General features: G+C 36.4%; 1 protein-coding gene across 1 annotated transcript; it reads right to left on the bottom strand.

Annotated features, from left to right (window-relative positions):
* Positions 1-15,394: 15,394 nt before the first annotated feature.
* Positions 15,395-45,166, bottom strand: LOC121415438 (DNA-directed RNA polymerase III subunit RPC10). Its single transcript, XM_041608644.1, has 3 exons — positions 44,995-45,166; positions 15,955-16,042; positions 15,395-15,655 (listed from the first exon to the last, which is right to left on the bottom strand). Exons 1-3 carry the CDS (start codon positions 45,100-45,102, stop codon positions 15,528-15,530), a joined length of 324 nt encoding a protein of 107 aa, XP_041464578.1. The 5' UTR covers positions 45,103-45,166; the 3' UTR covers positions 15,395-15,527.
* Between the last annotated feature and the right edge of the window lie 26,923 nt (positions 45,167-72,089).

Here is a 72,089-nt window from a genome sequence, read left to right as displayed (position 1 = left end):
TTGGATCCCTAAGTCTCGCCTTCACCTCTGCTGGGCGAGACAAAAAGGGTCATTGAAATTTGAAAGGCTTTGACCTTGAATTTTATCGGTGAATGTGCATTCTAGGTACTTTTTAACACCATTATAACAAACCTGCGCCTTTCCATCTCAGAGATACCATTATACAGTATGTATGAAAAGGCCATTGACCTTTGACCTTGAAAAAAAGCACAGATTTGAGAAGCAAAACCTTTATTTCTAGAAAGAAATATGTCTGATCTTTCATTTTCACTTTAATAAAAATCCTGAAAATACATCAGTTTGGCGCAATTAGCAATTCATTGGGAAAACACCGCCACAGATCCAAATACCAGCAATGTACCAAAACGGCCCTGCCGCAGGGAGAGGTATCGGGATTCGCGGGTCCGCACGCAAAGGGTTAACGTTGACCTGAAAAACCATAACATGCAGGTCCCCAAAGTCCATCTACCATCCAAGTTTGGTTGAAAAGCGGCTTACGGTTGTGGAGTTATGTGTCATTAGGCACCTTTCGCAAATCTGTACATCGCGAGATTAGAGTCGGGTAACTCAAAAGTTAACGATTAATCATAGACTCGAATTTCTAGATTGATTATACATTACAGTCAATACAATCAAACGTAGAAAACTGTTTTACAATCATTGCCAAGCTTTGTGTTACAGGCCTTATAGATCTTGCTTTTCGTGTGCAAAGCTCTTTCATACGATACCAGCATGCCATGTGATGCCATTGCCTGCCGAAGCTCGCGGTGGGACTTTACCTGTATCATGGCTATGACTCCAGCTGGCTGGAGACATGCGAAATGTAGATTATGACATGGATAAGAAAGTGGTTTTTCAAACAAATCGAGTACATATTGAGTAAGAAAAAACTTACTGAATTAAGGCTTAGATATAAATCATTACAGTCCATCGAATCGATATTGCATTTAATGTGCATTATTTGTGGATCACTGGCAATTGATTCCATGAGTCAGATCACCTCTCAAGCCGAATCATTTCCCATGCGTTGACATGTACACATCATGCAACAGGCCATAAACCGTCTAAATGTGCGGAGTTTTTTTCTTTTGCCTGCACCTCCTACATAAACGATATGCCTCTAGCACACAATGTAATGGGCAGTATGTTTTACTTTTCCGCAGAAATGGGGGGTTTGCCGGGGATACACTTCCATTGATGAGTGGGTACCAGGCGCGACCATGGGGTTTCGAAAAGCACCCTAAACAAGGGAAGGTCTTTTCCAGATTATGAAAATGCATCTCTCAACAAGTTGTGACACCCTACAAGTAATGGAAATCATGATATCCCTTTTCAGTATTTTAATCATTGTTTCCCACACCGCTAACGCTACATAGGCCTACACATAACGTACTTACCCACTCTTTCCATTTTTACGTGTGGTCGCGCCTGGTATCCACCATTCAATGGAAGTGGGTCCCCCGGGCGGCCTCTCGAGCTCTGGGAGGAACCAAATTTGGATTTGGAAAGTCGTCCTAAATCAGATATATCGCTGTTACCATAGTAGCAACCAGAATTTTGCACACGAAACGCAGATTGAATGTTTCCGTTCCAGATGCTAAACGAAAAAAAATCTCATGTCACACAATTTGCATTACAGGACGGAGTTTTACGACCATGACGACGGGCCCAAAAGTCTCTTCCAAAATGAACTACCGTTCTAAATAAGCGTATGCGTCCTCGAACGAAAGGTCGGGATTACAGGTTTGTGACGGACGGACGACATTTGGATCCCTAAGTCTCGCCTTCACCTCTGCTGGGCGAGACAAAAAGGGTCATTGAAATTTGAAAGGCTTTGACCTTGAATTTTATCGGTGAATGTGCATTCTAGGTACTTTTTGACACCATTATAACAAACCTGCGCCTTTCCATCTCAGAGATACCATTATACAGTATGTATGAAAAGGCCATTGACCTTTGACCTTGAAAAAAAGCACTTTCCCCAACCCGTATTCCTCCCAACTTTTTTTAAGTAAATGTTGACATCCATACCTACTCAAATCAATTGAAAAACCATTTCCAGTAATTTTATTCCAGATTGGCTATTTTGGGGTCTAATTTAGGGATACTAATGGGCCTCTGGGGTTAGTTGGAACAAAATTGAAAGGGCTATTTGTAACAGCAAATGTGTTGGTCTAAAATCTTTAACTGCAATATATTTTGTAATTAGTTGCCAAATTTATTATAGTCAGGTCCAGATTTCAAAAAAATGTGCTCAGAAAAAGTGCTTTAGGCATTTTGTGTTAATGCTGATTTATCAATCGTTTATAGGTAATTCAGGGGTGCTGAATCCAAAAATGCTGTTTGCCAAACTTGATTCCGACATTTTCATCCTCAAATCGGCAAAAACTGGCGGCATTTTTAATGCAGTTTCCCATATTAAATGATTTTTATGGGTGATTGTATTTCAGAAATTGGGATCTATGCGCTTTTTTTATACCCAGGGTTGCAAACATAATGTATCCGATTGATTCGTCAGCCATCTTTAATTTCAAGATGGCTGCCATGATTCACAGCTGCTACTGATTGATAAATAATATGGCCAAATGTTTGATGATTTTGGGGCGATGTTGGCATATTAACATTGCACGATAACGTGTCTGCCATTTTCCCCCGGCCTGCATAGCAGATGCAAGAAATGGACGTCGCTTTTCCGACGGCGGCGATGACCATGGCTTCGGCGAAGTCAGCATCAAATCTTAACCGAGGTTAAGTTGTTGATATGTCATAACTTTTAGGGTAAAGATATCTATTTCATGAAACTTAATTGGGCATGTTGTCAGTTAGGATTAAACAAAATTGAGTCAGCTTATATAGTTACAAAAGGTTGTAAAGGAAATCCAGCATGGCGTCCACGACGGCAGCCGTTTTACCATCAACTTCAAAAATAAAGTAAATCCTCAAAATCAAAATCATCAAAAAGCTTACAAGGCAAATAATGAATCAGGACAGGTTTACAAGAGTGTGTCAGAGGATCCAAGATGTCCTTCCAAAATGACGTCTTTAATGGACATCAGGACGTTTTATCTTTGATATGGTCCAAATTCATAATATACGCCTGGTAGAAATACCTTTGGGGTCTACCGAGAATGAAATAAAACTAGGAGTGGGCTATACATGGGTCAACAATCCTTTTTTTGTCATTTTAATATGACTTTTTTTTAAATTCGTTTTAATCACTGAGCTGGCCTAAAATGGATTTTTTTTTTTTGGGGGGGGGTTTGGCGGCCATTTTGGATTTTGGCCCGGCACACTTTTTTCTTGGACTCGAGACAAAAAATATTGTCATTTTGTGTTGAGATAAGGTAAAAGGAACAAAAAAAAAACTGTTGGCACACTCAAACCAAAAATCACCCATTTATAGCGCACTCCTAATAACACACACACAAAAAATTATGGTTCCAAAGGGAAAAAAAATACATTGGAAAAGGTTTATCAGTGGTGCAATTTTGCAAAAGAAAAATGATGATGGCCTAAAAAGTAGTTATTTCTTAAAAATCTGGCTGCAAAGTGCATATACTATCTACCTTGAAATATTTTTGTGTCTTTCCCGTGATTTCAAGGTTCAAAGAATAAAGGTGAAGACGAATTACATGGATACATCTTTGTCCATTTTGAAAAACATGAAGAACGCTCCAAAAATTACATTTGAATTGGCCACCATTTATGCAAAAACGACAATACTTCATAGACCATCTAGTGCCACTATTTTGATGTCTCTGTTTTTAAGACTCATGAAAATACATTTTACAAGAATTTGTGACATAACTAGATGGTGGTGCAACAATAAGTAAACATCCGAAAAACAAACTTTAAAAACTAAGGTACACTTTCACCTAAAAAATCCATAAGTCACTGATAAGTATTTCAAGACATGTTATTTACATGTACGGAGCCCGCCAGGTGACGTGAAGGGGAACATATTCTCCGTACATTATTTCGTTCCCTCGAAATACTATTTCGGTCCCAAGCACTATTATTTCGTTCCCACGCAATATTATTTCGTTCCCACGAAATATTATTCTCTCTCCGATCCGCCGCACCGCACCAGCCGTGTACAACACATGCAGCATAGCAACAGTTATGCGCTGATCGGGGCGCTGATGATGATGAAGGTGGTGATTATGATGCATAGGCAGATCAAGGTGGGGGCCCGAGGTGCCCCCCCCCCCTTATTGGCGGAGCAAAAAAGGAAAAGAAAAAGAGAAAGAAAGAAAAAAGGAAGGAAAAGAAAAGATAAAAAAGAAGAGGAGGAAGACCTATGAATAAAATAAGATGAGAGGAAGACTTGGGAAAAAATATTTCATGTCACTTAATAAAATTTTCGCTCGCGCTTAGTGCTCGCATTGTCTGTTAAGTGATTCACATATCTTGTCTGTTTGCATTTATATATATATTTTGTTCAACATGGAGCTTAAATATCAAGTTTGGAAGTCAATATACAAAACATATTTCCCCTCGGAAATCGAACTTTCATTCATTTGTGTGATTTACAAACTGATTTTTTAAAAGTGCTCTGTTAAAAAAAAAATCAGTTTTATGGTCTGAATACTAACATTTTCCGCTCGCACTGCGCGCACGCGAATTTTTATTTATCAGGTACCTTATTATTTTCATGTATTTCATAAAGTTTTCAAAATATCCCTTTTCAGGTCTGATTGTAAAAACGTATCTAGCGCTGCCATGCTTGCATTTTGATTGGCGGGTTATGTATGTCTCAATATTGATTATATAACAAACTACTTAAAATTCCCTTTTCATGACAATCTATCAAAATTTCGGCTCGCGATTTGCGCTCGCATTAATAGTTAAAAATATATCAACTGATTACTGATGCGTCCTATTCATAATAAAAAAATGCTTGAAATGTAGTGTTCAGGGGGGTATTCTGAAAAGTCTCGTAAGTTTCCACTTAAATATCCTTTTAAGTTACCCATTTAATGGAGCGCTAATGTACCTCCAAATTCGTATTCTGAAAACTCTATTAGCGCTCAATTAAGTCCCTTTAGGCCACTCCCCTACTGAGCCGAATTAGCCAATCAAATGCGCTCTTACAACGTAAATTTTTCTCCTAGCGCGCAGTGTCTCTTCACTTTGCTGCCTTGCAGCGCAGCGCCCAGCTGCTGCAGGTGCACTGCACCACGATCTTGATACAAAGAATTTTTGCTGAAAAATAATGCTTAAGCATATTTGCATCGGAGATTAGAGGTTCGTTATGTTGTTAAAATCAACTGTTGTCTTTTCCCCTTCTCTCTCATTAATTGTATCTTTGTGCTTTTCTCTTTTTTCCAACGCGTTCTGATTTTCACAACCCGCTATCCGTTCTTTTTCTTTTTTTTTTACAATATTTTATTTGCCTCTGTCTCGGGGCCATGATAGGGGGGGGGGGGTGTTCTTCTTTAACTTAATTCCTACTTATTCAAAAAAACTACATACTTTTCATTTGTATGAGAAATCTTCTCCAACAAAATTTGAATAAACATATTTTAAAAATCAAACAAGCATAATTTAAAAAAAGCCGAAATTTTATTGAAATTTGAAGTACAAACGTTATGACACAGGTTTTTATAGGTGGGGTAAACGATGGCATCACTCACTATTTTTTTCTTTTGTATTTTATTCTATATTCGTTTAAATACTAAAGGGGTCTATGCTTACTTTTTTCATTGTCAGAAACAAGGTTTAATTCACCCCTGCACATTGCTGCATCTACCGTGATTTGGCAATTTCATTATTGTAAAAAAAGTGTGCGAAAACAAAATAGTTTATGATGCTAATAATAAAAGAAAATAGAGAAAATAATAGTCATGTTTTCCCTATACGTACACAAATATTTCTGTCTCCTTTTCCCCCCTTTTCTAATTTATACCAAATATAATCCCTAGGCCATTCCTTATTTTACTTGTTTATACACTGTTAAAAAAAACCTGATTTTACAGAAAAATAAAAGAAGATTTTGCAGAAAGCAATACCAGAATCATTCTTTAAATTCATGAAACAGGAATTTTTCTGCAATTTAACAGAACAGGTCTGTTAGAAAAAGGGGAAAAGAGTGTTTTATTTAAGGAAATTTGTAAGATTACACACACCAAATACCAATTTCCTGTAAGATTACGCAATCTGGTAAGATTACAGGTATTCTCGAGACCCTGCTGCAGGAACTTCTTTTAGTTTAAGGATAAATTTTCTAACAGTGTACACCACCTTTTCTCTCTTTAAGTTCTATTCCCTTTTTAGCTCTCTCCTTTATTCTCTTCCTTCCTCCTACTATTAAACCGATTTGATGATATTTATACGAAATGAAAGCCACATTTAGCAAGATATGATGAGACTTAATGGACCTCTTATCACCATTATCTTTCTCCACTGGAAAGTCCGTTAATTGAGCGCTATGAGACTTTTCAGAATACCAAAAGTCTCGTAACTACTCAATTAAGTCTTCGCGCGGTCATAACGCGTACTATTGCAAGTGCACGCAACGCAACCCTGCCAAATAAGGAAAGGGGCACTCAACGAACGTAGAGGGCAGCAACACACAAGCGTGTTGCTCTAAGGAAGGTCAACTCGATACGCGCATGCAACTGAGCTGCGCGCATATTTTATTGTTCATGACAACGAAATCAAATGCCGATCAAATACAACAACAAATTAGTAGTGATCAAGAAACGAATATGAAAGAATATGACTACAACGATATCAAAGATAACATTAAAGCAATATTGACTGGCCTCGGGGCGATACGACATATATCGCCCAAACTAGATTTATATCGCCCGAGTCGTAGACGAGGGTGATATCAATTTAGTGAGGGCGATATATGTCCTTTCGCCCCCAGGCCAGTCAATATTGCTATTATTAACCAAATCAGACATCTAGAGCCAAATCGTTAAAATTTAGATATTTTAAATTTTTAGAATGAGAATCTAAGTAGTTTCTCATGTTGAGCAGACTGGGCTTCTGAACTTCACCATTGTGACGTAATTGAAATGACGCGTCCCTGGCCTAGGGACGCAGTATGCAGCGTTGTCTCAACTTCATTACCATTATGACGTATAGCACTGCGCGGTTCAAGGACGCGTACACAACGCGTAGAATACCCGGATGTTAGAGCTGCCTTTTATTGCCCGCCACATTTCCACTCATTTTCTCACTGACTTTCTTGAGCGGGCAATAAATTGGGCCCGTGGATAAACAATTGGAATTTTATTGACCGGCCATTCGATCCCAGTGTTAAGCAGGCAACAATGTTTCAAAGTTGCCCTGCTCAGATGTCTGATACGGTTAATAATAAAAAATATGTTGAGGGATATACATAAATATGAAAACATACTTTGATATTTAAAACTTTACAAATGAAAGTTTCAGGAAACTAAAATAATTACCAAATCGGTGATTGTTGAAATCAGCGATTTCACCAGACGGCTGAATTAGGTGATTTGCGCCGAGACGATTTTGTGACCACTCGCAAAGCATTTCGGGATTGAATATGTCCCCCTTATTTTCTCTGGGGTCTTCGCTGAACCCATCATCATTCTATGCTTAAGCTATACATTATGCTCCGTCGTCTGCTTAGATTGCAACCCCCTAGTCTAGCACTGGTACTTGTTCTGCTAGGCGTCGATCAGCATTTATCTGCAGTCCATTTAGGCCGTGACTCATTTATTTATTAGAGCAGGCAGCAATGCAAATGGGTATTAAAAAAATAATTCACGTATCTATCAGTAGTATGTTATCATTTCTTTTCACCATTTCCCCCAAAACTTAGAAAAAAAATTAGAAATACATTCCAATCAGTAATAAGTGAAGTCTACATCTAACCTAGATCTTGATCATGTTGATCGATAGACCATAAGCTTCAGTCTCTGTATTTTGGTTGCTCTGCTGAACTGCGCTGGCTAACTCACCGATGGAGATTATAGTAAAATGTCAGAAATTGTTGAATATATACGACGGTTATTCCTGTCTAGTTGATCTAAAGATCTAGAAAACTTTATTTGTCTAACTAGACTGTAGACAAATGCTTTGACCAGTCTCGATCTATTTGTTGAAGATGTTGTTCCACACTGGATATCTAAGTAGATCTAGAATATACATAGATCTAGCACGACTTGTTGGTATGAGATAGTCTATGCAACAATAAAAAATACTAAAATAATAATCAACTCAAAACAGACGAATTCCACATTGTCTTTATAGTATAGGACGCCTAAATCTAGACCATTTGAGGGTTGGTCCATGCAAGCTAAGTTTGGTTCAATTAAGGCCAGCCTGCATGGGCTAGCCGCTAGGAGGTTATGATTTTTAAGTCCGTTAAATGCCTACATACAGGGTAAAGTCTAGATCTAGAACTAGATTATATGGTTGACAAGTTACCGTTAGGCCTTAGCGTTAGGCATGAAATCTTTAAAATTCAGTCAGAAAATGCATAAAAATAAAATCACGACGAGCTCAGTCACTTTGCTCTTTCACTTTCGAAATTTCTATAAAAAAAAACGCGTTCTGCCAGCCAAGCCCGGGCCATGCAGGCCCAGGAAAATTTACCAATTGCAATATGGCAAACAAATTATTTAAAAGTCTTTAAACATTGACTGCACAGAATCAATGGTCAAATTAAGATATGGATGCTGTCTATCAAGTCTACTTTCTACCCAAAATCAGAAATTAAGATGGTCTAATCTATCTAGCCCCCACTTCTAGTCTAGGCCTAGATCTATAACTAAGGTTTCTAACGCAAAACGAATGTCGATGATGGCACTCTGCAAACGATGTAACATATCAATTTCCCTCAATTGGCTGATTTTCTTAGAAATTATTGAAGAAAACCAGGGAAAATGTGAATAGGTGGCCGTTTATTCAAGCTTTAATTTGGCTTTGAAAGTTTGGTTGCTCAATGATTATCGACCTTCGACGCGACGCAGCGCCTGCATGGCTAGCTGTGCAGCTCAGCTGCAGCGCAGCGCGCAGCCAATGCAATGCATCCGATGCATGGGTTTTTTTTTTGCCGTCCATATTCTCGGACTCGAAGTTGAAATTAGACCCGGATTTCGGGGATTCAGCTTCTTGTTTTAAGGTTTATAGACTTAAAAGTCAAATGCAATTTAAAATTTGAAATCTGACCTTGAACAATCATCGTTGATAAACATCAGCCCTGAAGCAATTGCACTTCAAATCAGACCAGGCAAATTAGATGTCATTGTTGCTAGAAGATCTATGACTAGTCGACTGAAGCCCCAGCGCATCATCAACGTCACTAGTTAGCTACGCGACCGGCCCAGACTCGGCGCACCCAGGCCAGAAAAATGACCTCGATTGTTACGGTGGTTGTCTATGCATTTATTAGTGGTGCAGCGAAATTCAGCAGAGGAAAATAAGAGATAAGAGGGATCCTCGTCATAGACTTAATATTCCAAAATGAGAAAAAATGTCAAAATTATGATTATTTAAGCTAAATTTTTTCTTTAAAATTAAAATTAATATTTGTAATATTTCTACCCAGAATAACCGATCTAATAATTGTTCATTAAAAAATATTTGAAATTAATAAATGAAAAAAATCAACTCGACAAATTTCCGAAAAGTCCCCCTTATTTTTTAGAGTGGTCACAAAATTCGAGAGGAGTTGACCTTCCTTAGAGCAACACGCTTGTGTGTTGCTGCCCTCTACGTTCGTTGGGGGCACTTAAGTGACTTTTCAGAATACCAAAATGCTAATTGAGCGCTAATTGACCACTAATTGAGCTTTCAGAATACCGCCCCAGGCCATGTCATCAGATTCGCGCCCTCATTATGCAATAATAAATAAGATATCAATCTAATAATTAAATTGTCCCTTTTGTTTAATCTCGCGCTTACCAAGATAAATAGGAAGATATATAGTCATCATATTCATATGATACCATGTCCTAAGGATGTTATAATGAAAAATATCAGCTCTTTATCAAGTGCAATTTATATCCACCTTACAATTTTCCTACAAAGTTTTTGAAATATGAAGCTGAAATTGACCCCCTTTTTCCGACCAGAATATCAAATATTTTAAGCTCGCGCCTCGCGCTCGCTTTCATTTTCATGTATATGTGTGTATTTTAGTTTTGTCAGACGTGTATCAATCAGGTATGATTATTTACGTCTGGGACCGACCTTTAACGTCACCATCCGAAAGACGTGACCAGGGCTCGAACCTCTGCATCAATTTTGTAACTTCCCCACATCTTGAATAACAGGCGCACGCCACAACGCCCAGCATATAGAATGCCTGGATGCTAGGTCTAAATCTGAAACACGCGGGCGCATATTCATTCAGTTATCCAGTTTCATTAAGTCTTCCTCTCATCTTATTTCTATCCATACGTCTTCCTCCTCTTCTTTTTTCTCTTTTCTTTCCCTTTTTTTCTTTTTTTTTGCTCCGCCAATAAGGGGGGGATGTTACACCCACAAATGTAATAATCGCCCACAAATGTAATAATGCCCACAAATGTAATAACGCCCATCTATAGACCAAACATAAAAGAAAAGGGATTCACCAAAATTACTGATATGTTAGATGAATTTGGACGCCCACTACGCTGGAGGGAAGCGAAGGAAAGGGGGTTAAAGTTTACTGAGTATTTTGAATTGTTAGATTGCTATAAAATAATGCCAGGGAAATGGAAAGTTTTCTTTTTACAACAAGACTACCATCATCTTGTAAAAGAACCTGAGGATTTCCCTTCTCTTTTCTGTGAATCTGCATTTAGACAAATTCAGAATATATCGACAAAGCAATTTTATCGCACTTTTTTAAACATTAATAACTCTGAAACCTCCAAGGTGTTTACTCACTTTAATCAACTTTACAACATCGATAGGCAACAGACTTCCAAATTGTTCACTCTTCCATTACGAATCACTATTGACACCAGACTTCGAATCACACACTATAAAATTTTAAATAACTTAATACCTACAAATGAATGGCTCACAAAAATAGGAAAGAAGACCGATGCATTATGTTCTTTTTGTAATGCGACACCCGAGACATTGGATCATTTGTTTTTTGTATGCCCTAAAATAGCATCCTTTTGGAATGCGTTGCGTACGAGAGTGACTGACTTTAGTCCTAATTATTTCCTTTCACGAGAAACTGTTTTATTTGGATTACTAGAACCACTTACTCCATCCACCTTAGGATTTAATTTTCTAATTTTACTTGGTAAACAATTCATTTTGCGATGTAAATACCAAGAGACTCTCCCTAGTTTAAAACAATTTAATTATCTTTTATCTTCTAAATTTACCGAAGAAATTATTGCAAAAAAGAAAAACAAACTCAGTAAACACAATGTAAAATGGCAAAACATAAACAAGTATTTTTCCATTGCATAAATTGTAACCACTGTAGATTCATATTTTGTGTTATCCTTTTTTGTGACTTTGTTTTATCTTCTGTTCATGTTGTAGTGGTGCTTCCGGTCATGTTAATACATGAAAATGTCATAATTTTTTTTTTTTTTGTTGCGCTATACCCCGGCGATGCCGCCAGGTCGACTCTGGACCGTTAGGTATGGCCGTACCCTCCCTTTTTCTGTTAATGGATCGTCCTGTCGGCAGCGCTGGGGTACAATTTTCTTGTAAATTAAGATTATGTTGTATGTACTTATACAATGTTCTTTTTTATTGAAGTGCAACGATATGTTTTGTATATTTTGATTATTTTTTATGACGAATAAAAACTGCAAAGATAAAAAAATAACGCCCACAAATGTAATAACACTTTACCCACAAATGTAATAACGCCCACAAATGTAATAACACTTTACCCACAAATGTAATAATGCACTTTACCCACAAATGTAATGACTTTACCTACAAATGTAATAAATTTGAAGTGATTTCTTTTTCCAGACCCGGTTTTTCAAAATTATAATATACATCCCAAAGTCTTTTTACCAGACCCGGTTGTTTCAAAATTATAATATACGTCCAAAGTCTTTTTTCCAGACCCGGTTAATTCAAAAATTATAATACAAGTCCAAAGTCTTTTTTCAGACCCGGTCGTTTCAAAAGTTATAATATACGTCGGTGAGGGGTAAAGACAACACTCTAAGCCCAAGCATTTTAAGTGGGTTTAATTTTGAAGACTGGGTCTCAGCTGTCATTTTTTTTTCAATATTTCTTTATCTTTTAAATAACCGGGTCCAGACGAAAGACTAAGCATAATACTCGTGTTATTCCACAAGAATAAGAATATGAGTCTTTTGTTTTTAGGATTGTTTAAATCATTTTTAAATCACCGGGTCTGGAATAAAGACAACGCTCTAAACATGTGCTTTTCTACATGCATGGTCTTAATTTGGAGGATTGTTGGTTCTTAGATTCGTTGTTGGGGGTTGAGTTTTAATAATTTTTTATTCCTGAAATAATTGTGTGTGGAGGAAAGTCGATCTTCGACAATCGGTCTTCATGTTGTTCCACAGTAATTAGATTATTTGGTATTCGTTTTAGAATATTTGTAAAAACTATTTTATTTTTCAAATAGTAACCAAGTCTGGAGAAAGGATGTCTGCTTTACCCACGCGTTATTACAATGCTTTGTAGGGGTAGTAGTATTATTTTAAAAAAAAACATATTTTTTTACTGGGTGAAACTTTGGAAATTTTGTCTTAGATTCGAAGTTTTTCAGTTACTTTTTTTAATAGCCAGGTCTGGAGGAAAGAGTACGTTTTAAAACTGGTGTTATTCCACAAGAATAAGAATATAAGGTCTTATATTAGAAGATTTTTTTTCGTAACTGTTTTAGGTCTGGGATAAAGACTAACACTCTAAACCTCTTTTAAGACAGGTTCTTAGGTTGAATGTTTGTTTGGTCTTAGACTTTGATTTTTTTTAATTCTTACTTTAAGCGTTTTTTTTTTTAAAATGGTCGGGCTGAAAGACTACGCTATATCCAGCATTAATAAGATTATGGGGTCTTTATACTGTTTTTAAACTGTTATTAATAATGTTTAAATAACAGGTAACCGGGTCTGGAGAAAAGACTACGCTTGATTCTCAATTTACTCTTAGTGCATATATTCACAATATACACCGTATAAGTTGAAACAACAACAAAGACATTAATTCCACCAGTTTTAATTAACTGGGTCTGGAGAAAAGACTAAGCTCGATTCCCATTTTTTCCACAGGAATATCATTATGGTATCTTAGTTTGGACTTATATTATAAATTTTGAAATAACTGGGTCAGGAAAAAGACTGGACTTATATCACAATTTTTTAAACAACCGGGTCTGGAAAAAAAGACTTTGGACTTTTATTATATTTTTTAAACAACCAGGTCTGGAAAAAAGACTTTGGATTTATATTTGTACTTTGATGTTTTATTAACCCGGTCTGAAAAAGACTTTGCACTTTTGTGCTATATGAACGCATTACTATAGGATTTTAGTTTAGAACGGATTCGCCAAAAATCCCTTCAAATTTATTACATTTGTGGGTAAAGTCATTATTACATTTGTGGGCGATCAAAAATTATTACATTTGTGGGTAAACTGTTATTACATTTGTGGGCGTTATTACATTTGTGGGTGCAACAGGGGGGGGGGGGCGGGCACCTCGGGCCCCCACCTGGATCTGCCTATACATCATAATCACCACCTTCATCATCACCACCATCATCAGCGCCCCGATCAGCGCATACCTGTTGCTATGCTGCACGTGTTAAACACGGCTGGTGCGGCGCGGCGGAACGGAGAGGGGAAATAATATTTCGTGGGAACGAAATAATATTGCGTGGGGATGTAATAATATTGCGTGGCCACGAAATAGTATTGCATGGGAACGAAATAGTATTTCAAGGGAACAAAATAATATTGCGTGGCCACGAAATAGTATTGCGTGGAACGAAATAATATTGCATGGCCACGAAATAGTATTTCGAGGGAACGAAATAATGTACGGAGAATTTTTTCTCCTTCATGTCACCTGGCGGGTTCCATATACATGTATGTGCTTAGGATTATCCTATGGTTTCAAGATTAGGGGACATCAATCATTTTAACGCAATCATAGAAGTCGCTTTGGACTTTTTAGGACGAAAAGAAAAACTGACCATCCTTTTTATTTGTCCTGCTTTATTATTTCATTTTTGTCAAAAATGTTGCAACCCCACTCTCCCCTACAGTATTGTTTTGATATTTTGTAGTTTTCATCTTTGTGTACATACTTTAACCCTAAAAAGACCCCTCGATATTTTTCGCGATAAATCCGCTGCGCGAAATTTTTTGACCGCGTCGCTCACTGACTTTTTACTTTCAAGTCTCGCGCAACTTTTGAGACCAAAATGTGACCCCGGGTACGCCGTTCAAAAATTACGCAACATTTCGTAAGTGCATGCAGACCCAAAATTACTCAAAAACATGAATTTGTGTACAAATCCAATGCAAATAGTGTTCTTAGCCAAAATTCATAAATGTTTCATTATTTTTCCTTTTACTGCTTAAAATCAATTAATTTTATCTTGTTTATGGTCAAAATAAAGTCCCCGACAATTTCCATTGAAAAAACAATAAAAAACAAAAAGTAAAAAAACAAAGAAATACATAAGAAATTTAGAAAACAATAGAATACATAAGAAAATAAATTTGATTTTGAAATTGTTTAAAAATCAATTTTATCAGATGCCTATCTAGAGTATGTGAAACAAAAATTAGCATTTCAGGGGCATTATTTTATTAATTAGAGCAAGCTTATGATTTTATGCATAAATTAGCATAATTAATGAGACATGAGATTTTTTGCAGAATTTGATGTTATAGTTTTGTAGATAATGCCATGGGTAACGCGTGTGCCAATTTTCGTCGCGATCGCGCGATCAACGGCCGAGATCATAAGGGGGGGCTGAATCAGCCCCCCACCCAGTCTTTTTAGGCGTCGAAATAGCCCAGTCTATTTAGGGTAAAGCCACTGGAAACCACATTTCTTTGTATTGGTACATTGACCAATAAAAGAATCTTGAATATCAAGGTTGTGGTTCAACTATGGATAGCCATTTGTGACACAAAGCTTTCACAGTACAGGTACATGTATGATATATTTATATATGAGATATCAGATTACTGAGATCATTCATAACTGTCTGGGAATAACTTCAATATTTTTTCTCTATTATAGCCTGATGAATGAGCAGATTGAACATAAACATACAATGTTAACAATATTTTGACATTTATGGCCTCCCAAAATTTTAACAGATGGTAACACTTCAGAATACAGACCCAAGTCTTTACTCATGACAAGTTCAACCTGTCTTGTTTGTATCACATGTCCACACGAGATTTCTAAACCTTTTATTATTGCGAAAAGTTTTGGTACATCTGTTATCTGTCTTCAATAGAAAAGGAATTCCATTCACCAGATAACTTTCCTCTTGGATAAACAGTCTTGATCCTGTTCACAATAGCAATGCCAGCATTGCAAGAATACATCGTCATCATATTGAATCCTGGTTCATCATTCATTCCATCTATGCCCACATTGTTGGTTACAGCACTTGTAGAAGGTTGTCATTGGTTCATCGGCAGAACGAGTCTGCATTTGCATGAAATATGCCCTTGGGTGCTCACACTTGGGGCATTTTTCTGTTTGTATAACAGGAAAAGAGTGATTAGGTTAATATCATTATTCTCATTGATTTCTATATCTAAAGAATGAACAAAGGAGACAAGAAATTTCAGAAGTTATGCCCACGGAAAGAGTTCACCAATGTGGACAGATTTTTATTTCAATGATGGTATAGCAGACCTTCATAAAGGACAAAGATTGCAAGATTTTTCAGTTTTGATTGCTGTGCAGCATGAGTATTTATTTCAAACAATGGGACAATTGAGAATTGCAGATTTTTAAATTCTAATAAAACTGACAAAAAAAAAAAGCTTACCAGCTGTTGAGTCAACATTCTCCCATGCGGCTGCACCACCTAAAACATCATCCACTTCTTTCAGACGAGGATATTTACGATTGGTAATCTTATGGGAAGATATCAAAATAGACAAACTAGTACATCAATGATGTGGAGTTCATCCGGCAACGCGCACCAAAATTATGCACAATTTTAATTTCAGCCCAGTTGACACTGTAGTGAATTATATAAGTGACATAAACTGAGGATATAGAATTGAAATTGATGAATGAATGACATAGAAGCATTTTTTGTGATCTATGAATAAATTTCATATGAATTAAGAATTAATAATTATTTAGTCAAAGTTTCTTAACTCTGTGTAGAACCTAGGTGAACCTAATCTAGCTCTCAGATGGAACAAAAATAACCAAAATCAATCAACAAATAAATAAGCAATTTTTGTGACTTTTGAAAATATATGAATAAATTAGCATATTAAGTGAGTTTCAAAAGGTCAATTCCATTGTGACTTATGGGACATTTGATACTTTTTTCCACATAACTGAGGTGCATATCTGAAATAGTAGCTGCACAAACATGGATTTACTTTATTAAACTGTAAGAATACTTAAACTTACTATATACAAAAATGTATGCTTTCAGCTTGGTTGCATAGGGTGCTAGATATTCAGAAATGTCATTGTGACTTATGGGACATCGATGGACCACACAAATTGGGCTCTTTTGTTCAAAGTGCCATATCTATCTCAGTTTTATGACAATGTTTTTAGATTTGGGCTTGGAGATTAACTAGTGATAGGGCTCACTAACAGTACTTGAATTGGACTTGATTGATTTCATTTGTTTCAGTAGTTGTGTGCAATCGTGTGTGACTTATGGGACAAGTGAATGTGACTGATGGGACCCTATCTCATTTCATGGAATTTACATTTCCTCTCGATGACTTTTTAAGTCAAACTTAATTTCAGCATGAATAAATATTCCCTAATAAGATGACACCTTTAATAATTCATGCCATTGTGTCAGAAATAAATTCAACAAAGGGCAGAAACATCTTTTCATGCACTTCATTTATATAAAGGGAACATTAACCAAAAAAAGCTTCCTTGTCATCAAGTTTTAAGAACTGTAATCAAATAAGTACAAAATAATCAATAAACAATTACAATCATACATGTAAATATTTAGCAAACAGATGAAAAATGAACAATTAGAAAGAATGTACACACTTTCAATTGTGACTGATGGGACATAATGATAGGACATATTTGTTACAGATGGGACAAATAAATGTTGCTTTTCTCTATCTGTCTCATACAGTATGGTAAGAAAATGACCTTTACAGTGTATTACATGTAATAAATTAAGACATTAATGCTGCCATGAAGTATATCAATATTCTTGTTTATACTCTATTTTGTGTCAAATGCTCATATTTTTCATTAGCTGTTGATGTTTATGATAAAACAGATGGATATCAGTGCACAGGCAAATTTTTGACCAAAAATATTAAAATTTTGGCATAAATTTTTTTAAAATTCATTAATTGGACTGTCTAGAAAACGGTTGCAATCGCTTTCTACTATCTAAACTGCACGTACATGTATACTTGTATAGTAAAAAGTGTATTCATTTACATGGAAGATTTACCGTTGTCTGTGCAAAAAATATGAAAATAATTGATTTTCATGAAAAATCCAAGATGGCCGCCAAAAATTGCCAATTTGGAACCCCATGGGACACGATTTGACAAAGGGAACATCAAGATTCATTAACTATACACTTCAGGCAATACAAAAAATGTTGGTTAAAAATATACCATGGGGATGCACCCTATCACAACTTCTTTTTTTGCCAGCTGCTTGGGTTGATATGTCATCTCTTTCATAGATTCTGAATGCCTGTAAGGACATCATCATTTATAGAGTACCAAAGTGATGTTAGTTGTCATGGTGTAATGGCAGCCTGGTTCTAAACAAAATAACCTGGGGCCATTTCATAAAGCTGTTGGTTAGGAGTTAGGAGCAACTTTTCAGAATGACTAGTGATCCTTTCTTATATGCTAAAACATTGCCAATTTATGATGACATTTACCACAAGGATCATCGGTCGTTCTTAAAGTCGCTCTTAAGTTACGAAAAGCTTTATGAACCAGTGCCCTTTTACGACTATCAGAATGATGGTAACAACCAGGGACAACACACATCACCATTTTTGCAAATACAAATGTGTAAGATGATCATGCAGCTGCGACTAGGTTTAGAACCGGCGATTCGATGTTCATGACATTGTGACACCACCCTTTGGTCCTCTTTAAAGAGAAATTCCAGTAGTTGCAGTAAACACTGATTTCATGAGAAAGTCTGTAAAACCAGGCTTAATTGTCAGTATATCATCGAGGATCTAGATCTGGTACAGTTACATAAACTGAACTTTGTGAAATCTTAAAATCTACGCTGAAAAATGTTCACACTGAAGATCACAAACACAGATAGGCACACGTGGGACAGTGTATTATTATTGCTGGAATAAAGACCCGACGGAAGTGACCGAATCCGCGCTTATTTTGCTTATTTCTCAGCAATTACACAATTTCTTCCAGAATCCTTTGGCACATATTTTTCATTCATAAAAACAGACACTTGGGTGGTCATTACATTAGATTCTGTAAAATGTCATTTTGAGATCGTTACCAATACTGGAATTTATCTTTAAATGCGCATGTTCCTTTCTATTGGCAGGCGGCAGGAATGATTCTGAGAAAACTTGATTGCAAGCTTCTGAACAATTTTTGGGCATTTACAGGGGCTTTAATAGCTCTGGTCATGGTAGCCTTAAATGCATCTGAGGACTGGTGCTCTTATTTTGACAGGATCCAGAGGGTCGCTCAACTACAAAATTTGTGACTGATGGGACATTGACATAGGTTTTAATAGTTTCCATGGAACTATATACCAAGTTCACATCATATGTAAAACAGTGGATGCATACTCCAAGGGGACAAGAAAACCAAGAGAATGATCTGGACCAAAAAATGAATAAAAGCTAGGGTGAAACAAACCCAATTTACCTGCACTCAGCTTTGAATTTTAGCGATCATATTCAGTTTTCTCCTTCTTTCTGGACTGGGCACACAATGCAAACTTTTTTGTTGTTGTTCAATGCACTGCCTATGATATTCAGACTGTTTTTTCTGACAGCATACTGTTCTCCAGCTTTTAAGCATTCTTGTCTCTCTCTTAGCTGTCATGGACAGCTTTAAAGTGGCATGGTTTACGAACTGTATATGTGACTTACGGGACATGTGACTTATGGGACTGAAATGTATGTCCCCCCAGTATAGCTATTTCAAGTCCAATACAGATGCTGCTTGATTTGTTGAAGCAAGCATGTACTATGGTAGATAAAAAAGTCCAATACTTGTCTCCAGGAGTCTATGGCAGCATATGAGGGAAACTTAATGCTCAAAACTGTGACTTATGGGACATCAAACATACACACCTTGAAATGTATTTTGTGCCTCACAGTTTAACTGCAGCATGTAAAACAATACAGCTAATGCTAAATTATAGCTTGGAGGTCACATGGACAGTGGAATTTTTCATCAGCAGCCTTTGCTTGCCAGGAGCCAGGGATGGGTGAAAGTTGTACATTTTCTATGAAATCTTAGTACCACAATGCAACAGAGTGTACATTGTGTATTTTATGAATGAATGAGGGTATAGTAAATATAAGTGTGTTTTTGTAAACCTTAAACTGTATACTTATAAACAGTATAAACAAAATTGCTCAGAAAAGAAATTTTTGAAAATGGAAAAATGCAACATTTGGCTGGAATTGACCAAAATTCTATGTTGAAATTTTGTGTCACCACCTTGAGCTATCATATAAAGCAAACAAAATTGAAATTGATCAACAAATGAAGAAGAAAAAACATTTTTTGTGATTTATGAATAAATTTTGCATAAATTAGAATAAATAATTTTTCAGACAAAATTTCAAAATTTTGTGTACAAGTTTGGTGAACCTCATGCAGCTCTACTAGATGGAAGATAACAAATCAAAATCTGTCAACAATTAAAGAAGAGGCATTTTCTGTGATCTATGAATAAATTTCCAATAAATTAGTATTAATAATTTTCTACTGAAAATTTCAAAATTCTGTGTAGAAACCTCATGAAGTTCTACCAGATGGAAGAAAAAATATCAAACTGTCAACAAATAAAGAAGAGGCATTTTCTGTGATTTCTGAGTAAATTTTGCATAAATTAGCATAAGTCATTTTATACTGAAAATTTCAAAATTCTGTGTCAAAGTTAGGTGAACCTCATTAAGTTGTACAAGATGGAAGAAAAAAAAAAATCGGTCAACAATTAAAGAAGAAAAACATTTTATGTGAATTTTTAAAGATATGAATAAATTACTTTCGCATAAATTAGCATAAAAATTGTTTAGTCAAAATTTCAAAATTCGGTGAAGAAGATTGGTGAACCTCATGAAGCTCTACAGATGGAAGAAAAAATTTCAAAATCGGTCAACAAATAAAGAAGTAGCAGCATTTTATGTGAATTTTTAAACATATGCATAAATTAATTTCACATAAATTAGCATGAATATTGTTCTAGTCAAAATTTGAAAATTCTGTGTAGAAAATTGGTGAACCTCAAGAAGCTCTACCAGATGGAAGAAAAGAAATCAAAATCGGTCAACAAATAAAGAAGCAGAAGCATGTGAATTTTTAAAAATATGCATAAATGAATTTCCCATAAATTAGCATAAAAACTGTTCTGGTCAAAATTTCGAAATTCTGTATAAAAGTTTGATGAACCTCATGAAGCTCTACCAGATGAAAACAAAAAATTCAAAATTGGTCAACAAATAAAGAAGAAGAAGCATTTTTTGTGAATTTTGAAAATGTGCATAAATTAGCACATTTAAAGGACAAGTCCACCCCAACAAAAACTTGATTTGAATAAAAAGAGAAAAATTCAACAAGCATAACACTGAAAATTTCATCAAAATCGGATGTAAATTAAGAAAGTTATGACATTTTAAAGTTTCGCTTCATTTCACAAAACAATTATATGAACGAGCCAGTTACATCCAAATGAGAATGTCGATGATGTCACTCACTATTTATTTTGTTTTTTATTGTTTGAAATATGAAATATTTTGATTTTCTTGTCATTGTCATGTGAAATGAAGTTTCATTCCTCCCTGAACATGTGGAATTCCATTATTTCAACATTTTGTGCTTCAGGCAAGGAGGTCCTAATCATCAAATTCATAAAAATTGAAATATTGTCTAATTCAAACAATAAAAAACAAAAGAAATAGTGAGTGAGTGACATCATCGACTCCCTCATTTGGATGTAACTGGCTCGTTCATATGACTATTTTGTTTAAAAAAACCGAACTTTGAAATGTCTTAACTTTCTTATTTTACATCCTATTTTGATGAAATTTTCAGGATTGTGCTTGTCTGATTTTTTTCTATTGATTCAAATCAACATTTTTCTGAGGTGGACTTGACCTTTAATGAATTTCCAAATTCTGTGTAGAAGTTTTGAATCCCTTACCTAGTGCTATCATAATGAAGCAAACATAATTGAAATCGGACTTGAAATGGTGTAGTAGCGTTTTGAAATTGTGGACGGACGCCACGCCACAATAGTGTGGTACGGTATGTCACTGACACAGCTCCCGTGGGACTAGCGTGCCAAAATTGATTTTTTTTTGTTGTTTTGGCTTCAATAGGGTCCCCTTAGACCAAAAACGATGGGGGTCAAATTTTCAGACCCCTCCTTCCCTTTGTGGGGGGTCCTTTTGGCGCCATATTGGCCTGTACAAAGCCCAATAGGATAATCCATTGTTTTCAACCTTATTTCTCACTTTTCTTTGCCAATCATATTTTAAAGTTGTCTGAGGTGTATGAGAATGAATATTTGATGATGTTGTGATGTCAATGTTTTTAACTTTTACCATACGGGGGCGGACTTTACGAAAAATGCCCCAAAATTGTAAAATATTGCCCCAAAATATTATTTTTCCCTTTTTTGGCACTAAAATTAGGACAAAAGGATTACAAAATGTAATGAATATGGGCTATTCCACGGTTACTCACGTTACATTTGGAGACACCTTGACTCATACTTGGAGCTGTAACTCCATTATTATTGATAGGAACTAAACATCTCCGTATCACTACAAAGTACACAGTCTGACTATCCTTTGTATAAAAACAAAACTTGGGAAATTCTATTATGCTCCTGGCAAATCTTTGGAATGTGTCGGTTACTCACGTTACATGATTTGTCCCAACCTGTGGAATTGCCCATATGTCTTGTTATACAATCCAACAACAGAGGGATATTTCACATGTAATGTATATCATTATTTTTGGACAATTGATGTAAAAATCATCCCCATTTCAGGATTTTATGCAGTGAAAACCTTACTACAACACGAGAGGGCGCCATAACTTATGATAAGCACTTCCCTATTAAAATCAAATTCTAGGCACTGTAGGGGGGGGGGGGGGAGAATCAAAACAAATTAGATGCCCATACTATGAATCGGCATTGGAAATAATTGCTCTTGAAATGTGTCAGCTTTGGGGGGGGGGCAAAATGGCTGCCTTGGGCTAAAATAAAAAATCCTGGATATTTTTGTTACTTTAAGTGACCTTAATTTGGTTTCTATTCAAAGATTTTTAAGGGTGAAGAAGTATATCGGGAAAAGTTACAAGGACCCAGAAATCCAAGATGGCTTCCAAAAATGGAGTTTAAAATGGCTGTTGATACTTTAAATGGACATAGCACATTTTATATACCTGAGATAGATGGAATCGGTGTCTAGACCATGGTTTCAACGATCATAATTGGGACAAGAATAGCGTTTCCTTTCTTTATTTATTTAACTTTTGGAGGCCATCTTGGACTCAACATACCGGGAGAGTCGGTGGTCCGGTATGTTAAAAAATCCAAGATGGCTTCCAAAAATGGAGTTTGAAATTGCTGTTGCTGCTTGAAAAACCGATATAGTTTGTTCAATATCCGGGAATATGAATATGTGTGACTCCCATGGAAAAGTGAGTCTAATAATACATTAGAATAAGTCACGTTACAAGGAGCGTCGTTGGTCGAGTATGTTAAACAATAGAGTATAAAATAGCCATTGTTATTTACAAGTGGACATGTAATATCCATCAAGAATATGGTTTCATTTTAAACCATGATTTTTTAAGTCAGAAAATTAGTTACAACCGTTCGAGTGTTGTGGCCCAGTGGATTGGTCTTTTGACTTTGAAAGAGTCGTGGGTTCGAATCCCAGCCATGGCAAAGTTTCATTCTACAAGAAATTTATCAACATTGTGATGCACTCAACCCAGGTGAGGTAAATGGGTACCCGGTAGAAATTCCCTGAATGCGCGAAGGAATTCCTTGAATGCTAAAGTGGATAGGCAGCCCATCTAAGGCAGGGGTAATGATAATGGCAAGGCCTGCTGGGAGAACTGAAGTGGCTTCCCTAGGTAAATATACCTATATTATTAATATTACCATATCATAACAAGGACAGTCATTGGTCTATGTCGGAAAATCCAAGATGTCGTGAAGAAATCTGAATCTAAAGTGAATGCTGTTACTTAAAAATGGACATCGTTCATTTAAAATTCACCAAGGACATATGATTTTGGTGTCCACTCAATGGTTTCATGATTATAATAATACTTTTGATTAGTTACAAAGATATGCACTTGTCCATTTTGCCTAAAAATCCAAGAAAGTTTTCAAAATGGCATCTAAAATGATTCCTAAAACTCATTAATAATGGTCAGAGTTTATACAATATTAATATGTGAGGAATAATTTGGATGTCTACATGGTGGTATAAAGGGTTAGATAATACATTCAACAAATAACAAGGATATTTAGTTTTCCATTTTGTCTAAAATCCATAGTAGATTTAAAAAAATCATCAAGTGGGTGCTATTACAAACTCATGAATCAATATAATAACTTATCCCATACATATAAGTGTAGGCACCAAAATAATTATCACAGGTTGGTACTGTTTGAATAATGTCTCCACTAACAGTAATCATTTTGGAACCCATTTTTTAAAGCCAACTTGGATTTTAAGGCAAAATGGATAACTGCATAGTCATTGTAGCCAGTCCTTAATATGTATTTTTAATTTCAACTCTTGAAATACTAGTGTAGACACCAAAATAATATCCCCAGGTGTATGTTTAATGTTCTATATCCACTTTTAAAGTCATTTAAGCAATCTTGGATTTTTGATAAACTTGACATCCGACTGTTCTTTCAACTTGAAACAATACTTGATCCTTTAAACTCTAGTGTAGACACCAAAATCAAATCCACAATGTGCATTTCTAATGAACTATGTCTACTTTTATTTTAAGAACCACAGTCGATTTAGACCCTGCATTTTGGAGGCCATATCGCATTTTTTGACATAGCAGACCAATGACAGTCCTTGTAACTTATCCTTATACTTAACCCAAACCAGTGGTTTAAAATTAAACATCGAAATCACATTTCCATGGACGATATGAAATCAGCTATGTCTGCTTTAATTTTAGCAGCCATTTCAGAATAATTTTTTTGAAGCCATCATGGATGTTTGGACCCACCAGACCAGACCACTCACTGTCCTTGTAACTTTTTTCCAATATACTACTTCACCCTTAAAATCATTGAATCAAAACCAAATTGCGGATTTTTAGCACACGGCAGGCTTTTTTGATGCCATCTTATATTTTCCAGGTATCCTGGGGTCCTTATATTCACTCTACCCTGTGTCAACAAACTATTTTAACTCCTAGACCATGGAGTATGAAACTAATTAGGATTCTAGGGTGGATAATGAGTGAGTCGTATTCATTAATTTTAAGTGAATGGTGGCCATCTTGGATACTATCTTGAAAATAACCACTTTCCCTGATGGAGATTTTGGTAGATTTTTAGTATATTATTCCTGAGGTCAATTAGTACTAACAACTGTTGAAAAACAATGTAAGTTCGGAAGTTCTCTAAACATCCCATGTTATTTCAATAATGAATATGTATATATGTGCGTGTGTGTGTGGGGGGGGGGCTAAAATTATATTTAGGTGGTCTGTCTACGACAGATCACCTCTTGATTTCGTCAGAATTTTCTTTATTTCTTTATTCATAGTACCTATTTTTTGTCGCCAACTTTTCTCGAAATTGGCTGAATCAATTTTGCTGATTTTTTCGTCATATATAGAATCTATCATAGAGACGGCAAAATAAGCTTTTCAAGGTCATATGGTCATGATGACGTCATCTACGCGCCATTTTGTAAAATTCTTCATTTGATCATATCTTCATTATCAATTGTCAAAAATTAACAATATTTACATGACATTAACTTCATGTCAAGGGTCAAATGTCAATGTCATCAAAGGTCATGTAGAGGTCATGACGCGCGCGTACGCGCACGTCAAAGGTAAAAAAATCGTCCAAATGACCTATAATTTTTTTTGGGTACGTTTCAGGTCATTTTAAGCATTTCAAAAATTTGCAAAAAGTTTCCGCGCGTTACACCTTAACGCAACGCAGAAAAACCGTTTCTTTAATATCATTGCATTGCTAATAAAATTCCGAGCAATTTGATACCTTGATCAACTTTCTACAACCATTAATAACGAAATTAACACCCGTTAAACTTTGCAGCACGTGTGCGCGCGAGCTCTCACTATAGGCCATATATGGGCAAAAACATGCCTATTGTAAATTCACTGTAGCTCTTTAAATAATCCGTTGACCCCCAATTTTTTTTTCATATATCGATAGAGTATTAATTGTAAATTTGATTTCATGTCACCATTTTCCCTCAATTTGATCATGACGTCATCAAAATGGCGCCTAAACTAAAAATTTCATTTTTTCAAAAATGACGTCATCAAATTTATGCAAATTTGGTTGTAACTTCTCGAATATAGATCGTTTTTCGCTCAGATTTTGATATGTTTTAGTTAAGAATGTACTCTTTCTCCTTAGTGGACATGAATTTTCGTTTTGAGAAATGCATCATTGCGTAAAACAGCAATGAAAAGAGGCATGTCATTTTTCCTCATTTTGCGTGTAATCTCTATGGGACATGACTTTTTCTCAAAACCAGATTCGACATTCCTCTATTTCGTGAGCCATATCTCCACTTTTTCTAGTCAGGTTTCCCTGAGCTTATAGTATGTTGTAGCTGACATTCTACGCTTTCGGAATGTGCCCTCCCTTTTTTGATCAGATGCCGGGATCATGCCCGTATTTCGCTTGCAAAATTGGAATTGTAATTCTCAAAATTGCTTACGTGTAATCTCTATGGGGAATATCGTAGCTCAATGGATAACGCATTTGACTTGCTTTCTCGAGGGCGGAGGTTCGAGTCCTGGGGTGAACAAGATGATTTTTTTTCAATTTTTTTTTCTTTTTGCCACCTCTTACATGATCCTTTATGATAATTAAAAGGTATAAAAGTTTAAATTTAGCAAGATAAAACAGATTATAATGCACTTTTTTCATATCACATGCATACATCAAAGAGACCATTTTCCGGACCCTTTTCACAGTGCTTTATCATCTACCGTCTTTCACAAGTATTCCATCCATAATGAGCATTCCGTTGTCATCATGAAGGTCATATTGACATGCATGAACATGGTAATAGTGATCATGATGCCGAGAATAAAGACAGACCACCTAATTCGTCCGCATGACGAATTAAATTCTAGTTTATGTGTTTTTTCTGTATATCAGTAATTGGAAATTAGCCGAGAAGTACATAATTGACAATTCGAATAGAAGTCCTTTAATCGTGTACTCTAGATCGAGTGGCCTAATGGTGAAAGTTGTATGCCAGTCAGATGGGGGGGAGTAGGGGATACGGTTGGTAGGATGCTCGTCCAACTTGAAGCCTTCAGATATAGGCATTTTAGCTGTCTAGAGATGATAAAATACCATAAAATAATTCATTGTTTAACCGGGCGCAAAATTACTAATACTCCTGATTTTAGTGGGTCTCGATATAGGTGACCCCCCCCCCCCCTCAGGCAGTGGGTGAGGGTGGGGAAAATTGGAACCCTATCATTTCGTGATAGATTGGACCCAAGTGAATAAAAAAATAAAACAATTTTGGCACAAAAATCCTGCAGGAACTGTGTCATGATTTACCGTACCACACTAATATCATCATGATAAGTTATGGCGCCCTCTAGTGTTGTAGTTAGGTTTTCACTGCATGAACTCCTGAAATGGGGGTGACTTTTACATTAATTTACCAATAATAATCATATAAATTACATGTGATATATTCCTCTGTTATTGGACTGTACAACAAGACATATGCACTTCATTTTGTAATCTTTTTGTCCTAATTCTAGTGCCAAAAAGGGGGAAAATTACATTTTTATGGGGTAATATTTTACAATTTGGGGCATTTTTCGCAAAATCCGCCCCCCGTATGGCAAAAGTGAAAAAGTATTGACTTCACAACATCATCAAATATTCATTCTTGTACACATCAGACAACTTAAAAATAAAATTGGCGAAGAAAAGTGAGAAATAAGGTTGAAAACAATGGATTATCCTATTGGGCTTTGTACAGGCCAATATGGCGCCAAAAAGGACCCCCACAAAGGGAAGAAGGGGTCTGAAAATTTGACCCCCATCGTTTTTGGTCTAAGGGGACCCTATTGAAGCTAGAACAACCAAAAAATCAATTTTGGCACGTTAGTCCTACGGGATGACACACCATACCGCACTACAAGCTCATCTTGCCCTTTGGGCCGGATGAGCTAAAAAACCAATATGATAGTAGTGCTGTAGCTCGGATTGTTTATCGGGCTGAATCCTGCCGAGTTGGCATTGACCGGCTCGGAGCTTTACGGGTCGGGTTCACTTTGAATCCCTAAACCCGGATTGTTTAATATTTGAGGTGTCATTTGTCACCGCAATAAAAGTTGTGAAACTATTTTTAACAAGCAATCCATCCACCTAGTGTGATGGTCGAGGGGACAGGTCAAAGGCCAACCATTCCTACCTTATTTTAATTTTTTCCCCATCATGATCGGACCTGAGTCATAGCCTTGTGTGTGAGGGATCGAGATGATATCCTATAGCTAGCCGGCTAACGGCGCACATGCACACAGTGCAGTACCTGCCATGTGATATCATCTCACTGGTCATGTGATTGGCTGAGAGTAATGGTTTCACTGGGTGAGAATGTCCAATTTGTTTACAAGTAAAGGCCAGTTGGTCCATTAGGCATGGTCATACATGTAACTCAAAAAGTTTTCCTTTTGATATTATGACTGTGATGACATGCAGAATATTTCTCTCTTTTTTGGTAAAATAATCTGTCCGGTTTATTGAGATATCTTTTATATTTGAAAATTGGGTCACCAGAATGATAACATAATAAACAATGTGGTTTGTAATCTGCCTCTTGATTTCACACATGCACACACACACACACCAAAAAAAAATCATTTCTAAGCACATGTTTAGTAGTAAATCACTGCACAGACTCTGCTGTTGACCGCTGCACTGGTGATAAGCATGTGAGGGATTGCTAGTTGGCCTTGTATTGTCTCCATCCCCTCTAGGTGAGCGGCCAGAAACCAAAAAGTGCCTTATTTCTTGACTTTAATCCCCCCAGCTGGATCAAAGCAAAATCATTCATCAAATTAAAGGAAATTTTATGAATTTTTCGGAATTGGGCATAAAAAATGCCGTAATGTGTAGCATCACCATGGAAACCAGCCTTGAATAAGCCACGCCCATTTTAGATACTTATTGAATATTTATCATGAATATTGATTTTTTACTTATTAATTTAGATTATATCAGGTATTTTTTTCTTATTTTCAAAGGCTAGATCTACTATATATTGTAAGAAGAATTACTGAAAAATAACTTAGCATGAATTTTATGAAAATTTTCTCAGAAATTGTTGCCTAGCAACATAACTTTCCTTAGCAACCATTTAGCTTCTTAAGTAAACCACTTATTTTTCCATTTCAAACCTAACTTTTACCTTTTTAACTAGGTTGAATTAAACCAAATATCTCTCTCTCTCTCTGTCTCATATAATATATGTATCTGTTTATATCTATCTTTCTATCTATCCATCCATCTATCTGCCTGTCTCTATCTCTCTTTCTATATATATGTCTATCTGGCTATCTATCTATTTCTCTTATATATATCTATTTCTCTTATATATATATATCTATTTGAATATGTCTATCTTTCTATATCTATCTATCTATCTATCTATATGTCTCTCTGTCTATGTTTTATTAATATAACCACCTATCATTTATCTCTCAATCCATCACTTGATCCATCCATCGCTCCATCCATCTATATATATAAAATCATCTATCTTGTATGTATCTGTTTGAATATGTATGTCTGATGATTGCCACCACCACATTAATAATCACATTTAGCAATGGTCAAAATTTACATTATGATGTCTACGATCAAGATTATCAATCATATATAAATGATTCATTTCATACATTAGCCGACACTGAATGAAAAATCGTGACAGACCACCTAATTCATCCGCATGACGAATTAAAATCTATTATTATTATTACTATCATTTAAGTCGTTAACTTTATTAGGCATTTTTGTTTTGCTTTGTTTCATTTTGTCTCCTTTGTTTTATTCATCACTTTAGTTTATTCAATCAATTTTTAAAACCGACACTCCAAATAAATGGATGAATACTTTTCTAAGACCAGACATTTTATAAACACTGCATGTTAAATTTTTGTCTCTGAAATCCAGATGAAGAAAAATATTGTAGATGAGGTAAATGATAATAAAAAATGGCCGTAAAAGGGAAGGAAAATAAATTAATAGAAGCGCCGAGTTCACCTAGAGTATAGAGAAAAGACGCAGACAAAAATCACGAAGAAAAAAAAGAAGCGAAATTCTTTAAGAATAAGATGTTAACATACTTAAAGAGAACAGAGAAGGAGAGAGGGAGAGGGGGTTCAAGAGGAACGAGGATAAATTGAAAATAAAGTGAGCTGTGAGAAAAGAACAGAGGAAAAGAACTTGGAAGAATATCCAATTTATTTGAATGTTCTCTGTGTCTATCAGTGTGCATGGTGTGTGGGATGAGTGAATAAAACGGAAGTCTCAACAATCTTGTGTTATTTTGGTGGGGGGAACTCTTTCCAAACCTTCAAACACATTTAGGCGTATGAATGTCTAGGGGTCCAATTGTAACAAATACAAAATAAACTAGAATTTTAATTCGTCATGAGGACGAATTAGGTGATCTGTCCCCGATTTCATGATCAGGAAGACAATTAGCATGTTTATTGAGATCAATATGATCATCATGATGAAAACTGAACTTCTCTTATGAAAAGAACGTGTTGAATACTCTTGAAAAAGAGGGAAATGAAAAAGTTGTGTGAAAAAGTGTAGGTCATACACATTGTACATGTACATATTGTACATTAAAAGGGATTTTAATCTCTTTTATAGTCCAAAGTTTTGTTTTATATACATTGTAATGGTCATAAAGGACTATTTGTGAAATGTTGAAAGGAAAAAAAAAGAAAGAAAAATTCTCATGTTTACCCCGCCCCCTGTGCTCAAACCCAGGACCCTAAGGATGCAAGTCTGATGCCTTACCCATTGAGGTACACACTACACACTTCCCATAGACTTTACACACAAGCAAAACAAGAGGATCTCAAATCCAATTTTGCAAGAGAAATACGGGCATGATCCCGGCATCTGATCGGAAAACGAAGACCATACTAGCGATAGCTTACAATCTCAGCTACAACATACTCGAAGCTCAGAGAAAACCGACAAAAAGAAATGGAGATATGGCTCGCGAAATAGAGGAATGTAGAATTCAGTTTTGAGAAAAAGTCATTTCCCATAGAGATTGCACACAAAATGAGCAAAAATGACATACCCCTATAAATTGACATTTTTTGGAAATGACCCGTTCCTTAAAATAGGAGTGGGCTATAAATGGGTGATTTATGGTTTTACTGTGGGAACAGTTTTTTTGTGTTCCTTTTACTTTATCTCAACATGAAATGACAATATTTTTTGTCTCGGGTCCGAGAAAAAAGTGTGCCGAGCCAAAATCCAAAATGGCTGCCAAAACGCCCCAAAATCACAGTTTTGGCCACAACTTCTTTATTTGGTGGTCTTTTTCTCTGGTTTTGATGTCTATTCATATGTTTTGGGGGGCAGGCAATTTGTTTTTCCTATAATTAGCACTTTTAAACCACTATTTGTAGAGTTAAAAGGTAATTGTACCTAAATTTTCAATTTTTTATAGTCTTTTTTCAACCAAATGTAGGTTTTATCGTCCTGGAGTTCTTGGATATTAGATGGTACGAGGTCAACAATAACAAGCAGCTTCATGGTGCTATTCCTCTACCATGGGTTTCACGGATATGTGTGACATATATCTTATTAAATAAAAAATGTTAATTGTCCATAGGGGCTATATACAATGTACTGTTACTGTACATACTACACTGCATATATCCATGCATTGACCACCATGACATATGACAAGGCCTGTATATAAACTATAGTGTCATAGAAATAAGCTCCTAAGGTTTAAAATTAGATTGTGAATTTGATTGCTTGTCAGCTGATGTACATGATGAAACCAGCAATGCAAATTGCACATAAAAATATATATCATATGCTATACGTATATCTAGCCAACATGTATCTTCTTCATTTGGAGGCTTTTTTTTACCTAGTTGTGGTGTCTAACTGGCCTATGTTTATGGGGTCAGGTAACTGTAATGGTAACGTTGATCAACAGCCAATCAGAACCAAGGAATCCATGCAAGTTACCATTAAGTAAAGTTAACATAATGGTAAATTTTTATGGAACTGGGCCCAGAATAGCTACAACGTAAATGCCATGATGTGGGGTTAATTACCTTTCTCCGCCCCCTGAATTAGCATATTTGACAAAACTTGTCCTCAGTTTTTGAGACAAAACATATCTTCAATTTCTGAGGCATCCAATTCTAAACCTAAGAGCTCATTTCTACATGTATAACACTATAGTTTAATATACAGGCCTTGTCACACTGGCGTAAATCCCGGGGGGGATATATCCCCCCCACTTTTCGAGGAGGGGGGGATGGCCTGTACAAACTTCCCCCCCACTTTTTACCGAAGAAATGAAAAAAAAATCACAAGAGATAATTGTTTTGTTGGTGAAAATTCTTCCTAAAATACCGCTTAACAAATAAAACGATATCATTGGATCATAAAATGCAAATAAAGAGCCAGTTCACCATTTGCAAACGAAATACTTTTGTCCTTATTATAATATTGAAGAGAAACCCCCGTTTCTTCCATTTCATCAATGTTGGGATTTTGGGGGAGGGATTAAGATGGAATGTCAAAAAAATTTGAATGTTATCTCTAATAAAACCATTAAACCATCATGGGGTAAAAAAGATAATATCGGAGAGGGGTATTTGCCATATGGACATACAGTGGCGTAACTACCGGGGGGGGGGCATGGGGGCACATGCCCCCCCCCACCCTCGGCTGACCACCCCCCCAAAAAAAAAAAAAAAAACAGGAAAAGGAGAAAGGAAGAGAAACGTAGTGCGAAAGAAGAAAATATAATTCATTATAATGTTATATTATAATTATTTATGTTACATTACATAAGAAACATTTTTATAATAACTTTATGAAACATAATTTGCCCAGGGCCTACGTCTTCATTGTTCCTGGTGCTCGCATTGTCTGTTTAACAAGATATATAATCCTGTTGTACTAAAACATCACGTTTTCAAGTCAATATAAACCAAATATATTATCTAGCACTTGAGTTATCATATATTGACATATGCTTCTTTTACAGACCTGCCAACATTTGAAAATGGAAAAAAGGAGTCCACGAATCGCGCGGAAAGCCGAACTCCCAACGGCGGGGGTCAAGGGGAGGACATTTAGGAAATTTCACCTTAAAAACAAGCCTTCTGGAGCCCTTCTTGAGCTTTTTATGCCTTGTCCTTTTTATGCCTTGTCCTTTTTATGCCTTGTCCTTTCTCTGGAGCTTTTCATAAGTGGCTTTTTTGGCACCATGTATTACCTCTCTTGAGTAAGTACAAGTATGGCATAGTTTCTTCTAAAGGGCTGCCTTCTTCTCAGCTTCTTCATTTTTTGTTAAAACATGGTTATCAAGGTCTCTTATTCCTCCATGTGCAACTTTAATGTCACATCTACATATTCGACAAAATGCAAATTGTTCTCCCCTTGTACTAGATGACGTCATACAGGGAAATTTAGCTTTGTAAACATCGCGAAACTTTTGAGTGTGCCCTTTTGCTTTTGGCATCATGGATCATTCACAGTCATGACAGTTTACAGACTAAAAAAAAAATACAGCAGGGGTCTAAAAGTTTGCAAGAATCGGCACTGAAACGGTAGACTTGTAAAATCCAAAGCATTTAGCTCACTAAGCACAAAGCACAAATAAAAATATCAGGACAAAATATTAGTTTAAAATGTTACCGTTTCTAAACCCTCAACTGGCGAAACAATCCATTTCCCAAACGGTATTCCAGAACGGTAGTAGCAGAGCTACCAAGTCTAACGCATTGTGCGTGAGACTCACGCATTCAGGGTCCGTCTCACGATCTCACGCATGGCACCCATTTTTCTCACGCATCGGGACCCGACAGAAAAAAGAGAGAAAAAGTAGCATTATTCGCCAGATTATACGACTGGCCGACCGCCTTCGCGTCTAGCCCGGCAAGCGAGATCTCGAGACGAATCGAGAGTGTAGTCAGCGCACAGCTATTACGCGTGATACGATGAATCGCGTGCGTGCATCGCATGGTTTTGTAGCCCATATCTCATGCATGCGCGCATTACGCCCGCACCTTTTTGCATCGTACGAGTGTAAGTACTGGCCGCGCGCGCACAGAGACGTCGAGTCATGAAAATCTCACGCATAACATTTTTTTTAACTTGGCATCTCTGTAGTAGTATAGTAGCGGAGGCACGCAAGCGCTGCATCGTATGCATAGAGTTACATTCGCACTACACGCGCTATGAATCCTCGCGATCGCGGGCGAACTGTCCAATGTCAATACACACAATCGCTGTCGAATAGCGCGCTGGCCGTGGCTTGTTGCGCTTCGTATATGCACACACGGAGCACAGGCCCATCACGCGTTCTTATCCATTGAACTCTGAACTCCACGTACGCACAGTATATAGGTAAGATCCGACACACGTACGTACATACGTAAATGTAACATTGAGAGGACTCAGAGAGAGAGAAAGAGAGCCGTAGGCAGACGGAAAGTGCGTCATTTCCCAAAGAAAAAAGAAAATCATCTGAAATACAAAGAAAACGGAGTTCTCCGCTTTTGGGCCGCTATAAATTCTGAAAAACGGAGAAACTCCGGAAAACCGGAGAAGTTGGCAGGCCTGCTTTTACATGACTCAAAAAGTGATTGCCCCATGTTAAGGTCTCCGTATATAAAAATTTCCTGTTCGTGATTACGTTCGCATTAGTGGATTAGTAAGATATGTCTGCTCTTCGTGAATTCCTAAAATCAGTCCTTAAAATGTCCCTTCTTCTGATCTAAATATGAAAAATTTTCAGCTCGCGCTTCGCGCTCGCATCATTTGGTTAATGAAATACCTATATGGTCCTAGTTAATTCCTACAAAGAAACCTTAGAATGCCCCACTTCAGGTCTGAATTATCTAAATTTTCAGCTCGCGCTTCGTGCTCGCATTGTTTAGCAAGACAGGTACCTATCATGATTACATAAATTTGATTATAATGTCCCTTTTTAGGTGTGAATATAAAAAAAATCAGCTCGCGCTTCGCGCGCTCACTCAGTGATTAAAAAAAATTGCTGGTGCCCCTACAATGCCGTGACCCACAGAACGCCAGTGTGGACATATCAATGACAATTCCTTGCATATCTAAAAACGTGATTGCAAAAAAATGCCAAATTATTTCAGTCATCCCCCCCCCACCCATCAACACGGATTTACGCCAGTGCCTTGTCATGGTGGCCAATGCATTTATGCAGTGCGGTATGTACAGTACATTGTATGTATACTGTATAGCCCCTATGGATGGTTTAAAAGAACTAATTATAGGAAAAACAAATTGCCTGCCCCCAAACACATATGAATAGACACCAAAACCAAAGAAAAAGACCACAAAATAAAGAAGTTGTGGCCAAAACTGTGATTTTGGGGGGGGTTTCGCGGCCATTTTGGATTTTGGCCCGGCAAACTTTTTTCTCAGACCCGAGAAAAAAAAATTGTCATTTCATGTTGAGATACATTACAAGGAATAAAAAAAAAAGTTCCCATATTGAAATTACAAAAAAAGTATTTTTGACCCATGTATAGCCCAGTCCTACTTCAAATGTAAATATAGCCAACTCATTAGATAGAGTAAGTCCTCAGCTACAACATATAGGAAACTTAGCGAAAATTGACCAATATTTGATTTGATTTGACTTTATTTTACATATTTCACAAGTACAAACAAAATTTGAAAACAACATCAGAAAACTCATGAGAATACAAATCAGACAAGGCATAACAATGAATTCAAATTAAAGAGAATAGCGATTTGGAATTAAAGACAAATAAAAGGAGTGAAATATGAGGGAACCTGCATAAAAAAGCAAGGCTTGTTAAGTCTGCAGGATCCAGAAAAAAATTCGGTCTTAATGAGGAGAGGACAGGTAAGAAATTGATTATAACAAAGTAATGCCAAAATGTGACGATTGTGTAAGGAATACAAAAAAGTAATAAAATATATAAGTAAAAAAGAGTCCGCCACTCTATCACTATTATTAATTACTCATTACTCAGCCAGAGCGTATTAACAAAGTACATGAATATAAAAGTTTACAAAGGGAAATTATAAGAATTGATAAGCATCGCTTTTAATTTACGTTTGAATATATTAAGTGAGGTACTCTGTACCATATCATGGGGAAGATCGTTCCAAAACCTGGGCCCTTCAAATGCGATTGTTCTTTGAGCAAGGAGAGTGCGAGTACGCGGAAGGTGATAGGAGTCACTTAGCCGGGTGGGATATGTGTGGATTAGGTTGTTCCTTTGAAACATAGAAACAAATGTATCAGGCAATTCACCTCTTGAAAGCTGAAACATAAATATACCAACTTGAAATGCATATATATCAGAAATTTTGAGTACTTTATTTTGGAAAAATAATGGGTTTGTATGGGAATAAAAATCAACTTGATTAACCACTGTAATTGCTCGTTTTTGTATCGTGAATATTTTATCAATTAAGGTTGTATTGCAATTACCCCAGGCCAATATTCCATAATTCATATGGGATAGAACAAGTGTAGAATATAATGTTTTTAAAATGTGATCAGGAAAAAAATATTTTAGTTTATTCAAAATGCCAGTGTTACGAGAAGATAACTTACATATATAATCAATTTGACATTTCCATGATAATTCATGATCAATGTAAAGACCGAGAAATTTGGTGGAATTTACTTGTTGCAAATTAACATTGTTTATAATTACATGGTCCGGCAAAGAATTCAAAGAGTTACTGAAAAGCATAAAATTTGTTTTGTTTACATTGAGTGACAACTTATTTGCTTGAATCCATGTCTGAACAGACCGCAATTCCCTATTCAAAATGGTAAGTAGTAAATTAGGGTTACGGTGTGACAAAAAAAGGTTCGAGTCATCCGCGAAAAGAATAAATGATAGGTCATTTGATGAATTATTAAAATCATTAATATACAACAAGAAAAGCAGTGGGCCTAGGAGTGATCCTTGCGGTACACCGCAAGAAATAGTTTTCATTTGAGATTTATGGCCTTCTATTGAAACAAATTGTTTTCTGTTAGTTAGGTAACTCGTAAACCATTCCAAGGCCTTTCCACGCACACCATAATGTGATAACTTGTAAAGCAAAATATCATGATTGATCGTGTCAAAGGCCTTGGAAAGGTCCAGGAATACACCAACTGTGTGCAGAGAATTATCAATAGCATTTGCCACTTTGTGAATAAAAGAAAGTAAGGCGTGTACAGTGGAATGTTTTTTTCTAAAACCGAATTGGGAATCGCATAATATATGATTATCAGATAAGAAATTTATCAAACGAGAATATATTAATCTTTCAAGAATTTTAGACAGGGAAGTAAGGAGTGAAATTGGACGATAGTTGCTGACAATCCGTTTATCGCCTTTTTTAAACACTGGAACAACCTTGGCTACTTTCATATTTTGAGGAACCAGACCAGTTACCAAAGATTGGTTGAATATAAAAGTCAAGGGAGTTAAAATTTCATTAATGACACGTTTTATGACACAATTCGTAAGTTCGTCGCATCCAGGACTTTTTTTAGGTTTTAAATTATTTACAATATTTTTAATTTCAAATTCAGTGATCGGAGTAAGGAAAATGGTTTTAGTGTTGGGATTTTTTAGAAAGTATTGGAATCTTTTGTCAGGTTCAGGAATATTATGGCAAAGAGTCGCACCAATATCGACAAAATAGTTGTTAAACACGTCAGCCATATCTGCGGGATTTACAACCGTTACATTATTATTTATGGTCGCATGTCATAAGGTGGTCCAATTTCGCGAACAGGGTAAAAATGGTCATAATTTTTATTTTTTGATATGTTATAGCTATTACCATTCTCTAAATAATGGAAAAGTTTTAAGTCTCAAATACCTTTATTTTTCCTTAAAATGACTAATTAACAGCTAATTATTACATAGATGTCAATGTAAATGTGAATTTTGAAATGGGTTTTTCTCAAATTGGACCTGCTGCACATAAAATGGTGTCAAAAGTTAATGCAACATTGGATCACCCTAGTAAATTGCAGTTATAATCTTGAAACATCAATAATTAAATCTGTACCAAAAATCGAATAATTATCTATTAGTGTATGCATATTAATTATACTAATTAATTAACAGTATTTAATTTCACATTTTTGCCCCCAAAATACCCGTCACTGTATTTATATGCTTGGCAAAATGACAACATCATGGGTAGAAATGTTTGTTGCAATGATACACAACATTTGTACTAAAAATTAAGATTACAAATTAGATAATTAACCAAATCTCTCTGGTTTACTAATTGATTAGGTTGTAGATCAGAGCTGACATACACATGTATTCCATTGCTGCATATTTTTAAAATTGTCAAATTTTTATGACATTTAGTTGTTCCCTGCTTTAAAACTCCCAGAAATATGAGGATAATAGTCATATTACATATTATAGTAAGTTGTTAATTAGGTTTAATTAATATTTAATCATTTACCGCATCCACCGGCTCCGCATCCACCGGCTCCACCACCCCTGTTACTTCAAACTTAATGTGCTATAGTTTTTGTTCCTGATATTGTATTGATCTAATTCATAGTAATATATTTAGCCTATAGTTCTAGCTTCAAAATGAGATATTACTCAATAAATTTGGTCAAGATGCTGTGATGTAGCAACAATTTATCCATGGCACCGTGAGGAAAATTGTTCATACGCCACCCTTTTTGCATACCCAACTTATGAAATGCGACCTTATAATTTCTTTAGTGAACTCCTTCGATTTCTTTGTAAAACATTATTTATCACCTTCCATGTACTCGATGCATCATTTTTATACTTATCAAATTAATTAGCAAAATACTGTTTTTTAGCTAAACGTAACAGGGATGTAAGAACGTTCCGATAACGAATATATTTTCGTTTTAAATGACTATTTTCAGGATTCTTTTTGTATTTACAATATAAATTGTTTTTACGATTTATTGACTTCAGGAGCGATTTGGAAACCCACGGAAGTCTGGGTATTTTTTTATAATTAGATCGGGAAAATTTTCTTAGTGGTATAGTTTCTTGATAAATCGACATAAATATGTCCATAAACTTGTCAAAACAAACATTAACGTCGTGAATATTGTATATTTCGCTCCAGTCAACCAATGCCAGTCTCTCCCGAAATCTAATAATATTGTCATCCGATAAGTCACGAAATGTATGTTTAATATTGTTATCTTTAGAGACTCTATCAAGTACAATTTCAACAAATATTGGGAAATGGTCAGATATATCCGATACCAAGATGCCAGATGATATATGGGAAAAATCGTTAACAAAAATATTATCAATTAAGGTTGACGACGTATCTGTAATCCGTGTGGGTTTTGTTACTAATGGAATGAAAAAGTTGGATAACATCATATCTATAAATTCTTGATTACAGGGGGTATTACGATCTAACAAGTTCAAATTAAAATCTCCCATTATAAAAACCTTTTTATTATTCAAAACATGCATTGACAAAAGACTTTGAGCACGATGTAAAAAATCATGGACACTACCTTTAGGGGGTCTGTATATTTCTCCAACAACTATTTGTTTTTTATCAGGTAATTCTATTTGGATAAATATGCATTCAATAACCTCAGACATCACATAAAGCTCGGTAAGTTCATTGACTTTCAAGTTATTTGATACATAAAACCCAACCCCGCCTCCTCTTTTGTGTTCTCCATTGTTTGTATAAAAAGTAAAGCCGTCAATGGTTACGAAGGATCGTTGTTGGTCATTCAACCACGTTTCAGAAAATCCGATAACGTAATATCCATAACAAAGTTGCTCAATGAATGTCTGCAATTGGTCGATCTTTTTATTAATGCTTCTTATATTATGATGGAGGAGAAAGAGTTTATTTTTTGAATTGCGGGAATTTACAACAGTATCGTACTCAGAGAAGTATTTGGTACATATGGAGTGCATAGAACGATCTTCAGGATGGAAATCAAATTGGAGTTCTGGCATTTCCAGGTTTAAGTAACGCTGGAAGTGGCCATTATCATTTAAATCAATATTATGTTCATCCATAAGGAATTACGAGATAACTGTAGAAAATAGAGCGAGGATTCCTGTTATGTATAAAAGTAGAAAAGGATGCATTGCTTACTATTGATAAAACGCACTGGCTGAGCAAATTATAGGGTGGCAAATGATGTACAAGAATGTAAAACGAGTCAATTACAGAATTAATTAAAGTAAGGTGATATTCGAATATCACAAAAAGTAACCAAGCAAACATAAACGATTTGCTTCTATAATCATTGGCTATTTGCAACCACCAAAGTATAAAGAGATAAGTCATTACGATGAGGTAATTAAAAGAATTGCATAACAATCGTTGGAAATATTCAGGTCAACAAAATGAGATAACTACTTTTGCATACTATGGCGACAGTACCTTCAATTTAACCTGAGAATGCATGTGGGCAAAATGGTAAAGGAGTATGAAATGCAGAAAAATACTGTGAAAACCATAGAGCAATAATTCCAAGCAAATTACATACAATTTCCAAGGAAACCCAGTCATTGTAAATCGAAACCATCACTATGTTATAAATAATGATACTTCTATCTTGGCTTAGTTTTGGATTCAACAGTGAAAATTGGCCGAGCAAGGCTGACAAAAAATGAAATATCAAGCTGTCGTGCATCTCCAGTTAAAAAACTTCTTTGAATGTCATATAACAGAAAATTGAAGACTGAAAGGAAAGCCGAGTTTCTCCTTGAGGTTGATTTTTAGTGATATAAAATGAATTGATTGATTAAATGCAGTTTCATGGTCTTAAATATAATAGTCAAATCTGATCCTCGAATGCTTTTAAGGAAAAGAAAACCCATGAGGGCAAAAACATCAGTGTGAAAAGTAGCACTCATTATGGTATATATTTGAAATGCAAATAAAAACCACAAACTCAGCATGAAATATTTTTTTCTTCTTCATTTCAAATATATGTGAATGACCAAGAATTAAAAAACCTCAAGGATATTCATATAAGTCAATATGCTAAGGTTATGAGTGAGTACTTTTTATGTGAAAAATATAAAGGACCCATTCGCAAAAAACAACTGGAATTACAGAATATTTCATGTTAGTAGAAGAATATATATACCATGAGATATTGTGAACCAGTATAATAACGTTGTAATATCCTCAGATTGATATGTCCTTTAATGATATTTAGCAGAAAATAATCTGTTTAAGAAAAACCAAAGTGTTAATTCACTGAATGTATTTGATATGAAACGAATTGCATTCAAATGCAATGTTAAAGGCTAAAATAAAATATTTATGGAGTTAGAGTCAAATTTGCATAATTATGATGACGTCACAGGATTTTGAGTTCCGACGACAGTTTGATGACGTCATGATAAAATTTCAGGTCAAATGTGACATGTAGAAATCATATCTCCCATCCATAATCTATTCGAATATGAAAAGAAAATTGGGGGTCAACAGACTTCCTAAAGAGCTATAATTAATTTTTTATAGGCACATATATATGCACATATTGTCTATGGTTAGTGCGCGCGCGCGCATGCTGTAAACTTTGATGGAGGCTAATTCCGTTATAACTTGTCGTAGAAGGTTGATCAAGGTATCAAATTGTTCAGAATTTTATTATCGGTGCATTGATATGAAAAAAATTGCAATTCTATGTTGTATAGTGCTGTTACGCACAAGAACGTAACCATGCGCGCGCGCAAATTTTGGAAATGCTTAAAATGACCTGATTCGTAATCTACTTTGGTCAAAAAGTGATTTTGAGCATTTAAAAATTTGACGCGCACGTCGTGACCTTTACATGACCTTTGATGACATGGACAGTTGACCCTTGACCTGAAGTTAATGTGATGTAAATATTGTTGATTACAAAATGGCGTCTAAATGACGTCATAATGACCTTTTGACCTTGAACTTGTTTCATCCAGATGACATGATAATTCCCAATATCTGATGATATCAGCATGAACAGCTGTCTATGGTGACAAAATTTAACGCAGAATTATAGCCAGAAGCGTGGGAAATTGGCAGAAAATTCAAGAAAAGAACCGGTGAGTACCGATTTAACAGTAATTTATACTAACATTTATTGAATCATAAGAATAATTTTTTACGGAAAGAAAGCTTAGTTCTAAGCTAGGGCGGCCCAAATGCGCGTGAGTGGAGTCCCAGTTTCTTAACACAGGCACTCATTCAATGAACAAGGTTATGATATAACCTTGTTCTCAGTTACATCTCATGTGTGGCAAAATAAGGGTGGCAATGTATGGCTTATTCTCTCCTTTTCTATGGGACAAATGCTTGATTTTCTTACACTGTCAGTTTTCACTACAGCTATTCATTATATAACTTGGCTCTTATGTAAATTTAATTTTTTATTTATTTTTTTCTTAATTAAAAATAGAGATTGAAAAATGAAAATTTTCTTGCCATATTACTTTCCACCAATAGAGGGCGTACACAAAAATATGCCCAAAATTCAAGTTTTTGAGCACTCTGGTGAATACAAAAATTATTCCCAAGTTACTAATGAAAAATAAAATGCAACTGTACAGAAATTTGTAATTTTGGTCACAAAAGTGATATTTTAATGACTTTTTAATACAGCATTGGCATACCATAGTCCTACCTGTAGATTCCCCACAGGCAGGGTGGTAGCAGTGAACAAGTGGTAAAACAAGGCTTGTCAGTATATCATCGAGGATCTAGATCTGGTACAATTACATTAACTGAGCTTTGTGAAATCTTGAAATCTACGCTGAAAAATGTTCACACCGAAGATCCACAACACAGATAAGCACACGTGGGACAATGTATAATTATTGGCTTTGCTTTTAGAGCGTCGGGCCCGACGCCCTGCCCGAATCCTGTACTTATTTGCTGATTTCTCAGCAATTACACAATTTCTTCCAGAATCCTTTGGCACATGTGTTTTATTTATACAAACAGACACTTTGGTGGTCATTTCATTGGATTCTGTACGAACTCATTTTGATATCGTTACCAAAACTAGCATTTACCTTTAACAACGGTCTTGGAGCTGTTGCCTGAAGTTAGCAACCTAAAATAATTTAGACCCCTAAAATACAGGATTGCCTGTATGCGCACTTGTGTACAAAGTGGGTGATTTCAAATTTCAAAATGTTGGTGTTAGGTCAATATTTATACGATTATAACTAGGCCCGTTTTGAAAGTCCATTTTTGATGCACGTGTACACAGCGTGTTTTTCGGTCGTGTACACGTTGTAAACACTGTGAGAGCGAGTTCTGTTTTCATGTCGACACGGACCCGCATCAATATGTCATAAAAAGGGGTCTATATAGCCTAAGTCACGGTTTTAAAGCTTGCCTGAGAAGTTTGAAGTATCAATCCACAAAAATTGGTGCAAATTAAAAGTTTACTCGGCTTAGCAGCGCATTAAATCAATAAAGAATGCAAAAGAAAATCAGTGCAGGGCCCTAGCTATCGCCGACGCTCGGTGGATGCGCATTTTGTATACTGTACCGTACATGCATGCACAGATCGCTGCAGAATAAGTGTAACTGAAGTTATCGATTAATTTTCATTATTATGTTGCCAATTTGAAGAGCGTTTGTTTGTAGGCTTGTGTGCGAGCTCTCGCGTATAACAGGTAAGTTGTAGCGATGATCGCTATCGCAATTTGTGATTCTCAAATTGACTCTGAGTGTGATTGAGCAACACTTTCGAGCTTTTGAGACCGGAGCAGACCCATTTCGTGCCGATTTCGTGGTACAAAAACGTGAGTCTCCAGAAAGAATGTGGATTAAATTGGCGATTTTGGAAGTGAACTCACTCTGGATTAATTGAAATATGTTGACATATTAGTAATTAAAACATGTGCAGTGTCTGAGAACTAAGATTTAATGTGAGGCTGTGAGCTTGTTTATGCAGATGCTACATGTATCGTGTACACGGTGATGGAATTTAGTACACGTGCACTGACTTGACCGTGCGTGTACACGTGTACCCGAAACGGGCCCAATTATAACACCAAAGTTCAAACATAACATGATGACGGTCCCGAAAAGTCACTCACTAGTTGTTGAGATGTCAAGAATGTGATCTGGATCAGTTTTACAAACTCTGAATAAGTTTTGGAGCTAGGGGAAGCAATCAGAATTTCAACACCAACACCAACACTGCTGAGGCCAACACCGTACTTGAAATCACCCAGTGAATGGAGGTAGAAATAGGGAACCGTGCGTGTGACTGAATAAAGCGCTGCTGTGTGAAGTGAACGGTGGTTCCCAATATCCCGTTAACATATTGCCGTAAGACTAAGAATATTATAGGCATTAAGGCAGTGTATACAGCCACACGCGTGTGTCTTTACCATCCAGCCACACGCGTGTGGTTATATCCAGAACACATATCTGTGGATACCGCCACACGCCGCCAGTAATAACAGTGAAACACGTATGTCTGACCGTCTATATCACGATCAAAATAACCTCATTTCTTCATTAAATTCTTACATTCTAAACCCCTTTGATATCCTTAGATCGTTTCAATTTCATTCTCACCGTCTTCTCTCCTTGCTTTTCTTGTCTTGTTACAAACGGTCGTCTGTTTAACAGCAAATTCTCTTTTTCTACTTGTGTCGATTCTGGCTTCCTTCGCGGTGGCAGACCCATACAGCGTTAGCGCAGCGCAGTATAGTAGACATACACAGTTTGGGTTTCGTACGTACGCGCACATAGCCTAGATTCAGTAGAGAATCGACACAAGTAGAAAAAGTGTGGAAATTTGCTATTTAACAGGCGGCCTTTTGTAACAAGACAAGAAAAGCAAGGAAAGAAGACGGTGAGAATGAAATTGAAACGATTTAAAGAAATCAAAGGGGTTTAGAATGTAAGAATTTAATGAAGAAATGAGGTTATTTTGATCGTGATATAGACGGTCAGACCTATACCGCGGTACGTGTTTTACTGTTATTACTGGCGGCGTGTGGCGGTATCCACAGATAGGTGTTCTGGATATAACCACACGCGTGTGGCTGGATGGTAAAGACACACGCGTGTGGCTGTATACACTGCCAATATTATACTTGTTAGATGATTCTCAAGTACTCACACTTACTTTTCGGATAACGTTGTGAACATATGGACATGTGTTGCAAGCGAACCTAAGACACTTTGGTCCCTCTTCAACAACCAAGACATTCGCGCAGGTTGGGCAGAACAACATTTCGAAGAATTACTCCCGAATTAACTCTCGCCTTCTCTCAGCTCGGTTCACGAGTATGGCACGCCCACAGAGAAAAATTAAATGTATATTTCACTTGAAAAAAAATACGTTTCTCTTCCACTAAAACCATTTCACTCAAATAAAGAATTATATTTCACTTTTCATAAAAATATATTTCTCTTTTCTAAAAAATATATTTCACTTTTCCCAGAAATATGTTTCTCTTTAAAAAAAATATATATTTCACTTTTCAAAAAAAAATTTATTTTTTTATCTATCTGTCCAATATAATTAGCTATTTGAATATGTATGTCTCTTTATCTTACTATCTATCTAATATCTATTCATTTCTTTTAATATGTCTTTATATCTGTTTATTTATCAATCTATCTATCTAATGCTTTATCTGGCCGTTTAAATGTCTGTATATCTGTCTTTCTATCTATCTGCCTATTTATCTTTATCTATCTATCTATCTATGTCCCTGCCTTATATACATCTATCTGTTTAAATATGTCTATCGTTCTAATTATCCATCTATCTGTCTGTCTATTTATCTATCTCTAAAAATATTTATTTTTCTATCTATCTATCTGTCTAATATCTGTTTAAATATGTCTTTCTATCTACAAATCGACGTCTATCTCTCTATCTTTTTTATTTCTTTTAATATGTCTGTATATCTGTTTATTTATCAATCAATCTATCTTTTTTATATGATCTGTTTCAACATGTATGTCTATCTGTCTGTCTATTTATCTTATATACTATATCCACTCATTTAATTGTTTAAATAATTATGTCTGTTTGTCTATTTATCTACGACAGACCACCTAATTCGTCCGCACGACGAATTAAAATCTAGTTTCACTTGTTCCATCATATATGGATTTACATGGATTTTACCCATACACTTAAGCGTCAACCTCTTCAAACACACCGCGCGGTGCGCGCCGCCGTGAAAAGCCGCAAAAATGTGCCATTTTAATCCCCCCATTTTTTCAACCATATCTTTTTATATCAATTTGTTGTGTACAAAAAACGCTCCTTTTATAAGGCATAGAAATGGGACGTTTAACGCACAGTTATGGCACGCATATAGGGAATCAATTAAATATATATTTCACTTAAAAAATATATCTTTCTCTTCCACTAAACCATTTCACTTAAAGAAATTTATATTTCACTTTCAAAAATATATTCCACTTTATCAAAAAAATATATTTCACTTTAAAAAATATGTTTCACTTTAAAAAAAAAGTATTTCACTTTTCCCCAAAAAATATGTTTCATTTTTCAAAAAAAATATATTTCACTTTTCAAAAAAAAAGATATTTCACTTTTCAAAGAAATATATTTCACTCTTCTAAAAGATATATTTCACTTTTCAAAAAGAAAATATTTCACTTTTCAAAAAGAAAATATTTCACTTTTCTAAAAAAAATATATTAACTTTTCCCAAAAATATATTTCACTTTCCAAAAAAATATATTTCACTTTCCAAAGAAATATATTTCACTCTTCAAAGAAATATATTTCACTTTTGAAAAAAAAATGTTTCACTTTTCCAAAAAAAAATCATTTCACTTGATACATTTTAATTTTGAGAGAAAACAAATCCTTTCACTTTTGTTGGATAACACATGCGGCTGCCGTATTAGACCGTAACTATCCTCACGGAAATATCCATTCCTCTCGCTACGAAAAACATTTCAATCGTGTTGCAAATTCATTTCACTCAATTGCAAAAAAATACGTTCCTCTTTTTTCTCGGCCTGTAGGCGGCGCGCACCATTGTTGGCGGGACGAGGAGAAGGTACATGATATATCTATCTATCTATCTATCTCTCTCTCTCTCTCTGCCTAATATATATCTATCTGTTTAAATATGTCTATCCTTCTATCTATCTATCTATCTATCTAATATCTATTTATTTCGTTTAATATGTCTGTATATCTGTGTATTTATCATTCAATCTTTATATCTATCTATCTATTTATCTACCTATCTATCTTATGTCTATCTGTTCAGAATACATATGTCTATCCGTATGTCTACTTTTTATCTTTCAATCTAATAACTATTGATCTGTCTAAATAGTTATGTCTGTTTATTTGTTTGTTTAACTATTTAATATCTATCTATCAAATTTGTTTAATATGTTATTCTATCTATCTACCTATCAATAAATATATCGATCTATTTTCTCTCTCTCTCTCTATCTATCTATCTATCTTTCTATCTATCTATCTATCTATTTATCTATCTGTCTGTCTATCTGTGTATGTACCTATGTATCTACCTGTCTCTGAATCTATGTGTATATCAAATATGATATCATTATTACCGCTGGGAATCATCGTATTTTTTTCATCAATCATTATCAGTATCAGCCTCCTCATCGTATCTTTTTATCGTCAATGTCTATCTGTCCGATACCTATCTATCTGTTTATATCTATCCATCTGTCTATCTATCTATTAATCAGGGGCCGCGGAACGGTTTTCAAAGCGGGGAGGGGGGCTGACCATGCAAAAAATCACAATCATACGGTCATTTTTACGGTTTTGGAAAAAAGTAAAGGGGGCTGCCCCCCAGCTTCCGCGGCCCCTGTTAATATATATCTATCTATCTTCTATTATCTATCCACCTATCATTTATCTCTCCATCAATCTATCTATTTATCTATCTTTCTTATATGTATCTGTTTGAATATGTATGTCTGTTTGTCTATTTATCTTTCATACTTATATCCACTCATTTGTTTAAATAATTATGTTTGTTTATCTCTGCATCTACGACAGACCACCTAATTCGTCCGTACGACGAATTAAAATCTAATTTCACTTGTTACATTTTAAATCTGAGATAAAACAAATCCTTTCACTTTTGTTGGAAAACACATACGGCTGCCGTATAGACCGTGAGTAAATTTCGTTCTTCACGTAAATATCCATTCCTCTCGCTACGAAAAACATTTCACTCATGTTGCAAATTCATTTCACTCAATTGCAAAAAATACGTTCCTCTTTTTTCTCGGCCTGTAGGCGGCGCACACCATTGTTGGTGGGACGAGGACAATGCACCACGAGGTGGGCCCATAAACACAAATTGTAAAGTTTGAATTTATCGCTGATTATGCACAATAGCCAGGGCAATCAGCTGTTGCATTCGGCCCTACGATCAATCTTTAACCTTAGCACGGTCTGGCTATACGTTTTGTAGGCATGAGGCATGAATACTTCATACATACACTATCTACGGAGCTGAATGGTCAAGGTAGAAGTGTTGAAATTTCCCTTTTCTCCCTTCCGTCTGTCTTTTCATTGACATACGATGGTCATAATGATTGATGAAATGAAGCTTACAAAAAGCTACATTTCACCGGTCAACTCGCTTGTACCTGCACTGCAAAACCAAATTCTCTCCATTTTGTATGAGACATGAATGGGGGATCACCATCCTTAGAACAGACATAAAAAGTGAGTATACGGGACTGAAGTTGGGTAATGTCATCATGGACATTCTCGGCTAACACCACAGAGATGTATACTAATTGCGCGTTATATAAGTATCTCTATGGCTAACACCAACCTTTTCGATCGAGCTGAGCGATGACGTCATCATCCATCTTCAGTCCCGAATACTCACTTTTTATGTCTGTTCTAAAGATGGTGACCCCCCCCCCCCCCCTCATCACGTCTCGGAAAAAATGCGGAGAATTTGGTTTTGCAGTGCAGGTACAAGTGAGTTGACCAGTAAAATGTAGCTTTTTGTAAGCTTCATTTCATCAATCATTATGACCATCGTAATGAAGTAAAAGACAGACAGAATGGAGAAAAGGGAAATTTCAACACTTCTACCTTGACCATTCAGCTCCGTAGATAGTGTATGTAAAAAGCATTCATGCCTACAAAACGTATAGCCAGACCGTGCTAAGGTTAAAGATTGATCGTAGGGCCGAATGCAACAGCTGATTGCCCTGGCAGCTGTGTGTAATCAGCGATAAATTCAAACTTTACGATTTGTGTTTATTGGCCCACCTCGTGGTGTATTGTCCTCGTCCCACAAACAATGGTGTGCGCCGCCTACAGGCCGAGAAAAAAGAGGAACGTATTTTTTGCAATTGAGTGAAATGAATTTGCAACATGAGTGAAATGTTTTTCGTAGCGAGAGGAATGGGGATATTTACGTGAAGAGCGAAATTTACTTACGGTCTAATACTGCAGCCGTATGTGTTATCCAACAAAAGTGAAAGGATTTGTTTGATCTCAGATTTAAAATGTAACAAGTGAAATTAGATTTTAATTCGTCGTGCGGACGAATTAATTGGTCTGTCGTAGATACAGAGATAAACATACATAATTATTTAAACAAATGAGTGGATATAAGTATGAAAGATAAATAGACAAACAGACATACATATTCAAACAGATACATATAAGAAAGATAGATAGATAGATAGATGGAGAGATAAATGATAGGTGGATAGATAATAGAAGATAGATAGATATATATTAACAGGGGCCGCGGAAGCTGGGGGGCAGCCCCCTTTACTTTTTTCCAAAACCGTAAACAGGCCGTATGATTGTGATTTTTTGCATGGTCAGCCCCCCCCCCCCGCTTTGAAAACCGTTCCGCGGCCCCTGATTAATAGATAGATAGATAGACAGATAGACAGACAGATGGATAGGTAGATAGATATAAACAGATAGATAGGTATCGGACAGATAGACATTGACGATAAAAAAATACGATGAGGAGGCTGATACTGATGATTGCTGAAAAAATACGATGATTCCCAGCGGTGATAATGATATCACATTTGATATACACATAGATTCAGAGACAGGTAGATACATAGGTACATACACAGATAGACAGACAGATAGATAGATAGATAGAAAGATAGATAGAGAGAGAGAGAGAGAAAATAGATCGATATATTTATTGATAGATAGACAGATAGAATAGACATATTAAACAAATTTGATAGATAGATATTAAATAGATAAACAAACAAATAAACAGACATAACTATTTAGACAGATCAATAGTTATTAGATTTAAAGATAAAAAGTAGACATATGTATTCTGAACAGATAGACATAAGATAGATAAATAGATAGATAGATATAAAGATTGAATGATAAATACACAGATATACAGACATATTAAACGAAATAAATAGATATTAGATAGATAGATAGAAGGATAGACATATTTAAACAGATGGATATATGTTAGGCAGAGAGAGAGAGAGAGAGATAGATAGATATATCATGTATCTTCTCCTCATCCCGCCAACAATGGTGCGCGCCGCCTACAGGCCGAGAAAAAAGAGGAACGTATTTTTTTGCAATTGAGTGAAATGAATTTGCAACACGAGTGAAATGTTTTTCGTAGCGAGAGGAATGGACATTTCCGTGAGGATAGTTACGGTCTAATACGGCAGCCGCATGTGTTATCCAACAAAAGTGAAAGGATTTGTTTTCTCTCAAAATTGAAATGTATCAAGTGAAATGATTTTTTTTTAAAGTGAAACATTTTTTTTTTCAAAAGTGAAATATATTTTTTTTGAAAAGTGAAATACATTTTTTTGGAAAGTGAAATATATCTTTTAGAAGAGTGAAATATATTTCTTTGAAGAGTGAAATATATTTCTTTGAAAAGTGAAATATATTTTTTTGGAAAGTGAAATATATTTTTTGGGGAAAAGTGAAATATATTTTTTTTAGAAAAGTGAAATATTTTCTTTTTGAAAAGTGAAATATATCTTTTAGAAGAGTGAAATATATTTCTTTGAAAAGTGAAATATCTTTTTTTTTTGAAAAGTGAAATATATTTTTTTTGAAAAGTGAAACATATTTTTTAAAGTGAAATATATTTTTTTGATAAAGTGGAATATATTTTTAAAAGTGAAATATAAATTTCTTTAAGTGAAATGGTTTAGTGTAGGAGAAAGATATATTTTTTAAGTGAAATATATATTTAATTGATTCCTTATATGCGTGCCATACACAGTCGCTAATACGCTCCGCTGTCTTCGCATCGTGCTGGCAGCGCAGTCTACCATTATTTCTGCCTAAATGAGACAGAAAATCGTGTACAACTCTTGAACGCACACACATGTCACGGAGTGACCCTGAGTGCAAACAGCTGACTGTGTTACAACTTAGGGGTGATACATTTTCACAACAGGGGTGATCAAACTCACTGGAGGGACTTTAATTCACGTATAACAAAGAAATGTGTACTACAGCTAGTACTCATCCCAGGACCAAAATCCAATTGAAACCAGATGGATTTCCAACTGGTTTCAATTGGTTTCAATTGGTTTTAACTGGAATTTAACAATTTCCAGTTGAAACCAATTGAAACCAGTTGGGCAACTCGAAATCCTAACTGGAACCAGTTGGGCAACTGGAAATCCTAACTGGAACCAGTTGGGTAAATGGATATGACTTCCAACTGGAAATGATTTCTAACTGGAACCAATTGGGTAACTGGAAATCCTAACTGGAACCAGTTGGGCAACTGGAAATCCTAACTGGAACCAGTTGGGTAATTGGAATGATGACTTCCAACTGGAAATGATTTCTAACTGGAACCAGTTGGGTAACTGGAAATCCTAACTGGAACCATTTGGGCAACTGGAAATCCTAACTGCAACAGTTGGGTAACTGGAAATGACTTCCAACTGGAAATGATTTCTAACTGGAACCAGTTGGGTAACTGGAAATCCTAAATGGAACCAATTGGGTAACTGGAGATGACTTCTAACTGGAAAGATGGGTAACTGAATTCTAATTGGAACCAGTTGTAACTGGAAATAAAACCGGAACCAGTTGCATGGGTAACTGGCAATCCTAACTGGATCCAGTTGGGTAACTGGAAATGATTTCCAATTGGTTTCCAATTGGAAATTTTCCAGTTACCCAACTGGATCCAATTGAAACCAGTTAATTTGCATATTTTCTGCCAGTGTGCACAGATTGATGTTTTATGAGATTCATCATAATTTACAATGTATCTATTTATTTTTTTCAATTTGAAGTTCCACACTTTTTTCAGATAAGTGTTTCCAATACTTAGGAGTGAAAACCATGTTCATAAATGTTATAGATTAAAATTAAAACAGATTTAAAGATAATTAGTACACCACTAACTGTTACCAAATTACATCAAATGAAAATACATATATTTGAATAACTCCAATATGAATATATACATATGAAAGTCTGTATTTTATCAATGCCCTTTACTTTGGTATTAATAGACAAATAAAACTGCTTCTGTGTTGGCATGAGCAATAATTAGTGCAAATGCTAATTAATTTGTAACTAATTAAGTTCATTCCAACTGGAAGTTCCAATTGGATCCAGTTGGAAACCAATTGGTTTCAACTGGTTCCAGTTGAAAACCAGTTGCCTCCAATTGGTTTCAACTGGAACCAATTGAAACCAGTTGCCTCCAATTGGATTCAACTGGTTTTAATATGGAAATTGGAACAACTGGAACCAATTGAAAACCAATTGAAACCAATTGCCAACTGGTTCCAGTTGCCCAATTGGTTTTAACTGGAACCAGTTGGCAACTGGTTTTCAATTGGAACCAGTTGTTCCAATTTCCCTATTGAAACCAGTTGGCCAACTGGTTTCAATTGGTTTTGCTCTAATTGGTTTCAACTGGATTTTGGTCCTGGGATGTTGAATGCTCTGATGAAAATTATGTGAGTTTCACATTAATTTGAACGGGAGGACCAGATTATTGTATATATCGAGTGCATTATGCATAAATCATACTACCATTGCGACCCCTGCCCGGCCGATGGTTAAGGCATGACGATCCTGAGTGACGTCACCGATAGAGACCTCAAATGCCAGGAGAGCCTATTCGACAACTAAATTCATCTAAAAAACACGTATTGAAGATAACATCCAATGGGGAAATGGCTTTCATTTCGTGAAATATACATTCCATTCTTCAATAAATCCTTAACCCCGTTGTTAACTGCCCGTTCATTCTCGAGCAATGGGGGAATAAATACAGAGTGTCTCAAAGTTTGTGTGAAAAAATTGTGCATTTTCCATATAACTTCTGCCAAAAAGCAATGCGTAAGGGAAAGATTAGCCCCAAAACACGAATAAATGAGTTAATCGAATGGGATGAATCATGAAAATCCGTGAAATATAGTTTCTCCTGTACTCATTACTGAATACCCCGACTTGATACGATTAATTTTTCCCCCTCTCCATCAACTTTTAAGAAAAAGGGTGCATATTTTCCCCGGGGGGGGCACTTCCATTCACGAGTGGATACCATGCGCGACCATGGGGTCTCGAAAAGCACCCTAAACACGTAATTTCCATATTCTGAAAATGCACCCCTTAACAAGTATTGGCGTGTGAAACCCTACCCTTAACAAGTATTGGAAACAAAACGATACTATTGGCAAATAATCCCTGAAATGAACCCCTAAACAAGTACAGGAATGTTTTATTGTTACGGGTCCTTCGGTCGTCGGCTTTTGTACCTTATTTGGTTTAGTACGACCCCACCTTCTACACCTCGCGCAAATCGGACTCTAAACACGAAGTGTTGGGACAAAAAGGACATCCTTTATAAAACATTTTAATTTTCCCAGGACCAAAATCCAGTTAAAACCAATTAGAGCAAAACCAATTGAAACCAGTTGGCCAACTGGTTTCAATAGGGAAATTGGAACAACTGGTTCCAATTGAAAACCAGTTGCCAACTGGTTCCAGTTAAAACCAATTGGGCAACTGGAACCAGTTGGCAATTGGTTTCAATTGGTTTCCAATTGGTTCCAGTTGTTCCAATTTCCCTATTAAAACCAGTTGAATCCAATTGGAGGTAACTGGTTTCAATTGGTTCCAGTTGAAACCAATTGGAGGCAACTGGTTTCAACTGGAACCAGTTGAAACCAATTGATTTCCAACTGGATCCAATTGGAACTTCCAGTTGGAATGAACTTAATTAGTTACAAATTAATTAACACTTGCACTAACTATTGCTCATGTCAACACAGAAGCAGTGTTATGCCTATATATACCAATGTAAAGGGCATTGATAACATACAGACTTTCATATGTACATATTTATATGGAAGATCTTCAAATATATGTATTTTTATTTGATGCAATTTGGTAACAGTTAGTGGTGTACTAATTATCTTTTAATCTATTCTAATTATAATCTATAACATTTATGAACATGGTTTTCACTGCTAAGTATTCCAAACACTTATCCTAAAAAGTGTGGTACTTCAAATTGAACAAAAATCAATAGATTTTTTTGTAAATTATGATGAATCTCATAAAAACATTAATCTGTGCACACTGGCAGAAAATATGCAAATTAACTGGTTTCAATTGGATCCAATTGGGTAACTGGAAAATTTCCAATTGGAAACCAATTGGAAATCATTTCCAGTTACCCAACTGGTTCCAGTTAGGATTTCCAGTTACCCAACTGGTTCCAGTTAGAAATTCCAGTTGCCCAACTGGTTCAAGTTAGGATTTCCAGTTGCCCAACTGGTTCCAGTTAGGATTTCCAGTTACCCAACTGGTTCCAGTTAGGATTTCCAGTTGCCCAACTGGTTCCAGTTAGGATTTCCAGTTGCCCAACTGGTTTCCACTGGAAATTGTTAAATTCCAGTTAAAACCAATTGAAACCAGTTGAAACCAATTGAAACCAGTTGGAAATCCAACTGGTTTCAATTGGATTTTGGTCCAAGGTTGTTTTATCATCCCTGCCAATTCGACCCTAAACACGTAATTTTCCTAGCGAAATAGATACCCTTTTTTCATTATTTTTGCGTTTTTGACACCCTTATCACGTTACGTACGTAACGTGCCCTATCGTGAAAAGGACATCCTTTTTACGTGTTTTTTTGGTCGCGCATGGTATCCACTCGTCAATGTAAGTGGCCCCCCCCCCGGGATATTTTCATAAAAATATCATGTGTTATATCGACGGACGCCCGTGCGTACGAGCAGGAGGAAGCCAAATGTCTCGTATTTTTCATAATGGTGTATAGTGGCGGGCTGCTACATTGCGGTGCAGGGGTGTTCAACTTACATATCGTGAGCGCACTCAGCTGCGTGTTTTCACTTCTCCATTATGAAAGATTTCTGCCTAAATGAGACAGAAAATCGTGTACAACTCTTGAACGCACACACAGGTCACGGAGTGACCCTGAGTGCAAACAGCTGACTGTGTTTAGGGGTGATACATTTTCGCAATAGGTGTGATCAAACTCACTGGAGGGACTTTAATTCACTTATAACAAAGAAATGTGTACTGAGTACTCCTGTTGAATGCTCTGATGAAAATTATATGAGTTTCACACTCATTTGAACGGGAGGACAAGATCGAGTGCATTATCCATAAATCATACTACCATTGCGACCCCTGCCCGGCCGATGGTTCAGGCATGACGATCCTGAGTGACGTCACCGATAGAGACCTCAAATGCCAGGACAGCCTATTCGACAACTAACTTCATCTAGTAAAAAACACGTATTGAAGATATCCAATGGGAAAATGGCTTTCATTTTCATGAAATATACATTCCGTTCCTCCATAAATCTTTAACCCCGTCGTTAACTGCCCATTCATTCTCGAGCAATGGGGGAATGAATACAGAGTGTCTCAAAGTTTGTGTGAAAAAAGGTGCATTTTCCATAGAACTTCTGCCAAAAAGCAATGCGTAAGGGAAAGATTAGCCCCAAAACACGAATAGATGAGTTAATCAAATGGAATGAATCATGAAAATCAGTGAAATATAGTTTCTCCTGTACTCATTACTGAATACCCCGACTTGATACGATTAATTTTTCCCCCTCTCCATCAACTTTTAAGAAAAAGGGTGCATATTTTCATAAAAATATCATGTGTTATATCGACGGACGCCCGTGCGAACGAGCAGGAGGAAGCCAAATGTCTCGTATTTTTCATAATGTTTCTCTCCTCTTCTCATTTTTCCTCGCATTACTTGTTTTCATAAATTTCCCTCTCACTTTCCTTGTTTTCTCACTCCCTTCAGTTTTGTAACTCTTCTTGATCACTTGCATTCATTGGCACACCCCCCGGTCAAAAATGGTACGGTCCTATCCAACATAAACCTGCATGAAAACGTGCAAAATTCTTCACGCGCTGCGTTGCCTAGCTATGCGTGTGTATGTGTACACACAATTAATGCCATCGGCTGAACCCGCCAAACTATAGTGACCAATTGCAAAAGCTTTTGCAAATGTGAAAAGTGACAGAGGTTTTTTATCCAATCAAAATCATTCTTAGGTATTCGCAATTAATCTATAGCATTTTCTGCAAAATGTCTTTTTTGATAGGGTCTATTGTGACGCATATATATTTTTTACAACAATGTGAAGTCGCACCAAACGTTTCGTTTCCCGCACTTGCCCATTAGCTCATGTACAAATGGATTTCCAAAATCATCAAGAAAGGTTCCAAAAAGCTCAAAAGTGACAGAACTTAATTTGACTAAAATTAAATTAAAATCATATCATGTTCAAGGTGAGAATCTGCTCTATTCTATTCTGTTTTGATAGATCACCTTGTTGACGCGTTTGGGAGATATCTTAGCAAATCCCTCAGAAAACGGCGTATTTTCTATTATTCTCCATAGGGAAATAATTTAACACGCTACGCACTGCAAAAAAGGAGCGCAAACAAATTGATATGGATCTGATTGACCTAGTTCACCAACGGAAAAAGCATTAGAAAATATAACTCTTCTTCGTTATGGTGATGTAAAATCACGATTTTTTGTTGTGCCATCGCACCGTCATCTTGTTTATTTTCCATCAATTTTGTCAAAATTTCTGTAGTATTGAACTTTTTGACAGAACGCTTCCGGCTAGATCTGGCGGTTTCTTGCCGGGAGTGGGCTATCTTTTACCAACGGAAAAAGATTCAAGTCATTCAGTTCATTCTGAACATTTTGATATATAAATGATTCTCATTGGATGAAAAAAAAACCCGTCAAATATCAAACAGATTGGAGCCTCCGTCTGATTTGGGGAAATTTGCTACCTAGCTTTACGCATTTCATTTCTCCACGAGGGAGGGGAAGAGAAACCCGACACCGGGTATCGATGAGATTGAATGAGAAAAAGATGAAGAAGAGAGGCGACATTTGTACTAATCTTCAGTAAATAATCACGTAGGCAGAGAGCGATGAGACAGCTAATGAACTGCATCTCATATTCAGTGAAAAGAAAATGACAATTAAGAAACAATGCCTGCTGAAAATAAACAGTCTCAATAAATCGCCGTAATTGTCCCTCCCACCATGCCCACCTCTACGTCACCCTTGCTCTAAATAGAACGGTCGCGAAACCTAGCGTGTGTTAAGGCCCTAAACCGCAAATTGCACCTAAACCGCAAATCGCCGCCTGAGCTTGTAGAAAAAAAGTTTAGTCTTGTTTACTCAGTAGCAATGCACTCTGTCTGTCTGGGTGTGTACCTGTTTGTGTGTTTGTGTTTATGTATGTGTGATTGAATGTATGTGTTATAGGATGAGAATAGAGAGAAAGGGGTGGACAAGGAAATTGATATAAAAGAATAAGAACGCACCAATACCTATTCTTTTGCTACTTGCTTTTATTTCTCTGAACTTGAATACCATCAGCAAACTGTTCACATAAACGTAATTATAATGACAATATCACCACAGAATTTTTTTTTTGGTATTCTCCCGCTAAAAAGAAGTGAAATATGACAACTGGGACTATTACAGTCGTGACTTTCATCATGGAATATAGCTTTGAAGTACGAATCACTTATACAGTCAATCACTTCGGATGACATGCCCTTATCGCTTTCAAAGGACAGTCACTCAATTATGAAAATATTGTTTTCTCAAGGTAGGCCACCGATTGCTGTCATTTCAACAGAATGCTAAATTTAACATGTTTTTCTTGAATGGTGATAAAGGAACTTTGGATTTCAAATTATTTAATTGCAATAATTTTTGGCTGTTGGAATCAGGGCTGCACAGAAGTTAAAAAAATGCACATGAATATAATAGTAAACCATGTTTTTGTATCTTGTTCAATACCAAAATCTCTTCAAAGAAATTAACTTTATATTGTTGGTTAATTGTAACTAAATAAACTATGAATTACTACTACTTCTACTACTACTACTACTACTACTTCTACTACTACTACTACTACTACTACTACTGCTACAACTATTAGAACTAAACTACTTCTGCTACTACTACTCTTGCTGTCAATAATGATAATTATTGTGACTATAATGATAATGATTATACCAATGATAACGAAGGACCTTGGATGAGTGGTTTCACTCCATTAGTATTAAGGTTTGAAAATTTTTGAAAATAAGCTACTATTACTACTACTACTACCACTACTACTACCACTACTACTACTACTACTCCTACTCCTATACTACTACTACTACTACTACTACTACTACTACTACTACTACTCCTACTACTACTACTACTACTACTACTACTACTACTACTACTACTACTACTACTACTACTACTACTACTACTACTACTACTACTCTTACTGCTACTACTACTTCTACTACTGCTACTACTACTATTTCGTACTGATTATGACTATAATAATATGAGTACATGGCTTCATTACCCTCGTAACATTTTGTATTAAAGTTTTAAAAATGTTATAATAAATATTTAAAAAATTATTTATAGCGATTCTTTCTTTTTTTTCCCCCTTTCATTTCTTCCCTTTTCCTTTTCCTTTGCTTAAACCTACAGGCGTTAGATTATACTAGGGGAGAATCAGGGATACACAAAAAAACACACAAAAAACGGCACTATGTACAGCCCAAGTTGCCCAACTCCCGCCATAACCAAAAGTCCAAAACCAACAAACAAGAAGAACAATAATGATAGCCTTTTAGGGCCCCATGGGAGACCAACTTTATGTTGAATGAGCACCCTGGTAAAATATTGAAATAAAGAAATGAATAAACAAATAAATAAATAAATACGTGTATCAACAACAACATTTCTCATAAAAATGAGATCAGCGCCCTAGTTTCTCACTCTTCCTCACTCTTCAACCTCTATCCTTCTGCGATTTATGTTTGCCGCCCTCTGTGTTCACGCCTCTTACGCACGCACGGTCCTTGTTAATATTCTACATGCTTAGGCGGCAATTTGCGGTTTAGGTGCAATTTGCGGTTTAGTGCCTTAACGAGCCGAAGCGTGATCCCATCCGATCCATAGAGATGTATATTAATATGACCAGGGTGAAAGGTCAATGAACTTTGGCCATATAATGAGGGTATCTGTTGAATTACTATCATAACTTTGCAAGTTTATTTATCTGTCTTTTGAAACTTGGACATAAGAGTAATCACGTATCACTGAATATCCTGTGCAAGTTTCAGGTCACATGATCAAGGTGAAAGGTCATGTGAGATCAGTGAACCTTGGCCGCATTGGGGGTATGTTTAACTACCATCCTATAGATCTCTACGTATATATTGGTCTAATTCATAAATGGAAATAAGAGTAACCAAGTATCACTGAACATCTTGTGTGAGTTATAGTAGTTTTCAAAGTCAGCACTGCTGCTATGTTGAATCGCGTGATGCAGGTGAGACGGCTAGAGGCATTCCACTTGTTTTTATGTTGAAGCCCACATTTTTTGGCCTTTCCTAGTTAAATCTACACAGTAATTTTATCCCAAATTAGGATTTTTGAGCTTCTGGATTACTACTTCAAAGGTTGGCATGCAGAGCTCTCTGAATTTCGATAGTAAAAGAAGTCTTGACAGTCTTGTTATTTAGGGTGGCTGTCACAAAAATAACTCTTCTATTTTCTAAGAGAATTTCCCCACCAATGTCAAAGCACCATGTGAATAATTAATTGTCTGCGAAAGTGTATGGCATTAGCAACCTTGAAAGTCTCTCAAAGATCACATTTCGAGACAAGGTCAGTATGCCCATGAGCCCGGGGGTCCACTTACATCATGAGTGGATACCATGCGCGACCCCCCAAAAAAAAACACGTAAAAAGGATGTCCTTTTCACGATAGGGCACGTTACGTACGTAACGTGATTAAGGGTGTCAAAAACACAAAAATAATGAAAAAAGGGTATCTATTTCGCTAAGAAAATTACGTGTTTAGGGTCGAATTTGCGGGGATGTTAAAACAAAATTTTCAATGATTTATAAAGGATGTCCTTTTTGCCCCAACACTTCGTGTTTAGAGTCCGATTTGCGCGAGGTGTACTGAGAAGGTGGGGTCGTACTTAACCAAATAAGGTAAAGCCGACGACCGAAGGACCCGTAACAATAAAACATTCCTACTTGTTTGGGGGTTCATTTGTCATTTTGTCAAGAGTAGATCGTTTTGTTTCCAATACTTGTTAAGGGTAGGGTTTCACACGCCAATACTTGTTTAGGGATGCATTTTCATAATATGGAAATTACGTGTTTGGGGTGCTTTTCGAGACCCCGCGTGGTCGCGCATGGTATCCACTCGTGAATGGAAGTGCCCCCCCCCCCCCCGGGCCCATGAGACTGTCAGTCTACATGCACTTCAATCAGGATGTACTCTGCTGACAGGCGCTGAGACTTCGTCTGGCTTCGCAGAATCCCCTCAATACACAGATGACGGCCACATAGGACTCGTACTGACGCTGGTTGGCCTAACGATAACCACAGGCTACTATAGCTATGGGGAAAAGGGTACGAGCTACATACTTTACCCTCCTTGGGTGGGCTTATGCCGAAAGGGTGGGTGCTGTCGCGTTAGGGGGTGTTGACACTAACGCGAAGATTCGTCCAAAGCCCCCTTCCCCCCCCCCCCCCCCGGTTTGGCCGAAAGGGTATGTTGGGAGCATTAGGGCGCGTCAGTGTCGACAACGCCCCCAAATGGCACAACCGGGGGGGGGGGGGGCTTTTCCCGAACCTTTGCGTTCAGTACACTCAGCGGCTAATTGTGAAGGCCTACGGCCTCGAACAGTACGGCCAGACGGCTAGCCAGGGCGGCAGGGCGATGGCATGATCCGCTCATCGCTGCAGAAGCATATTTTGAACAGTGGCGACAGAAATGATCCGAGTTTAAAGAAGCTTAACTTACCCAGAATCAAAATGAATCGTTGAAATGTCTTTATAATATTTTCAAGCAAGTACTTGCATCACTCTTTCTTGAAAAATGCATGATTCTGCGAAAAAGGAACTCAATTTCGTATAGTATCACCGTTTCGATATTATCGTCACCAGAGACAATGTAGCGCGGCGTGCGTTCGGGCATTGTTGTTGTTGTTATTTTGAATAGGCAAACTAGTCAGTTTTGACTATTGTTGCCTTATAAATATGCTTTTCTTTTTTTTTTCAAAATATGATAATTTCTTTGTTCAAATTATGTCAGTTTGAAAAGTAAAAGAAAGAAAGGAAAGAAAAGTTCCCAGGAAATTGTGCAAGACCACCTCTCCTGCCCTGTATTAGTACGTTATCCTGACAAGCCCGCTCGAGGTGCATTTCGAGGGCGTCTCAGGAGTACAAAAAATTGTATTCCCTATGTCTCTCAAACGTAAGCAGGGGGCGCTCTATCCAATACCTCGTAGAACTTGATTTAAATTCCGCAGGTGCAAATTTATGTCAAATCGATCAGAACCATATCAACATTATTTTTTTTTAAAGCGAAAACATTTATAGTAGAGTAAATACTGACATTTAAGGGCCATGTGATAAAGTGAAAGTGACAATAAAGGTGCACACATAGATTAATTCGGTGAAAACATCATAAAGAATTACCCCCGAAAAATATGAATAATTATAAACACTTTGCTCAGCAAGGTATTCTGGTCACGAAAGTAATAATTTGCTAAAGTTTAGTTCTCTTTACTCTTGACTACACCCTGTTAAGATGGTTGCCATCCGGGCAGCCAATTTGAAATCTATGAGTCCTTTTGAAATATCTGATTAGAGCACTTTGTATCTTAAGTGTGAGATTCTCCACTTTACGTTCCGCATCAGGGATATTGTTAACATTTAATTCAGCAAGTAATAGGGCTCGTTGAATAATGAATTTAGGGCAAACATATAAGAAATGGTATATCGTTTCTCTTTCATTACAAAATTCACACAATCCAGTCGTGTGTCTTCCTTTCTTAAAAAGGAAGTCATTTAAACCCAAACCTCCCAAACGTAATCTGTGGATCATTTTTTCACCTCTTATATCTGTGCAGAGATAATCAAAGGGAGTTTTTTCGGAGACAGCTTTCTGGTATTTTTTTAATTCTGAAGTTGACTTGTCCCATCTCTTCTGCCATTCCTAATTTCTTGCAAGAACTCTTACAATCTTTTTTGTTTCTTGGATATTCAAACCATTATTAATCTCTATTTCTTGTTTTAGGGCTGCCTTTGCATAGAAGTCAGCCGTTACGTTTCCACTAACTCCACAGTGAGATGGAATCCACTCTATGCAAATTAATATACCTTTATATTTTAGACAAGTTGCGGTAATTATGATTTCTCTAACGAAATTATCCTCATTGTTTTCCTTCACCGCTTCAATAGCACTCATAGAATCGGTAAAAATTACCACTTTATTATAAACGTTCAAATTTTCCAACCACTGCAGTGATAAGACTATGGCGACCAATTCCGATCTATACGATGATGTAAAATTTTGCATTCTTTTACTTTCGATTACCCGCATAGCAAGCACGTAAAAACAAGCAGAGGCATTGCCGTGCGCCGGGTCTCTAGAACCATCAGTGTAAATATGGGGATTCTCTTTCCAAGTTGTATTAATATACTCCACAGTTGTGTTGTATTGATAAAAAATGTTGTCACTTTTGGACACAAGCTCATGCAGCTTCAATGACACTTCTGGTGGAGAGAGATGCCAAGGAGGCATGGGTGTATAAGACTGAAAAGATTCAGTTGTGTAGAGTATCCCCGGGGGGGGGGGGGCACTTCCATTCACGAGTGGATACCATGCGCGACCATGGGGTCTCGAAAAGCACCCTAAACACGTAATTTCCATATTCTGAAAATGCACCCCTTAACAAGTATTGGGGTGTCAAACCCTACCCTTAACAAGTATTGGAAACAAAACGATTATCTTGGCAAATATTTCCTGAAATGAACCCCTAAACAAGTACAGGAATGTTTTATTGTTACGGGTCCTTCGGTCGTCCGCTTTACCTTTACTGGTTTAGAACGACCCCACTATCTATACACCTCGCGCAAATCAGACTCTAAACACGAAGTGTTGGGGGCAAAAAGGACATCCTTTATAAAACATTTTAATTTTGTTTTATCATCCCCGCAAATTCGACCCTAAACACGTAATTTTCCTAGCGAAATAGATACCCTTTTTTCATTATTTTTGTGTTTTTTACACCCTTATCACGTTACGTACGTAACGTGCCCTATCGTGAAAAGGACATCCTTTTTACGTGTTTTTTGGTCGCGCATGGTATCCACTCGTCAATGTAAGTGGCCCCCCCGGGAGAGTATCTCATCTTCCAAAACTCTTAATCCAAAAGGTTTTCGTGCTTTCTTATTTTTTTCGTATTCAAATTGCCAACAGTTCTTCAATGATGATTGGAGTGGGTGTTTGGCGTTTTGTCTTATTTTTGCTTTGTAAACCTTGCTAAGCATATATCTTCTCAGATCAAGTGGTAATTCACCAGTATCTACCTGTAAGGATTCCAGGGAGGTGCCCGGTAACGCCCCTGTGCACAGTTTTAAAGCCTGGTATTGAATTGAATTGAACAAGAAGTTCTTCACATGATCATGAGCTGAATCATATGCTTCTGCTGCATAATCCAACAATGGCCTGATGACCACTTTATAAAAATTCAAAAGGCTTTTATAACTACTTCCCCACTTTGTTCCCACTAGTCTTTTCATTATATTTATTTTCTTTTTTGCTCCTGTTACAATCATATTTATATGTGGTCTCCATGTTAACTTTCTATCCAATAATACTCCTAAAAATGAATGTTCGTCCTTTTGTGGTAAGGGGACCTCATCTAAATCAATCTGTACACATTTGTTAGTGTTACTAAAAAGCAAAGTAACAGAATTTTCTTTAGAAAGGGTAAAACCCCATCTGTTGAACCACTCATTTAGGATATTCACATAGGTTTGTACTTTTCTTTTTAGAAAATCAATGTTTTTTCCACTTTTCCATATAACACAGTCGTCTGCCTATATAGAAATACTGACAGATTCATCCATTGGTATGTTTTTTATTCCCAATACTTTTTTGAATGTCATTTTCAAGTTGAGTTATATTGTCCTTAGTGCTTCTTGCCTTTCTAAAAGCACTGTGGCAAGATGGCAATAAACTATGCTTTTCCGTAAACCATACCATTCTTTCTTTGATGATTTTCTCAATTATTTTAATGAAACAGTCATTAAGAGCGATAGGCCTGTAGGAAGAAACGTCTGTAGCTTCCTTATGTGGTTTCAATATTGGGACTATGACGCAATGCTTACACTGGAGGGGAACAATTCCTGTTTCCCATATGTTATTGATTATAGCTAACATTATACCTTTCCCTTTGTGTGAGAGATTGTTATATACTTCATACCCAACGCCATCTTTACCTGGAGAAGACTCTTTACATTTTTTAAAGGATATACGCAATTCGTACATGGTAAAGGGTTCATTAAGGACACAACATTCCTTAGCATCACCAAAAGATGATATGATATCCTCACATTTTTTAACAATATCTATTTGTTCAGGGGTAAAAACTTTGCCCTTAAAACTATCGTTTATGTTTTTAAAGTGGTTGGCGAAGGTATCCGCAACGTCATTGCCAGTAACAACGGAACTATTCTCTCTCATGAGAACAATGTTTTTCCTGGGCGAAATACCATCATTATTGATCCTTTTAATCATATTCCAGATCTCGGATAAAGGGGTAAAACGATCAATGTCTTGACAGTACTTTTCCCAGTAAACCCTTTTGGCTTGCCTTAAAGTTTTCTGGGCAATAGATCTTTTCTTCTTAAAATCCTCCAATAAATCTGGAGGGGGTATTACATAACTTTTCAATTTGCTCCTTGCTCTATTTCTCTCTTTTATTCTAGAGGAACAATCTTTATTCCACCATGGTACTGGGTTTTTCTTGATATACTTGGCAGCTCGATGTCCTTTCAAATTTTCCAGGGTAATCTTAATTGATTCCATGAAAGTATCGAACTCTATGACCTTGTCTTCTTTCTCTAAGGTATTCCATTGCTCATCAGTTTGCCGCCTAAATTCATCCCAATTTACATTCTTTGTGGATAAAATTGAACTGATTGAATGGGAGTGGTCGATCTTAGTTTGCGTACCATTCCCTTTCAGTATGTTCAACTCACTTAACAATGGATAATGGTCACTTCCAAAACTATTATTCAGGACCTGCCACGTTGCTTTGTTCGCTGTACTGGGAGGGGCTAATGTTAGATCCAAACAAGAAAAATTACCTGTGTGGTAGTCTACTCTAGTGGCACTTCCATCATTTAAGAAAACAAGATTTCTCTCGTTTGCAAAATCTTCCACTGCTTTACCATTTGCATCTGTTTTTTTTTTACTGCCCCATAATGTATTATGAGCATTAAAGTCTCCCAATATTACAAAGTTTTTCCCCTCACATTCTTGAAAAGTTCATTCAGCGAGTCTGTGCTAAGTTTGCTGCAGGGGTTATAGAAATTAAATACATTTAAAACCTCATCATCCAGTAAAATTTCTAATGATATTATCTCCAGATCGTGTTTAAAAACACTTTTGTAGTTTAGTGAAGAATGGACGTATATAGCGCAACCCCCTCGGGACCCTCCTTTTCTATTCCTATATTCACATATATAGTCTGGTATCTGCATGACTCTCCCCTCTTCTAACCAAGTTTCTTGTACACAAATAATTTCTAAGGGTCTTTTTTGTTGATTCAAAAATCTAATTAACTCATCCCCGTGGCATTCAAGACCCTGTGCATTCCACACCCTGTGCATTTCACTGGAGAATGCTGAATGCCACGAGGGTGATCAGACTAGTAGAATAGGCTGCGAATTGACTGTAAATCAACGTCTGAGGGATGTAAACCCAGAGTATCTTTCAAAATATGTGTTATTTCATCAAATGGATTACAGTCAGGCTTTGTTATTCTGATTAGTCTAATTATGAAAGAGATGTCTGAAGCACCTTTCAAGAAATTACTATGCGTTTGTCCTACATTCTCAGACATTTTACTTGTCACCTCTGTTTTGGTAGAAAATTGCGAATCCGAGACGATTTCCATTTCGGTTTGATCAGAATCTGTATTTCCTTTCTGAGTGTTTACTTTATTGATTGGATTTGTTACTTTTATTATTTCTGCCTTGTTTACAAGATGTTTTCCCTGCTTAATTTCCTCATTTTGTTCAGAGCGTAGTGCTTATGCATATGAGATATGATTTTGTATTTTAATTTGCTGCAGTTCTTGTGCTTCTTTTGAGGCCTCACAACCTTTATAAGCAGCCGAATGGTTACCATTGCAATTTACACATTGAAGTGTTGTCGCTCCAGCTCGCAATTTTCTACCGAATGTCCTATAGGCCACATCTGGGGCACCTTTCCTTAGCACTACACCCACTAGCTAAATGCCCGTATCTTTGGCATTTAAAGCACCTGGGTGCTGGTGGAATATATTACTTGACTCTTATTTTCTGGAAGCAAAATTCCACATGCTCTGGAACTTGGGGGGTAGAGAAGAACAATATTACGGTCTTTAGGGGCTTCGAATCACCCTCAATTCTCTTTTTCATTCTCTCAACCTTCACTACTCTGCTAATTTCTAGCTCCTTCAGAATATCTTCCTCAGAGGTTTTTAGAGAAATTCCAAATATGACCCCTTTCGAGGCGTGGGTTTTTTCCTCTGGTATCTGAGTTTTACGTTGGCTTTACGTTGCTTCTCATTTTTACACTTTACTAAGAGACCCTTCCCACCACGTACAAACTTAATGAAGTCAGGGGGAGACCTGCAAGCCTAAATTTCCAATATCCTTCTTGACAGTTAGTTCATTAACTACACTAAGGTTTTTTTTCTCTCAGTGGGTACTAAGAGTACCTTTAGGTGGTCTGCTTAGGCATGTTAGGAGTTGACGGCGGTGTGCCAAAGTCGGTATCCGCTGCCAACTCTTCCACATCACTCAAACTTCCCTCTCTCAATCTTTTTTATATCCTTATAACTTGAAATCCCCCTCCTCTTCTGGGGGCTTACGCTGAGCTAGATTCTCCGCCATTGTGGTTTGGCGGGAAATACAAAGTGCAAATTAAGTGCATAAAAGGCCCAAAAATGACAGCTTACCTACTGCAATCCGGAATTTCCTCAAAATAGCAATTGCAAAAAACCAAAGGACTAAATCCAAATTCCTATATATCCAAAATCCTATATATATCCAAAATGAAAAGAAAATGAAAAGGAAGCAACATAGCACAACATAGCACAACTCGCTGGAGCACGTCTCGATCCGCTGAGCACGACAACAACAACCTCACTAATCGATCCGCTGAGCACGGGTACAACAACCTCACTGCGCAATACCAGGGGATATATACCGGTACTTACAGAAGAAAAGACCACGACATGGCAGCAATGCACATATAGCTCAATTGGTTGAGAGCGGCGCCTCGAAACCGGTGGTTGCAGGTTCGATCCCTCTCACTGCTCTCGATGATTTTGTTTTTTTTATTTTTATTAATTATTATAATTCATTATATCATTATTATTGTCATTATTTTATATTATGTTGATGATGAAGATTATGATGATATGATAATCATCTGTCATATTTTATTATTATAATGATCATTATTATCATCGTTCTTATCTTTATTATTATCATTATTATTATTAATGTTATTATCATTATTATTCTTATCATTATTGTTATTATGATTATCATCATCATTAATTATTATTTTTATCATTATTATTATGATCCATATAGGACTAGTAACATGTTAGTATTTGGATTAATTATTATAATTATTGTAATTAAAATAATTCCTTCGTTTTTTTCTTTTCTTCGTCTTCTTCTTCTTCCTCTTCTTATTCCTTCTCTTCTTATTATTATCATTATTATCATTATTATTATTATTATTATTATCATTAAGCATTTTTAGATCATTATTATCATAATTATCATTATAATTATTATTATTTTCATTTTTATTATTATGATCCATAGGAGAAGGAGCATGCTATTATTTAGATTAATTATTATTATTATTGTAATTAAAATAATTCCTTCGTTTTTTATTTTCTTCTTCTTCTTCCTCCTCCTCCTCTTCTTCCTCGAACTTCTTCATCTTTTTTTTCTTCTTCTTCTTCTCCTCTTCTTATTTCTCCTCTTATTATTATTCTTCCGCTTCTACTTTTTCCTCCTCTTCTTCTTTTTCTTCTTCCTCTGCATCTCTCTTCCTCTCCTTCATATTATTATATACTATCATTATTATTACTAAATTTGTATTTTTATAATTATCGTTTTTTGTGATATTTTTTTGTTATTGTTGTTCTTCATCATTATCGTATACTCCTTCTTTTTCTTCTACATATCATTTTCTTCTTCTACTACTACTACTACTACTTCTACTTCTTCTTCTTCCCTCTTCGTCTCCTTCATATTATAATTATTGTTTTACTATCATTATTAATCATTGTGGTTGGTGATATTATTTTTCTTGTTATTGTTGTTGTTCTTCATCATCATTATCTTATTCTCCTTCTCCTTCTCCTCCTCCTCCTTCTTCTTCTTCTTTTTCTTCTTATTGTTATTGTAATTATTATTATAATTATTATTAATATTACCATTATTATTATAATTATTATCATCATTATTATTGTGATTATTATTGTTAGTATTATTATTATTATTTATATTATTAAAAACAAAATAAAACGCACCCTTTCGGCACTTTTTTTTTTTGGGGGGGGGGGCTTTGGACGAATGGATGCGTTCCAGTAAACGCGACGTGACGTAACGCTCCAAGCGCACCCTTTCAGCCAAGCGGGGGGGGGGGGGGGCTTTGGACGAATCTTCGCGTTAATGTCAACACACCCTAACCACGTACGTGCACGAGCCATAGACCCAACGTCAGCTAAAAGGGCGACGCCATATTGCCAGATTCTGGCCAAATTTGGCGCGCGCCCTCACCCGGCTAACGTTGAGCGCCATTCATCTATACACTGATTCCTCTTGATTACCATTGATAAAAACCTCGTTCAAATCTTTTCCGGAATTCTTATGAATAAGCGATTGATGTTTTTCCGTTAATCAAATATCCGTTATTACACCTATATTTTTGTGATATTTATGACATTTTTATTTTAATCACAATTTCAGTCCAAACGCGGGTCAGTTTTTGAGAACCCGCGTTGTTTGTGCATGCCCACGTAAGGCCTTACGCGTAACGGAATGATGTTGGGTCGAACAACAGAATATTGTTGTGATTGTTTGTTCCGTGTTTGTTGGGATGAAGCTATGATGGCGACCAGTCACGTTTGACAGTACCGCCAAATCGTTAAGATTAACTAATTAAGGTCAAGGTGAGATAAGAGAAATGAGCAAGGCGCTTTATGGTGGGGGGAGAGGGGGGGGGGGGGTTAAGAGGACCCAGTGGGGATACAGTTTCATCATGCAGTACAGTCCGTAGATGAACTTAATTTTTTTCTTCAAAATGTGGAAAGTGACAGAAAAATCAGAAAAAGGTTAATTGGTTCTGATTTTGAAAAAAAACCACAGAATTTATCAAGATTGCTGTTTAATATTCTTCATCATTGTAGAATTTAATTCAGTTTATCTGATAAGTATAATTCTTTCAAACAACTCAAATTGTGATTAATCGTATTGGATTTATTTCACTCTTTTCTTTCGCCTTGTTTTTTTTTTCTTCCAAAAAAATCAGGGAGCTGAAAAATATGAGAGCTAGAACATAAAGATATAGACTCCGTAACACAAAGGTTTGCGATGAATAGCAAATATGAAAGAACGCTTCTGATTGGTTCTTAGTATTTTGCGACAAATGCGCGTGTAACATTGATCTTGATTAGCCAATTCATTTAGCAATTGATCGCTAATCTTTGTGTTACGGAGCCATGGTGTAGCTATGACATTGGAGAGGGCTCAGCCCCATGCACTTGCAGATCCAGATCGATTTTCATGGGGGACACTTAGAGTGCCCCTATATTTCTTCAGTATTATTTTTACACGCAAAAAGATCAAAGACATCATGCCACCGACAGCTGCCTCGTCAAAGGGGGCGGTCAATTATTTTGATTTTTATTTTCATTTTGTCCTCGATAAGGAAGCAGGGGGGGTCAATTCATTTTATATACATTTTTGTTGTGTTTATATATGGGGGGTCTGCTACTGAGCATGGTTTTACAAGGGCTTAATATAAAAGAAATGGCATGATTTAACACAGTAAAATGTATCATGGAGGTTAATACTAAATTAATACGTAATTAATAATTGTTTTAATTGAAAATGAAAATAATAAAGGCACCCATACATTGTAGATCTTAAAAACATCTCGTAAATGCAGGCCTAAATCTGTATTTGAAGTTGAACAGGCATAAAGTATAAATGTTTAGCTATAACTGATGCTTTGATCCCGCAACCAAATGTTGGCATAAACTAGCTGTTATATCACTTTGTCAGTGGCGTAACGAGCGAAAAAAATTAAGGGTTATACGATATGGTGTATCGATCAGGCAAAATTTAAAAAGTATTTAGTAAGTTGCAACCGACATGCGCAATTGAGCATAATTTTGATGTTTTTGTTACAAAAATCCAATTGAACAATTTCGCATGATTGATCTTTCCTTTTCCTCTTTTTTATGAATTGGGGGCATGCAAGACCCCCCCCCCATAATTATAAAGCACCACTCTTTGTTATGCCACTGTCTAAAATTGGATTTAAACTTTTAGAATTTTAATCTCTTATCTAATTAATCTAAAGGGAAAAGAGTAAGCCAAAAAAATAGTTGCAGATTACTTATTTCAAAGTATTTTTACTGAACTCCCAACTCTGCTCTTGCTGCACTGCACCTAACGGTCTTCCACCAAAGGGCCAGGCCGACTCGCCCCGTGAGCAAGTGACCGCGTTCGCGTAAGTTCACCCGAAGCCATGACTAAATTCTGACCATAAACATCACCTAACTAATCACTCTCTGACAATATTTCAAAGTGTATTTTATTACAGTCGATCCTTTGGGCCATTAAACGATAATATTTCAAATGTTATCATGACAAATAATTTTAATGAGATAGTGGCATTGTAGAAAAAACAAATTTATAAGCACGAAATGGCACCAGATATATCATCAAACATACAGCGCAGCGTTCGGGACTGGTGAGTGGGACGGCTCGCTTGGTGTTTTCGCCCCGACGAATTCGGCGAAAACGTTACCATTGCGCCGTGCGAATGTTCAATCTGCGGCTCTCAATCAGAGACTTGAATGTCTCTTTTTGAATTATCGAAAATGAATCATAGACTTTGTTTGATTTATTTACAAGTAAGTTGCATATCCGTCGTGATAATTAGGAAAATCCATGATGTCTTCTTCTAATTCTGTAAAAATTACGTCTTCTAAATGCCTGTGTCAGAAAATTGCCGGAAATCATAAAAACTTGCCTAAAATATCTCTTTTTGAAAGTTCATCCATGGTCTGGAAAAAAATGTCATACCTTATGTAGACGTATACCCCCGGGGGGGGGGGCACTCGACCAAAAAAGTGGTGTGGGTGTGCCGCGGGCGAGACAAAAAACGGGGGCCTCGGAGCGGGCTAATTGTAAAAAGGAGGGTCCTCGGAACGGGCTTCGGAACTACAAATGTTTGTGAAAACGGGGGTCCTTGGAACGAGTCGCCTGCATGTGAGTGCGCATATGCATCCCCATGGAACGGGCATACGTGCATACAGCTAG

This window comes from Lytechinus variegatus, chromosome 1 (genome assembly GCF_018143015.1).
Source record: "Lytechinus variegatus isolate NC3 chromosome 1, Lvar_3.0, whole genome shotgun sequence".
Taxonomy (NCBI): domain Eukaryota; kingdom Metazoa; phylum Echinodermata; class Echinoidea; order Temnopleuroida; family Toxopneustidae; genus Lytechinus; species Lytechinus variegatus.
Note: the sequence above shows the minus strand (reverse complement) of the source record. Positions and strands in the feature narration are given on the sequence as shown.

Bases quoted from the DNA above. Each gene is read 5' to 3' on its own strand.
- LOC121415438 (XM_041608644.1), bottom strand. From the start codon at position 45,102: ATGTTGTTCTGCCCAACCTGCGCGAATGTCTTGGTTGTTGAAGAGGGA. The intron at 16,043-44,994 runs GTAAGTGTGAGT...TCTTCCCATAAG, and splicing joins TTCACAACGTTATCCGAAAA to ATTACCAATCGTAAATATCC. The intron at 15,656-15,954 runs GTAAGCTTTTTT...TTATACAAACAG, and splicing joins GAATGTTGACTCAACAGCTG to AAAAATGCCCCAAGTGTGAG.